Source organism: Dendrobates tinctorius, unplaced genomic scaffold (genome assembly GCF_039654945.1).
Source record: "Dendrobates tinctorius isolate UK_male_01 unplaced genomic scaffold, ASM3965494v1 ptg000192l, whole genome shotgun sequence".
Taxonomy (NCBI): Eukaryota; Metazoa; Chordata; class Amphibia; order Anura; family Dendrobatidae; genus Dendrobates; species Dendrobates tinctorius.
In genome coordinates, this window is record NW_027361859.1 from 10,428,758 (window position 1) to 10,500,846 (window position 72,089).

At 47.2% G+C, this 72,089-nt stretch overlaps 1 protein-coding gene across 1 annotated transcript; it reads left to right on the plus strand.

Moving 5' to 3' along the window:
• Positions 1 to 25,001: 25,001 nt before the first annotated feature.
• On the plus strand, positions 25,002 to 46,683 carry LOC141055859 (uncharacterized). The gene is made up of 6 exons (XM_073552580.1): positions 25,002 to 25,167; positions 25,297 to 25,476; positions 25,561 to 25,684; positions 25,768 to 25,865; positions 26,064 to 26,154; positions 45,019 to 46,683. The coding sequence occupies exons 1-6, from the start codon at positions 25,090 to 25,092 to the stop codon at positions 46,284 to 46,286; spliced, it is 1,839 nt and encodes a 612-aa protein (XP_073408681.1). The 5' UTR covers positions 25,002 to 25,089; the 3' UTR covers positions 46,287 to 46,683.
• The last annotated feature ends 25,406 nt before the right edge of the window (positions 46,684 to 72,089 follow it).

Below are 72,089 nucleotides of genomic sequence, written 5' to 3' on the forward strand. Positions count from 1 at the left end.
AGCGCAGGTCAAAGTGCAACTAGCGCACGGCCTGCGCACGATCTGCGCACCCTATGCTAAAGATAGGGTGCGCCGATCGCAGGCGCCGCTGTGCGCTAGGAGGCGGCGCTACAAGGAAGGGGCGGGCACGCCGGGCAGAGAGCCGGCTCGGGGGCGGAGCTACCCCCGGCCGTGCGTGCGCTTAAAAAGCGCGAATGTGAAACCAGCCTTAAAAAGATGAGAGAGGCCTGTAATTGACATCATAGGTAGAGCACAACTATGAAAGTCAAAATGAGAAAACAAATCCAGAAAATCACCTTGTCTGATTTGGCAAGATTTATTTTGCAAATTATGGTGGAAAATAACTATTTGGTCACCTACAAACATGCAAGATTTCTGTCTCTCACAGACCTGTAACTTCTTCTTTAAGGCTGAGATCACACATGTCAGAAACACAGCCGAATCTCTCATGTTAATACCCGGCACTGCCGCTGGCACTCGGGAGCGGAGCGTGCGGCCGCATAGCAATACATGGAGCCACATGGAGCAGCTTAGTGTGATGAAATCAACTGTGGAAGCAATAATAAGAAAATGGAAGACATACAAGACCACTGATACTCTCCCTCGATCTGGGGTTCCACGCAAGATCTCACCCCGTGGGGTCAAAATGATCACAAGAACAGTGAGCAAAAATCCCAGAACCACACGGGGGGGACCTAGGGAATGACCTGCATAGAGCTGGGACCCCCGTAACAAAGGCTACCATCGGTAGCACACTACGCCGCCAGGGACTCAGATCCTGCCTTGTCAGATGTGCCCCCTTGCTTAAGCCAGTACATGTCCGGGCCCATCTGAAGTTTTCTAGAGAGCACTTGGATTATCCAGAAGAGTATTGGGAGAATGTTATATGGTCTGATGAAACCAAAGTAGAACTGTTTGGTAGAAACAAAACTTGTTGTGCTTGGAGGAGACAGAATGCTGAGTTGCATCCAAAGAACATCATGCCTACTGTGAAGCATGGGGGAGGCAACATCATGCTTTGAGGCTGTTTCTCTGCAAAGGGACCAGGATGACTCATTCGAGTACATGAAAGAATGAATGGGGCCATGTATCATGAGATTTTGAGTGAAAACCTCCTTCCATCAGCAAGGGCATTGAAGATGAAACATGGATGGGTCTTTCAGTATGATAATGATCCCAATCACAACGCCAGGGCAATGAAGTTGTGGCTTTTTAAGAAGCATATGAAGGTCCTGGAGTGGCCTAGCCAGTCTCCAGATCTCAACTCCATAGAAAACCTTTGGAGGGATTTGAAAGTCCATGTTGCCCAGCGACAGGCCCAAAACATCACTGCTCTAGAGGAGATCTGCATGGAGGAATGGGCCAACATACCACCAACAGTGTGGACCAACCTTGTGAAGACTTACAGAAAACGTTTGACCTCTGTCATTGCCAACAAAGGATATATAACAAAATATTGAGATGAACTTTTGTTAATGACGAAATAATTATTTCCCACCATAATTAGCAAAACAAATCTTGCCAAATCAGACAAGATGATTTTCTGGATTTGTTCTCATTTTGACTCTCATAGTTGTGGTCTAACTATGATGTCAATTACAGGTCTCTCTCATCTTTTAAAGTGGGAGAACTTGCACAATTGGTGGCTGATTAAATACATTTTTCCCCACTGTATATGAACACGGTATGTAATGATATTAAGGTCTTCAATGGAGAATGAAAAAAAAGAGGTTAAACAAGGAAATGACATCACAATTCTTTTTTTAATAATATATTTTTGTTTAGCTCTATGGATTTACAAAAATGCATAAAAAAAGCATCAAAAACCTGCGGATTTTCCACTGTGTTTTTCTGCCAAGAGTTGCAGAAACCTTGCAGAAATTTCTACAAGCAAATACGCAACGTGCGCACATAGCATAGAACTTCCACACCACTAAGAATTCAGTCTCTGAGTTCAGTTTTATTGTTTATTCAAAGGTTCAATTATTAGGCCGGCGACACACTTGCAAGTGTTATGTGAGAAACTCAAGCAAGTCTCTCGCATCAGTACCCGGCACTGCCGCTGGCACGTGGGACCGGAATGTGCGGCTGCATGTATTTCTATGCAGCCGTACACTCCGGTCTGAGTGCCGGGTATTGATGCGAGAGACTCGCGTGAGTGTCTCGCATCACACTTGCAAGTGTGACCCCAGCCTTATACTATGCCCCTTGTGGAGAAATAGGGTCAGTGGGTGCTCTCGTCCGCTATCCCGGCTGCCTTTAGCAAGACTGCATGGACCAGGGGCTCATACCACTAAACACCCGCTCTATCTCCCGGTGGGTAATACACTACAGACAACACATGGTTAGGGTAAAACAGTGTGGCAAAATTTTGTTGAACTACAACACCCAATAGCAAAGAGGACAACCCAGCAATTACCCCAAGATGGTGCACATTACAGGGTCTCACCCTTCCATTCCACTGACTCACCAGGATAATGGTAGATGTTATGTCTGAGCTCCGAGAGTCGCTACTCCACCTGTGATACGCACGCAGAGAGGAGGTAACGACAAGCATAGAGAGATAACCGAGACCAGTCCTGTGTTATTTCAGCGGAGTCTGAAGTACCCTGTGCTGAGATCCCGAAGAATGACACCAACCAGAAGAAAAGAAGTCTCTTTTATACCCGAGGCAGGTGATCTATTTTTTAGAATTACCCAGTGTCCTTCAGTCCACCCTCATATCCTTTCCCTACCTACCTTCGAAGTCAGCAACTGGTTATATAATACAGTACACAATTAGTATATCAGCAAACAATAAACATACACTATGCACAAGTCACTATTACAGACTTACACAGTATGTTAAATGGTATACATGTCTGTCTTCTTGATCCACCAGACATAAACACTTAAATCCACAAGCCAATATACAGATAAAAAGTCAATTCTTCTTGGTTTGCAAAAACATGGTTGACTGGGAAATTATGATGCAATCTGGCTTCTTCACAGCCCTCTTTTATTTTATTTTTTTGCTGTCTGTGCATATATTTGTGTTTCTTCAGAAACTTTGCTATACCATGCCTGAGGAAGGGAACTAAGAAGTCCTGAAAGCTGCTGTGTAACATCATTTATTTAATTTTTGTTAGCCATTAAAAGGTATCATAACTACAAGATATTTTTCACACTAAGAGCATTATTTTTGAACTGGCTAACATGGTACCAAACCCCCTTTTTTTGTTTAAGCCCTGTGATACCGCTGTTAATCGTGACATCGTACACACATGGGTCCACTTCATGCACGTCATACACCTGTGGCTCTGCTCCATACACCTCATATACATTACTCCGCTTCGTACATCCATGGTTCTGTTCCGTGCACCTCGTACAAACACACAGTTCAGCTCTGTACACCTCGTACACACGCGGCTCTGCTCCGTAAACCTCAAACAAACACACAGCTCCGTTCTATACAACTCATACACACACGGCTCTGCTATATAAAACCCATACACAAAAGGCTTTGATCCGTACACACACTCCTCTGCTCCATACACTTCGTACACACACACGACTCCGCTTCGTATATCTCGTACACACATGACTCCACTCCATACACGTGATGCTCCACTCTGTACACCTCACACACACGACTCCGCTTCATACACCTCGTACACACACGGCTCCACTCCGCACACCTCATACAGGCATGACTCCGCTCCGTACACGCTCGACTCCGCTCCGTACACTTCGTACACGCGCGGCTCCGCTCCGTACACCCTGCACACACATGGCTCCGCTCCGTACACCTCGTACACGCGCAGCTCCGCTCTCTACACCCTGTACACACATGGCTCTTGTAACGAATGGAAGCGGAGGCAGAGATGGTGAAGTTCACATTCGCTTTTTATTTTTAAAGTGGAAAGTTGGGACCACGGTCCGGGGGCTCCGAAGGGGGCGTGACTAGTGAGCCCTGGGTACCCGTCGTAAAGCCCCTCAGACAGAGCCAGAATGGAATACCCGGAGGACACAGGTGCTACCTCCAGTTAGACCCCGGAGACGTGGCAGCTGTCCCAGCGGGACCAAAAAGGTATAACAGTATTACAGCAGAGTTCGTAATGAGACAGGTCCTGGATCCGGGTAGTTGGTTCCAGTGACCTTCACACAGTCCTTGGACTCGGATGGCTGTTGGCGGAACGGGATGGCTTTCGCCCAGAAGGTTGCTGATGTAATCAGGGAGCACAGGATACTGATACTCTGTGGAGACAGATAGCATTAGAGAATGCACAGAGACTGCAGATGCAGCGCAGACAGGTTAGCAAGAGAACCGGATGTAGCAATGATAGATACTCGTTGCTCCGGCACTCTCCCTATGGAGGAGAGGCCAGAAATAGCAGCCAGTGTGCTGCCATTGGTTAATTGCACTTTTTGAAAAATGCACGCTGTCCCTTTAAGAAGGCAGGAGAGCGGGCGGACATGCCCTAATAGCTTTAGCTACAGATCTGCCGACAGGACGCCAGGAGGTGGAGGCAGGAGGGAGACCTGAATGCAGAGCAATAGCATGAGACCCAGAGGAGACCGGCTTCTGCCTAAGGACAGCGTGTGAGGCTGGAGGTGAGTGCCCAGAACGGGGGGCAGCGGCAGACCTGGACGCAGCGCCAGGATGGGGACCAGGTGTAACAGTGGCAGACCTGGGCGCCGCGCCAGGACAGGGACGGGTGTAACAGTATCCCCCTCTTTACACCTCCTCTTCTTCAAGCCTGCGTAGAATCTTTTAAGGAGAAGAGGAGCCTGGATGTTTTCTCTTCTCTCTATGCTCCCAAGATCTCTCCTCAGGACCAAAACCCTTCCAGTCCACCGGGTAGTAGGTCTTACCCCTTAATTTTTTTTTATGGCCAGTATATGTTTTACCTCAAAAACATCATCCTCCGAGACAGGGTCAGGAGTGGTACCCGGATCCTTAAAGAAGGGGCTCAAAACTACTGGCTTGAGTAGAGAAACATGAAAGGACTTTGGCACACGTATGGAAGTAAGCAACTTCAGCTTGTAAGAGACTGGATTGATTTGTCTCAAGATCTCAAATGGTCCAATAAACCAGGGACCCAATTTGTAGGATGGCATCTTTAAATGAATATACTTTGAAGAGAGCCATACCTTGTCACTGGGGCGAAAGATAGGCGCATCCAAACATCTCTTGTCCGCATGCCTTTTCATAGGCTGGAAGGCTTTCTCCAGAGCAGTTTTGGTGTCCCTCCAGACCTTAGAAAAATCTTCGGAGAAAGTATCGGAAGCCGGAACGCCAGATGATCCAGAGATGGGAAGAGGTATTCCGGGTTGCAGTCCAAAGACAATCTGAAAGGGAGACTTTCCAGAAGATTCACTTACTTGGTTGTTGTAGAATTCGGCCAAGGACAGTAAGTCTACCCAGTCGTCATGATGCGCGTTGGCAAAGTGACGCAGGAATCCAGCCAGGATTTGATTTGTCCTCTCAACTTGTCCATTGAACTGGGGATGGTATGCTGAAGAAAAATCCAGTTCAATTCTTACCAGTTTACAAACTGCTCTCCAGAATCTTGAGGTGAACTGGACTCCTCTGTCGGACCCGATGTGGAGAGGGAAACCACGGAGACGGAAGATGTGCCGGATGAACAGATCCGCCAACTCAGGAGCAGTTGGAAGACCGGTTAGCGGAATGAAGTGAGCCATTTTAGAGAAGCGGTCCACCACTACCCACACCGCAGAACAGCCAGATGAGATCGGAAGATCTGTGATGAAGTCCATCGCGATGTGTTGCCAGGGAGCGGACGGAATTGGAAGAGGCTGAAGCCTACCTGTGGGTAGATGCTTGGCCGTCTTGTTACGAGCACAGGAAGGACAGGCTGTGACGTATTCCTGAATGTCCTTAGCCATAGCAGACCACCAGTAGTACCGGGAGATGAGTTGCAGAGTCTCTCTGACCGGCGTGACCAGCCAACTTGGATGAGTGACCCCACCGAAGGACACGAGTACGTTCAGAAGCTGACACGAAAGTTTTCCCAGGGGGAAGCCGGGCAAGATCAACAGAAGTGACAGTGACTAACCTTGAGGGTTCAATGATGTGCTGCGGCTCTTCTTCTTGATCAGGAGGTAGAAAGGCTCTGGAAAGTGCGTCTGCTTTGACATTTTTGTCAGCTGGGCGAAAATGAAGAACAAAACTAAAGCGAGCAAAAAACAAAGCCCAGCAGGCTTGGCGAGGATTAAGCCTTTGCGCAGTTTGGAGGTAAGCAAGGTTTTTGTGATCGGTGTATATGACTACCTGATGAAGAGCTCCTTCTAGAAGATGCCTCCACTCCTGCAGAGCCAATTTGATAGGCAACAATTTCCGGTGGGCGATTTCTGGGTTAGTACGGCTCCCGCACCTACGGAGGAAGCTTCGACCTCAAGAAAAAATTGTTCATTGGAATTAGGACGATGAAGAACAGGTGCAACAGCAAAGGCCTGTTTGAGAGAAACAAAAGCCTCCTCAGAATCAGGATGCCAATCCTTGGGATTTGTACCTTTCCGGGTCAGAGCTGAGATGAGCGCCACTCGGGTGGAGAATTTAGCAATGAATTGTCTGTAGTAGTTGGCGAAGGGCAGAAATCGCTGTATGGCCTTCAGCCCAGACGGACGAGGCCACTTGAGTATGCCGATAACTTCTCTGGATCCATTTTTAATCCTGTGGAGGAAACAATATAACCGAGGAAAAGCAAAAAGGATTGTTCAAAGAGGCACTTTTAAAACTTGGCATACAGTCTGTTCTCCCTGAGCCTCTGTAAGACTAGGCGTACTTGCCTCCGGTGTGAGACCAAGTCAGTGGAAAAAATCAGAATGTCGTCCAGATAGACAACAACACAGGTGTAAAGCAGATCCCTGAAAATGTCATTGACGAACTCTTGGAAAACAGCGGGTGCATTGCTTAGACCATTAGGTACTCGTAATGACCATCACGGGTGTTGAAGGCTGTTTTCCATTCATCTCCATCCGTGATTCGGATCATGTTGTAGGCACCTCTGAGATCCAGCTTGGTGAAGATCTTGGCCCCTCGGAGATGGTCAAACAATTCTGAAATTAGAGGCAGAGGGTACCTGTTTTTTACCGTGATCTGGTTCAGTCCCCGGTAGTCGATACAGGGCCGCAAGGATCCGTCCTTTTTCTTCACGAAGAAGAAGCCTGCTCCTGCCGGAGATGATGATTTTCGGATAAACCCTCTGGCCAAATTCTCCTGGATGTAGTCAGACATAGCCTGAGTCTCTGCCTGGGAAAGAGGGTAAACTCTCCCATGGGGAGGAGATGTACCAGCAAGAAGATCTATTGGACAGTCATGCGACCTGTGGGGAGGAAGTTTTTCAGCCTCCTTTTTCCTGAAGACATCCAAGAAGGACCAGTAAGCGGATGGTAACCCAGGCAGGGTAGCAGGTTGGACCGGGGGTGAAACTGGTTCTATCCGGTTTAAGCAACGGTCCGTGCAGGAATCTCCCCATCGTAGAATTTTGCCTGTTCTCCAATTAAGGACTTGGTTCGTGTGTCTGAAACCAAGGCAAACCTAAAAGCAAGGGGTGAGACAAACCAGGGTACACATAAAAACGGATTCTTTCAGAATGCATAAGACCTACCCGGAGTTCCACTGGCTCAGTCTGGAACTGGACGGGTTCGGTCAGTGGCTGGCCATCGACAGCGGTCACCCGCAACGGACTGGGAAGAGCCTGAACTGGTAAGTGGTAGCGATCCACAAGCGTCTGCTGGATAAAACTCCCGGCGGCTCCGGAATCCAACAGAGTCCAGAAAATTTTATTGCTCCGCAGGTCACGGAGACCGAGAGCTGCAACGAAGGAGAGGAACGTTCTCTACCTAGGGTGGCCTCTCCTACCGAGCCTAGGCACAGGAGTTTCTCGACTTCTTTGGACTAGAGCGGATCAAGTGTTCGGGACTACCACAATATAGACAGCTTCTGTCTTTGCAACACGCCTCCTGGCAGCGGCTGGCCAGACTTACTCGATCTACCTCCATAGCTTCGGGAGAAGAGGATGAGGTAGCCATCTTGGAAGAACTAGAGCCCAGGTGGTAGGACCTCTTGTCTCGCTTAATCTCCATGAAACACTCCTGAAAATGCAGGTCAATCTGGATCGCCAAGGAAACCAGGTCATCCAAGATGGTAGGCCTGTCCCGTCCCACCAGCTCATCATAAATTTTTCCAGATAGGCCCTCCAAGAAGGTAGCCAGCAAGGCTTCATTGTTCCAGGACAACTGAGACGAGAGGGTGCGGAAATGAACAGCATACTGAGCCACCATGAGGGTTCCTTGGCATAAACGAAGCAGGGCAGAAGCGGTCGACGTGGCCCGGCCAGGTTCATCGAAGGTCCTAAGAAAAGTCTCTAGGAAAGATTGAAGATCATTAACCAGCGGGTCTCGTCTCTCCCATAACGGGTTTAGCCAAGTGAGAGCCTCTCCTGCCAGATGTGACATAATGAAGCCCACTTTGGCATGGTCAGAAACAAACATGTGCCCCAAGATTTCGAAGTGTAGGGTTCACTGATTGAGAAAACCCCGACACTGAGTGGGATCACTATGGAAGCGGGAAGGAGCCGCCAGGCGAGGACCCTTGCTTGCCATGACAGCAGGTACCTGGGTGCTGATAGATGAATCAGGAGCAGCCGGGTTCAGCAGAGAATCCATGCGGGTGGACAGGTTATGTAGATAAGACATGATCTTGTCCTGTTGATCTTTTAAGCGGGTCACCTCTAGGCACAGTTCCATAGTCGGAGGCCTCGGGTCCAGCGGATTCCATGGCCGGAGCAATCTGTAAAGAATGGAAGCGGAGGCAGAGATGGTGAAGTTCACACTCGTTTTTTATTTTTAAAGTGGAACCTCGGGACCACGGTCCGGGGGGCTCCGAAGGGGGCGTGACTAGTGAGCCCTGGGTACCCATCGTAAATCCACTCAGACAGGGCCAGAATGGAATACCTGGAGGACACAGGTGCTACCTCTAGTTAGACCCTGGACATGTGGCACCTGTCCCAGCGGGACCAAAAGGTATAACAGTAGTTACAGCAGAGTCCGTAATGAGACAGGTCCTGGATCCGGGTAGTTGGTAGGTAGTTGGTTCCAGTGACCTTCACACAGTCCTCGGACTCGGATGGCTGTAGGCGGAACGGGATTGCTTTCGCCCAGAAGGTTGCTGATGTAATCAGGGAGCACAAGATACTGATACTCTGTGGAGACAGATAGCATTAGAGAATGCACAGCAACTGCAGCGCAGACAGGTAAGCAAGAGAACCGGCTGTAGCAATGATAGATACTCGTTGCTCCGACGCTCTCCCTATGGAGGAGAGGCCAGAAATAGCAGCCAGTGTGCTGCCATTGGTTAATTGCACTTTTTGAAAAATGCACGCTGTCCCTTTAAGAAGGCAGGAGAGTGGGCGGCAATGCCCTAATAGCTTTAGCTACAGATCTGCCGACAGGATGCCAGGAGGTGGAGGCAGGAGGGAGACCTGAATGCAGAGCAATAGCATGAGACCCAAAGGAGGCCGGCTGCTGCCTAAGGACAGCGTGCGAGGCTGGAGGTGAGTGCCCAGACCGGGGGCAGCGGCAAACCTGGACGCAGCACCAGGATGGGGACCAGGTGTAACAGTGGCAGACCTGGGCTCCGCACCAGGACAGGGACCGGGTGTAACAGCTCTGCTCCGCACACCTTGTAAACAAGCGGCTCCGCTTCGTAAACCTCGTACACATGCAGCTCCGCTCCGTACACCTCGTACACACGTGGCTCTGCTCCGTACACATCGTACTCACGCGGCTCTGCTCCGTACACCCCGTACACACACGGCTCTGCTCCATACACACATGGCTCCGCTCTGTACACCTCGTACACACACACGGCTCCGCTCCGTACACCTCGTATACACGCGGCTCCGCTCCGTACACCTCGTACACACACACGGCTCAGCTCCGTACACCTCATACACACGCGGCTCAGCTCCGTACACCTCGTACACACGCGGCTCCGCTCCGTACACCTCATACACACGCGGCTCAGCTCCGTACACCTCGTACACACGCGTCTCCGCTCCGTACACCTCGTACACACGCGGCTCAGCTCCGTACACCTCGTACACACGCGGCTCAGCTCCGTACACCTCGTACACACGCGGCTCCGCTCCGTACACCTCGTACACGCGCGGCTCCGCTCCGTACACCTCGTACACGCGCGGCTCCGCTCCGTACACCTCGTACACGCGCGGCTCCGCTCCGTACACCTCGTACACGCGCGGCTCCGCTCCGTACACCTCGTACACGCGCGGCTCCGCTCCGTACACCTCGTACACACGCGGCTCCGCTCCGTACACCTCGTACACACGCGGCTCCGCTCCGTACACCTCGTACACACGCGGCTCCGCTCCGTACACCTCGTACACACGCGGCTCCTCTCCGTACACCTCGTACACACACGGCTCCGCTCCGTACACCTCGTACACACGCGGCTCCGCTCCGTACACCTCGTACACACGCGGCTCCGCTCCGTACACCTCGTACACACGCGGCTCCGCTCCGTACACCTCGTACACACGCGGCTCCGCTCCGTACACCTCGTACACACGCGGCTCCGCTCCGTACACCTCGTACACACGCGGCTCCGCTCCGTACACCTCGTACACACGCGGCTCCGCTCCGTACACCTCGTACACACGCGGCTCCGCTCCGTACACCTCGTACACACGCGGCTCCGCTCCGTACACCTCGTACACACGCGGCTCCGCTATGTACACCTCGTACACACGCGGCTCCGCTCCGTACACCTCGTACACACGCGGCTCCGCTCCGTACACCTCGTACACACGCGGCTCCGCTCCGTACACCTCGTACACGCGGCTCCGCTCCGTACACCTCGTACACACGCGGCTCCGCTCCGTACACCTCGTACACACGCGGCTCCGCTCCGTACATACGCGGCTCCTCTCCGTACACCTCGTACACACGCGGCTCCTCTCCGTACACCTCGTACACACGCGGCTCCGCTCCGTACACCTCGTACATACGCGGCTCCTCTCCGTACACCTCGTACACACGCGGCTCCACTCCGTACACCTCGTACACACACAGCTCCGCTCAATACACTTCGTACACACACGGCTCTGCTCCGTACACGTCGCACACACATGGCTCTGCTCCGTACACCTCGTACACACGCAGCTCCGCTATGTACACCTCGTACACGCACGGCTCTGCTCCGTACACCTCGTACACACGCGGCTCCGCTCCGTACACCTCGTACACATACGGCTCCGCTCCGTACACCTCGTACACACACGGCTCCGCTCCGTACACCTCGTACACACACGGCTCTGCTCTGTACACCTCGTACACACACGGCTCTGCTCCGTACACCTCATACACACACAGCTCCGCTCCGTACACCTCGTACACACACGGCTCTGCTCCGTACACCTCGTACACACACGGCTCCATTCCGTACACCTTATACACACGGCTCTGCTCCGTACACCTCGTACACATACGGCTCTGCTCCGTACACCTCGTACACACACGGCTCTGCTCCGTACACCTCGTACACACACGGCTCTGCTCCGTACACCTCGTACACACACGGCTCTGCTCCGTACACCTCGTACACACGCAGCTCTGCTACATCCCCCCTGTAAACCACTCCTGACCCCACACAGAAACTTCCCCTCATCCAGCACCATGACAACCAGCACAGCAGTGTCCTGTATACACTGAGGCACCTGATCATGTGACCCCTGACTCCTCCCCTCCTGTGACCTCATCACAGGTCCTGTGCGCACAGAGCAGCCATATATGTGGAGTGCGGCTCTGCAGGTGGAGGTAGGTGCTGGAGATTCCCCATTACTGGGCGCGGAAGGACATTAACCCCTTCAGCATTGAGACCCTTTTTTTTGCTGTTTCCTGTAATAGATACATACAACCCAACTATGGAAGACAGAAAGTGAGGAAACTGATTGTTCTCATACTACAGGGTCCCTTTCTTGGTCCCCTTTATGCCACTTATGCTGGATTTATGATGCCCCCACAAAGTATTATGTTCCCACACTACCGCCATCCCCCCACACAGTATATTGCTCCCACAGTACCTCCACCCCCACACAGTATAATGTTCTCACAGTAGCACCATCCTCCACACACAGTATAATGTTCCCACAGTACCGACATCCCCCCACATGCAGTAAAATGTTCCTACAGTACCGTCATCCCCCCACACACTGTATAATGTGCCCACAGTACCACCATCCCTCCACACACAGTATAATGTTCTCACAGTACCACCATCCCCCCACACACAGTATAATGTGCCCACAGTACCTCCATCCCTCCACACACAGTATAATGTTCCCACAGTACTACCATCCCCCCACACAGTAAAATGTTCCCACAGTACCACCACCCCCCCACACACTGTATAATGTTCCCACAGTACCGCCACCCCCCCACACACTGTATAATGTGCCCACAGTACCACCATCCCTCACACACAGTATAATGTTCCCACAGTACTACCATCCTCCCACACAGTATAATGTTCCCACAGTACTGCCATCCCCCCACACAGTATAATGTTCCTACAGTACCGCCATCCCCCCACAGTAAAATGTTCCCACAGTACCACCATCCCCCCACACACAGTATAATGTTCCCACAGTACCGCCATCCACCACACACAGTATAATGTTCCCACAGTACTACCATCCTCCCACACAGTATAATGTTCCTACAGTACCGCCATCCCCCCACAGTAAAATGTTCCCACAGTACCACCATCCCCCCACACACAGTATAATGTTCCCACAGTACCGCCATCCACCACACACAGTATAATGTTCCCACAGTACCGCCATCCCTCACACTGTATAATGTGCCCACAGTACCACCATCCCCCCCACACAGTATGATGTTCCCACAGTACCACCATCTCTCCACACACAGTATAATGTTCTTACAGTACCACCTGAGGTGCTGCAGTTGGAATAATCCCTCTGAAAAATGCTTTTACCTTTACCTGCTCCCCTACATGTATACCCTCTACGGCTTACCAGATTTCGAGGCTTTGTACAGTAATCTACCGCATGAGGATGGTATCAGAGAAGTAAGACATTTTGTGAAATGGAAATCAATACAGTGTAGCAGATATAATGACTACATGAAAGATCTTCTAAAATTCACTCTTAATCTTAAGTTCTTTATTTTTGACAGGACGTACTTCCACCAGCTCAGGGGTACTGCGATGGGGAGCACATGTGCCCCCTCGTATGCTAACCTGTTCCTGGGCTGGTGAGATGAAACCACAATATTTAGGGATAATCATAAATGGTGGCATCCATATATTGGAGTATGGTATAGATACTGTATATTGACAACCTTTACATCCTCTGGTCAGGGAAGAGTGAGCAATTTCTTGAATTTGTCAGGGAACTCATCAATAGAAAGGGCCAGAAATTTATGTTGGAGTTTAATTATAACCAGTTGCCTTTCCTGGATGTATTAACCCAGAAAGAATGGGGTGGGACCCTAGGAACAATCATCTTCCATAAACCTACAAGCCCTAATAGCCTATTGAAGTGCAATAGCCACCACCCCATCCTCCTAAAAAAGCAATACCCAAGGGCCAATTTTTACGGTTGACAAGGAACTGTTCTAATGTCACAGATTCTAATACACCTGCAAGATACATGAACACCAGATTCTGGGAAAAAGATACCCACAGTACATTTTGGATTCCACACAATCTACAGAAAAACGGGAGAAACAGACCCTGCTCCATATCTAACCAAGAGACCAAGAAAAGAATAGGATAGCACAAGTAATAGGAGCATGTAATTGGATGAGACCATGTAAAAATTTCTCAAGTTCCTCCACTGTTAAATCCTTTCTAGAGAGATTATACCAACTGTAAAACCTCAGGACTTGTATATATGACCACATGCACCTTCCCCCTAGATTATTTAGGCAAGTCCAAGAGGGGGTTTAGACACAAGAACAGTGTGAAACTGGAGACGTCTCCTTTTGTATCATTGAGGTGGTTAAACCTAATCTGAGAGGAGGTGATCACAATAGATGTGTCCTCAAAAAGGAAAGTGAGGAGATTTTTAGACTGTATTCACTAGGCCCTAAGGGACTCAATAAGAAAATGTTCTCTGTCTGTTTTGTGTGAATATAGCCCCAATCTGGATTACATTTTTGGTTTTTATACTCTACCCGTTGCTACTCAGTTTCCTGTGAATGGAGGTCACATATTGTTGTAGGTCATTGAGATATCTGAGCTTCTATATCAGAATTACTTCTTATCAGTTATATCCCACATATACTATTTAGTAATTACCAAGTGTGGTGATCCTTGTGTATCTCTAATTATACAATAGGGGTCACATTAGACCATTTAGAAACATGTGGGCCATCATCCCATATTTCATGTAGTGATAAAGCAGATCTACATGCCTATTGCATGATGTGAGGTTGTGCAATACATGATGCTGATCTCAGAGACAGGACTTTTCTATATTGGTAAAATGCAATCCAAATTCATTATGTGCTCTGGCATGGAACGCCTGCTTCTGGACATGTGCGTTCACAGATAGTAGACTGTGATTTGCTCCACGCGTGAAATGTAAATGTCTGGGCATGCGCAATCGTGGGCTATTATCCTAAATGCACTCCGGTGTGGAACACATAATTAAAGGCATGTGCAGTCACGGGTACGAGTAGCGTGGCGGCAATCAGTTTATCTGGCATTTTACCTTGACGCACGTCACTTCTGGACATGCACACTAGGGAATGGACATTATCGGACCTTAAGCACATGAGAAGCAGCGCAGGCGCAGTACATTATTGTACACAGACTCGATTCTATATGTCCTATGACAACTTACCTATAGGAATGGGAATGGGTCTCCTAGTCTGGTGATTAGTTTTGGATGAAATGGGATATTTAAACATGGACACCTGGCTATTAGGCACACGATGCTGAACATCATGAATTATCTTCTCTATATCAAGCCTCCTGATGAAACAGTTGGGGAAATGCGTCAAGGCGGATTATTGAGCCATTTTCTGATGAGTACCATACCCTTTCCTTTATATATACCTTGAGATATAACTGGTACTTTTTAATGTATCAGTGTATTTTGATAATATACACTACAGTTCAAACGTTTAGTGTCACCCAGACAATTTTGTGTTTTCCATAAAAACTCATACTTTTATTAATCAAATGAGTTGCCAAATGAATCTAAAATCTAGTCCAGACATTGACAAGGTTCGAAAAAAAGATTTTTATTTGAAGTAATAATTTTCTCCTTCAAACTTTGCTTTCATCAAAGAATGCTTCCTTTGCAGCAATTCCAGCATTGCAGACCTTTGGCATTCTAGCAGTTAATTTGCTGAGGTAATCTGGAGAAATTTCACCCCATGCTTCCAGAAGCCCCTCCCACAAGTTGGTTTGGCTTGATGGGCACTTTTTGCGTACCATATGGTTAAGTTGCTCCCACAACAGCTCAATGGGGTTGAGATCTGGTGACTGCTCTGGCCACTCCATTACAGATAGAATACCAGCTGCCTGCTTCTTCCCTAAATAGTTCTTGCATAATTTGGAGGTGTGCATTGGGTCATTGTTCTCATGTAGGATGAAATTGGCTCCAATGAAGCGCTGTTTACAGGGTATGGCATGGCTTGCAAAATGTAGTGATAGCCTTCCTTATTCAAAATCCCTTTTACCTTGTACAAATCTGCCACTTTACCAGCACCAAAGCAACCCCAGACCATCACATTACCCCCACCATGCTTGACAGATGGCATCAGGCACTCTTCCAGCATCTTTTCAGTTGTTTAGCGTCTCACAAATGTTCTTCTGTGTGATCCAAACACCTCAAACTTGGATTTGTCTGTCCATAACACTTTTTTCCAATCTTCCTCTGTCCAGGGTCTGTGTTATTTTGCCCATATTAATCTTTCCTTTTATTAGCCAGTCTTAGATATAGCTTTTTCTTTGCCACTCTACCCTGAAGGCCAGCATCCCGGAATCGCCTCTTCACTGTAGATGTTGACACTGGTGTTTTGCGTGTACTATTTAATGAAGCTGCCAGTTGAGGACCTGTAAGGCATCGGTTTCTCAAACTACTGACTCTAATGTACTTGTCTTGTTGCTCAGTTGTGCAGCGGGGCCTCCCACTTCTCTTTCTACTCTGGTTAGAGCCTGTTTGTGCTCTCCTCTGAAGGGAGTAGTACACACCATTGTAGGAAATCTTCAGTTTCTTGGCAATTTCTCGCATGGAATAGCCTTCATTTCTAAGAACAAGAATAGACTGTCAAGTTTCACATGAACGTTCTTTTTTTCTGGCCATTTTGAGAGTGTAATGGAGCCAAAAAATGTAATGCTCCAGATTCTCAACTAGCTCAAAGGAAGGTCAGGTTTATAGCTTCTCTAATCAGCCAAACTGTTTTCAGCTGGGCTAACATACTTGCACAAGGGTTTTCAAGGGTATTCTAACCATCCATTAGCCTTCTTACACAGTTAGCAAACACAAAGTACCATAAGAACTCTGGAGTAATGGTTGTTGGAAATGAGCGTCTATACACCTATGAAAATATTGCATTACAAACCAGACGTTTGCAGCTAGAATAGTCATTTACCACATTAACAATGTATAGAGTGAATTTCTGAATCATTTAATGTTAGCTTAATTGGAAAAACTGTGATTTTCTTTAAAAAATAAGGAAATTTCTAAGTGACCCTAAACTTTTGAACTGTTGTGTGTGTATATATATATATATATATATATATATATATATATATATAAATAAATAAATAATAATAATAAATTTTACTTCTATAGCGCCGACATATTCCGTAGCACTTTACATTTCAGAGGGGATTTGTACAGACAATAGACATTACAGCATAACAAAAATCACATAGATTATAACAAATACCAAGAGGAATGAGGGCCCTGCTCGCAAGCTTACATTCTATGAGGAAAGAGGTAGACACGAAAAGTGGGTGGTAACAGTTGCCCTGATTGTATGGACCAGCCATAATGTTAAGTGTGTAACAGTACAGACACAGAGGGCTAATGGATGCATAAAGCATGTGGGAACATGATGCGGGAACCTAGTTATGGTGAAACTTTTGGCTGTGTCACACAGGGATAGATTAGGTTAATGTGTTGAGGCGATAGGCCAGTCTGAATAAATGCGTTTTCAGGGCACGCTTAAAATTGTGGGGATTGGGGACTAATTGTATTGACCTGGGAAGTGCATTCCAAAGAATTGGCGCAGCACGTGTAAAGTCTGCATGTATTTCTATGCAGCTGAGCGCTCCGGTCCGAGTGCCCATATACCCATCATACATATCCTCCAGCCCATAGTCCAGTGCCCATATACCCATCACACATCCTCCATCCCATAGTCCCGTGCCCATATACCCGTCATACATATCCTCCATCCCATAGTCCAGTGCCCATATACCCATCACACATCCTCCATCCCATAGTCAACCATTATGACATAATAATGAGGGGCGGGGCTTGATACACACACACTTTTTCCCCATTATGTAGATAGGGGCAAAATTGTTTGGTGAATTGGAACGCGCAGGGTTAAAATTTCACCTCACAACATAGCCTATGACGCTCTCGGGGTCCAGACATATGACTGTGCCAAATTATGTGGCTGTAGCTGCGACGGTGCGGATGCCAATCCCGGACATACACACATACATACATACACACACTTGAGCTTTATATATTATATATATATATATATATGTACTGTGTATATGTATATATATATGTATATATATATATATATCGTGGTTAACTAGTACTTCTGAGTGACAGCTGTCACAGGCTTACCCCAGTAAAGAGGCGCCATAAGACCGCAGCGTCTGATTTCACGTACTCCTGCACTGCTTAGAGGCACTTCTCCCTCATATTAAATGGTGAATGGTTTCTATAAGCAGTGCAGTGGTTAAATTGTTCAGCTTTGAGCCTCTGAAGCTTCCTGCTTGGAGGTTCTCAGCTGTGCAGTATTAGCCACTCCCCTCTTCTACATATTCTTGTCTTTGGCAATCTGGATTACCAGTGTTAAGTCATGTACTGGCTGGTGAGGAGTGAAGGTCTTTGTGTTGGTAGAGGTGTTCTGGAGAATTCTTCTTTGACTCTTGCTTGGCGTTTGGCTGTGTGCATAGTCCCATCCTATCCTATTTTGTTTACCTTTCTTATTTACGGTGCTTTCCTCTGTTGTCTGTGAGTGCATATTTTGTATCATTGGTATTTAATTTATTCCTGTACATCCTTCCTTGTTTGTTTGGTTTGTGTATTTTCATACACTCTTCCTCCCCATGTCTCTGGCTGGGGGACAGGACAGATTAGAGCTGATTTAGGAACTCATCAAAGAATGTGGCCCCAGCATCTTCACCGTCAAAAGAAACCTGAGGAGCAGGGATAGCCAGGGTGCCCCTAGAGTCAAAGACAGGGAAGGAGCCCCTAGAACCGTTTTGTCAGACAACAGAATCACGACAACAGCCATCAGTGAGCAGGGGCGCCATTGTTGTTTCTTAGGGTTCCAACTTCCGTGACTAGGCAGTATCAGCTTTGTTTAGGTACGGGATAGAGTAAGGTAGTGACTTTATCAATTATTCAGGGGCGTAATATACATCTGTTGATATACATCCACAACAAGCCATTCAGCTTGTAATTTTAATAGTTTTAAGAATATATATGTTGTTAGTCCAATTTTTAATGTATGCCTTTAATACATTTTTACAATTTTACATTAGGGGTTTTTCTCACAGTACTGCCCCCTAACACACAATATGGTACCATCAACCCCACTGACTACCCCATGCCGGATAATTAATAAATACTCACTTAGCCCCATTCTTGGTGCAGATACTAATGAACTCAGGACCTATGAGATATTTATCACAGAATAGTTGGATATCATCCAAAGCAGAAGTCCACGTGCCGCTTTAATGCCCGTTAATTGAGAGTGCTTCGTGTGGCTCGGCACTGGGCACCCTCACCTTCCCTATCATCACAAATTCAGTGATATCCACATTCCCATGACGGTGAAACCACTGAATAGAATAGTGAATCAGGGAGTTGAAAGATCCTGGTCCACCATTCAGCCTTCACCTGTGAGTCTGAGACTCCTAGCACTATGACGTCACTACATCACACCTGTAGTATGGAGCCTCAGTACTCACAATGCACAAAGTGGAGCAACGCACCTTGGGAATGTGGCTGGTTGAGAAGTGTGTGTGTTTTTTTCTTTTCTTTTTTAAATATGAGGAATTGTGGGGGCATCATATTAAATGAAAGGCTGTGAGGGACATCATACTGTGTGGTTTCTGTAGAGGCCATCATACTGTGTGGTAGCCCTCATTCTGAGCTACATGGGCACACAGGAGAACAATATCCTGGTGATGAGTCAGATATTGATAAGGAAGTGAGAAATACAGACCTTTTGTCTATCTAGTTGCAGACTTGAATTGATACAGGTTTGTGTGCCAGGAGGGAGACAGCAGATAATATGTTCAGAATCAAAGCAAAGATATAATGAACCCAGATTCTGGGCAGATAGCTTAGTGGAGCTTAGAGCATCTTGAATTCCTTCTCTCAGTCCTTGTAGACCTACTTAAACAGTACAGAACTTTGCCCAGAGTGAGCAGAAGGCCAAAATGCCTAATTAAAGTCATAAAAGTTTGCTATGGCATGCGGCAGGATGATGTCCTTAGCTCAAGCCAGGAGGTCTATTTAAACGGTACAAATCTCTGACCTAAGTGGGCAAAAGGCCTAATTAAAGGAGATTAAGTTATGGAAGGATTCCTTATCATTAGATAAACAGGATTTAAGCAAACAATTGTCTATACTAAAGAGCAAGTGACAGTGTCGCCAATCTGGGATATGAATTCTCCTATGGAGACCTAAAGATGCAGAGCCACACCAAGGGGTGTATGGCCCTCATCGAATGGACTTTGAGAGTACTAGAGAGGAGTCGTACTGATGCACATCAGCCAGTGAGGTCCTGACAGATCAACTGGGAGCTGAAAGTAAGGCCAGGGTCACACTTGCGAGAAACTCTCATGAGTCTCGCGTCTCAATACCCGGCACTGCCGCCGGCACTCGGACCGGAGCGCTCAGCTGCATAGAAATACATGCAGCCACACACTCCGGTCCCGAGTGCCAGCGGCAGTGTCGGGTATTGAGACGCGAGACTTGTGCGAGTTTCTCACAAGTGTGACCCCCCGGCCTTAAGGCCCCTTTACATTTAGCGATGCACCAGCGATCCCGACCACGATACGACCCGGTCAGGATCACTGGTGCATCGCTAAATGGTCGCTAGTGAGCTGCCAAACAGGCAGATCTCACAGCGATGCAGTAGCGATACAGCGGTCGTTACTTACCTTTCAGAGGAGGCGATCCTGATGTCCTCCCGTCCGCGTCCACGCGTCGCTCGTTGGCGCCAGCAGGAAGCCCAGCAGGAAGCACCCGACGAGAAATGGAGCTGCGCGATCTCGCGCGATCAGCGACAGACAGCGGGGGAGCCAGTCGGAGGTAAGTATCACACATAGCGTCACCAAATTGGTGATGCTTTAGCGATATTGCTAGCGATAATCGCTATGTGTAAAACCCCCTTTACTCTGAGGGGCCGTATTGACACATCTCAACTCGTATGGTCTCCACAAGGATGACGGACCTTTCCATAATCGTTTGCTGGAGTGTTGTACCTGGTAACAAAAGTTATGTACCATCACATATAACTGGAAAGTTCCTGACTCTGCATAATGCGGAAGAAGCATTCATACAGTGATGTGCTGCTATCTGATGTATATACTTTTCATAAAGATCTTCTTAAATAAAGAAAAGTTTATTTTTGGACTTTGTTCTCCCTCATTCATGTTCATACCAACTGGTCTGGGTCTGCCAAGTACAATGTCGGCATGCGGTCTGCAGAGTCAGGAGATATAATGCCACCAAATATATACAGTATATATAATTTTTTTTTTCCTTTTGAGGTTGGGGGGCCCAATTCCAGCTATTGCATAGAGTATAATAAAGTTGTTATGAACGTGACTTAATTAACATTGTGCAGTGAGGCGATGTGCACACATCGAGTATGTTGCTTGCAGGAAAAACACTGCTGCAAAAATGCGCGTTTTTGCCGCGTTTTCTGTATGCTTTTTTTGCATGCATTTTTGTACAGCAATGATGGATTTTTTGATCTAAATAAATGTATTTAAAAAAAAAAGTTTTGTGATGTAATTTCTTGGTTCAGCACCACATTTTTCATGCTGATGCAGTGTGGCATCAGGGTAATGGGATTAAGTCTTGGTGTCAGCAGCTGTCATTGATACCTAGTCCTAGGGTACCGTTACACTACGCGACGCACCAGCGATCCCAACCACGGTACGACCTGGTAAGGATCGCTGGTGCGCCGCTAAATGGTCGCTAGTAAGCTATCAAACCTTCAGATCTCTTCAACGACACAGCAACGATCCGGCGATCCGTATAACGACCTTGGCGGTCGTTGGGACCTTGTCACACAGCAGATATTCTGACGACTCCAGCCTGCGCCTTTTGAGTTCTGAGTCACCAACGAGGTCGCTCGTCGGCGTCAAACACAGCGATGCATGCTGGCCAACGGGACACCAGCGATCAAAAAATGGCCCAGGACATTCAAGCACGATCAGCGAGATTGCAGCGGGGGCCCAGTCGCCGCTATGTGTCACATGTAGGGAGATCGCTGGCGAGGTCACTGTTGCGTCACAAAATCGGTGACCCAACAGCGAGCTTGCTAACGATCTCGTTATGTGAGATGGGGCCTCTAGGCTTAAGGCCCCGTCACACATAGCGATCTCGCTAGCGAGATCGCTGCTGAGTCACAAGTTTTGTGACACAACAGCGATCTCACCAGCGAGATCGCTGTGTGTGACAGCGATCAGCGACCGGCCCCCCTGCCGGTATCGCTGATCGCTCTTGGAAAGCCCTGGACATTTCCTTGATCACTGGTCTCGTGTTGGCCAGCACGCATCGCTGCGTCTGACAGGCGGGAGACCAGCGATCAGCTGGTTACTAACGTACACATTGGGTATCTAAGGGACGCACATCCCTTAGATACCTGATGTGTACCTTAGTTACCAGCTCCCTGCATCAGCGCGCTGGTAACTAAGGTACACAATTGATGTAAAAAGACATAAATCCATGCGACACATTCATTCCAGCACTGAGAGTGTCAAAGGTCGTCATAAATTTATGAATTTGCTTTCAAGACCTGGTGGGGGCATCACAACACATTAGGAGACCCCAATCAGAGGACTATAAAACATCTGGACTCCTTATCTATGTGCTGGTCCAATATTTATGTTTCTCCCTCTCCCATATTGATAGTTCTGCTTCACGTCACTTGTCTTATCCATTGCATTTTTTCTGTGTTGTATTGTGCATAAATATGTGACTCTTCAGATTTTGTATTAGTCTAGCCTGAAGAAGAGACCTGAGTAGTCTCGAAAGCTTGCAATGTGTTACCATCTTTTCAGTTAGCCATTAAAAGGTATCAACCACTGAGGACTCTGAATATTTTTCTTTTTACAAGAATTTGTGACGCCTGTCATGAACCGGGGGTGTTTGGTTGCCCCCAGTTCATCAGGGATTTATTATATCCCACTTTCCAGTTCCGGTTTGGAACTTTCAGATCTCTGGCACTCCCTTACCCTCATGTCAGTCAGAGAACTACACCTAGGATAAGTAGTCACCAGAAAGGCTGCCTAGTCATGTACTGGCTATTAGGAACTCTGCAGGGAGGGTGGTATGTATATTCCCCAGCCTTGGTGGGTAATAGACGTATGATAACCTCCGTCCGTCACTGCCAGAGTCTCTCAAATACCCCAGAACAGACATTACTGCCACCAGCTCTTAGTTCTGATATAAAAATCAATATCGGGTCAGGAGCCAACCCAACAGTAGCATGAATTCAGTACGGAGGATGTGGCAATAAGTTTATAGAGCAAGGAAATCGTATCTAGTAAAATTTTAGAGATTTTTACTTCAAAAAGAATAGGCAGTGTTTACAAAAGTACAAAAGATGTTACAAAGAGAAACAGATTCAGTATATACAACAATTATAAAATAAAAGTGGATTAAGATATGAAACTTACAGTTATCAGTCAATGGCATGCCATGTGGAGGTGGGGGAGGGGTGCCTTCCGCAAGGGAAAATGGTCCATCAGCACAGCCTCCTAGGTGACACCCCGGGCAAATGTCAACCTCCTAATTGGACTTCATAACCTTATACCCTCTGTTCCATGACCTCACTGAGTGGGCGGAGCTATGGAAAGCACTCCCCTTTTGAAAGCTTATAAGTGCCATAACTCGGGCTGCGAGGCTCACAGCGTGAAGTATTGTAGTTTGTAGGACAAAATTAGCTTTCACTTAAGTCTAAACATGGTGTGGCTGTGTGGCTCGATCGGGTCAAAATCTGTTTCTCGGCTCCTGGGGGGCGCCAGTTTTTCAAAACCCACCAGTGGGCAGCTCTACTGATGCAGATGCCAAAAATGTAAGTTTGTCACCTCTATGAATACTGGGTATTATGATATTCAAGCTTGCAAAGACAAAGAGAACATGTGCTTCAAGAACTGCTTCCAACCAGTTTAGGGTTGTAACTGCTCTTTGTGCTGCTGGCATACAAGGGTCTCATGTTACACAACTGTATAGCAGGGGAGAGGGAGGGGGGCTGCAGCTTAGTGAGAGGGAATGTCTGTGAGCTGTGCCTGCCTGTCACTTAGAAACCCAGGAGATGTAGCAGAGCTCCGTATGTGTGATTCAACAAAAAGACATTATGTCATATTTCCTGACAACGCCAATTTTCTTTTGAAACATTTTAATATCTGCTTTTTTCTAGTGTTTTTCTTGTAATATAAGAAAGTCTAAGGCTGGAAATAAACCCCATAAAACACTGTACATTGAGACTTTGGGATCAAATAATTTCTGTCCACAGTGTTTGTGCAAACAAAAAAAGCTTTTATAAAAGCCTCAAACTTCTGTGTGTGAAACAGACATGAGATCTAACGTGAGTCACTGGTGAAGTGATAGAAGGGAGATACATGCCACTGCACATGATGGCATCAGTGATTTAGAACCAGAGTAGTTTCTTCCAGCACTCTACATGTTGAGAGGGTTAAATAAGAGTTATGGTATATGCTGGTTTTAGTGGACCTCCATGGAGCAGGTGGGAGAAGGTCTACCGTATCTCCACGTGCAGAGTCCTGACAGGACCTGTGTAATGTCAGGATCATGTGATCAGTCACATGATTAAGGAGTTACAAGGTCTGGGCTTAAACAGTGTGTGCTCTGCCAGCCGTGAGCGAGCGGAACCCTGCTCACAGAAGGACTGTTTGTTCTGCCACCATTTTGTTTTGTTTTCCTGTTTTGCCCAGAGTGCTGTATTTTTCGTTACTACACCTTGGTTTATGCTGACTACAATAAACCAAAGGAAGTTCTTAAAGCTGTAGTGTTCCCGTGTCTACCTCTATGTGCAGCCGAGTGAGCCGATCTACCACACGTGATAGAAGATTACAGTCTGGGGAAGATGGCAAAGAAACATACATATAGACGGCCTGTGGTGATGGAGTCAGTGACGGACTCTGGCCAAATATTTCTAAATCCGTAGTAGAAGATGAAGATGTCGTCCTCATCATGAAGTAGTTATTTCTCCTGTCCCGTGTAATGAATATCTCCTGCAGTATTGCTAATGCCGATTCCAGTGTCGGGAAATGAGACGAGAATTAGCGTTATGGAAGATGAGTCTATGAGGAACGTATTCAGCTGCTTGTTGTCTGCGGCCTAAATATATAGGTTGTATTAGTAGATGTGAAGAAGGAAACTAAATACTGTAAAATAATAAATCTCATATGTTTCCCTTATTATCTCCAGTAATTGTATTATTACACAGGATTTTTATGATGTTACATCGGCTCATCTTCTTCTCATTCAGGTCTCTACAATATCGGATCCTCTCAGTGAAGATCTTCTATATAAGAGAATTTTCCTGATTTACCCATCAAAGATGGATATGGACAGAGACAAGATGGTGGAGAGGATATTACACCTCACCCTAGAGATCCTCTTCCGGCTTACTGGAGAGGTGAGAGATTCTGATGACGTCACATTACATCATTCTTATCTATGGAAATAACGGATGGACAGAACTGGAGAGGTGAGGACTCTGGAAATGTCTGTAGTGAGATTTATTACTGTGTCTCTCCATAACCAGGATTACACAGTAGTGAGGAAGACCTCTAGTGAGCGCTGTCAGGACCCTGTGTCTGAGGGATGGGGAAAACCCCTGTGCCCAATCATGGGGCCTCCACCTCACCTCCTGATACATGAGGACATCAATGACCAGAAGATCCTAGAACTCACCTACAAGATGATTGAGCTGCTGACTGGAGAGGTGACACTGCTGGGAATGCTGGGACATTATACAGTAACGCTATAAAGGGATCAGGGGAGGTGACACTTTAATTCTATGTCTCAGGTTCCTATAAGGTGTCAGGATGTTGCCGTTTATTTTTCCATGGAGGAATGGGAGTACTTAGAAGAACATAAAGATGTGTACAAGGACGTCATGATGGAGGTTCCCCAGCCCCTCACATCACCAGGTAATAGACAGGACTAAATACACACGGCCTATAGTTAAGTGTATGTAATTAATTATTTCAGTCACTGTATGTGTTTCCTCCAGATCTATCCAGTAAGAGGATGACACAAAAGAGATATCCCCATTCTCTTCTTCCACAGGATTGTAAACAAGAAGATTCCAATGTTCCTCAGGATCATCAGGTAGATGGAGAGAAGGTGTCATGAGACCTCTTCTATGATGTGTAGATGGCTGTGAAGGTCTTGTGCTCAGTCTTGTTTTATCCACCTGTATTTTATGTTTTATACTTGTGTAATGAGAACGTTGGAGATGGCAGGATTAGAGCTGATCATAGATGTGACTTCTCCATCTGTCTGTGACTTTTACAATATTGGTTTCAGGGTGAAGATCTGACCAATATTAATACTACAGAGGCATATGTGAGGGGTGATGAGCGATGTAAAGAGGAGATTCCTACATATGACTACCCAGGTGAGTAGTAACCACTAAATGCAAAGAAATCACAGATTCTTCTCAGTCACCGGCTGTGGCTGCTTTATCGGTCGTGTAGTCCGCCCGAGTCATAATCGTGTGATCACCATTTTGTCTCTTGACCACAACATTTTCCTTCACCCAAAACTGTTCAAATGACTTTGGACATTGAAAGATCTTTTCTATAGAACTTGCAACCTGGATGATCCACCTAAACCCCTGGAATTAAGAGGCGCTGGCCATTACGTGTCCAGATCTGTAAACTACAAAGCCAAATTACAGTGTACGTAGAATGTGCTGACAAGTTAGAAAATTACTAGAAGTAAAATATTATGATGGGCCTGTAAGCGAAAGTGGCAATTAATGATGCTGTTGGCTTCCTAGAACCCTGATATCTTATTGGATGAATCTACCTTCTCTCCTTCTGTACTGCTGGATCATGGGCGTACCCTCCGAGGGGCAGGTAGCTTCCCCCCCCCTAGAAGCAGGGGCGCACAATGAAAGAACACCTCCTGGCCGCGGCTGCTTTAGTGGAGAGCGGCCGGCCAGGCGGCCACACACAGCTGACAGCGGAGGAGCGGGTGGGACTCACTGCAGAGCAGGCTGAGACCGCGTGGCATTGCTATGGCACCCGGCGGCGCGGTGGGATTGGATCCTGCTGAGTTCAGACAGGGTTCAGAGGCGTGTCATGTACAGCGTGCTACATAAGCACGCCTCTGAACCCTGTCTGAACCCTCCGGATCTGAGGCAGAGGCTGAGAAGACAGGCAGCGGCCGCCATTAGTGAACCACAGGCCCACAGGCCAGGCTGAGTCCCAGACTGAGACTTCTACTTTCCAGTTCCTGTGCCCTGCGGTAAGTGGTGTCCACATCCATGAACAAAAAAAAAATAGAGTTCTATACAATTAGGTAAAAAACAACACTTTATTAATTAATAATTACAAATACAATTAATATTGACAAAAAAGGACAATTGAACCTGGTAAAAAAGCATGGGTCTCCAGGCATAAATGTCATTACAATTAAGTCAGAACACCACTATGGTAACAATCCATTATGTGTGCATTATGGCAGCAAAATGCAAAGTTTAAAGCAAGTGCAAGTCTAATATAGCCAAGCTGCCAATTGCCAAAGTGCACACAGAATCGGGGACATCTACCATCAACTTAAGGAAGTTCCCCAAACATTACAGGTAGAAAATAATGAATCTGTCAAATATGCTCAATGCTCACCCATGATGTATTGCTATGCCACGGAGCCAGGCCCAATCCCGACGCGCGTTTCGCGATTAGCTTTATCAAATAGGGATAATATTTGATAAAGCTAAATGCGAGATGTGCATCGGGATTGGGTCTGGCTCCGTGGCATAACAATACATCATGGGTGAGCATTGAGCATATTTGACAGATTCATTATTTTCTACCTGTAATATACATACTGATGGTTGGGGAACTTCCTTAAGGTGATGGTAGATGTGTGATGTTTGATCCCTGATTCTGTGTGCACTTTGGCAATTGGCAGCTTGGCTATATTAGACTTGCACTTGCTTTAAACTTTCCATTTTGCTGCCATAATGCACACATAATGGATTGTTACCATAGTGATGTTCTGACTTAATTGTAATGACATTTATGCCTGGAGACCCATGCTTTTTTACCAGGGTCAATTGTCCTTTTTTGTCTGTATTAATTGTATTTGTAGTTATTGATTATTAAAGTGTTGTTTTTTTACCTAATTGTATAGAACTCCATTTTTTTTTGTTTTTATACATACATACTGCTGCAGAGTGCTGTTAGTGGCCATCTTAGTCTGCAGCAGTGCAGTGCTCATGTGATAATGAATTCATCTATTCTCTCCTGCAAAGAAAGATCCAATATGTGATGTCTGCATGTAGTGTAATTAAATACCTGAGTGCCACTGTAGTGTGTTATAGTGTTGTTGTCTGCACTTTGCATCCTCCTGCCCTGACGTGCGCTTCTTCGGTTGGTGTTTCGTGCGTCGGGGTAGGAGGCTGCAAAATCCAGACAACAGAACTATAAGGGTATCACTTTGCGGATTTAGATGCAGATCCGCTTCGTTTTTGGCCGCACGGATTTGCATCAAATCCGCAGTGTAGTGCACCACCTATGTTAGTCTATGGGAAATTGAGAATTGATGTGCACATACTGTGGAAAAAAACACGCGGATTTGCAGCGTTTTATTTTCCGCAGCATGTCAATTCTTTTTGCGAATCTGCAGCGTTTCTGCACCCATTGACTACCATTGAGTCAGGCACATCCATAGCAAAACTGCAGATGTAAAAAGATTTGCGGTTTTGCTGCGGAATTGCGTGGAGGAACACTGCAGATAGGGAGGAGAAAGAGTGTGTAGGTGACCGGAGACTATGTGTGTGCGGTGAATATGTGCGGGAGTCTGTGTGTATCTATGTGTGTGTGATGGTCTGTGTCTGTGTGCGGGCTGTGTCTGTGTGTGCGGGTCTGTGTGCGTTTCATTCACCTTTTTCTTTCTAAAATTTTACAACCTGAACGACCATGGCATGCCCCCCTAGTTTTGATCCTGGGTACGCCCATGTGCTGAATGTGCTCATATGGTCCCTACAAGTCCAGGTCCAGTCTTTCTGGCCAAACTTCACTTATGATCGACAACATTAAATGTGCAGTGAGGCCAAGTGTGAATTTCTGTACAATAACAACAGAGTTTCAATTTATCCTGAATTTTCAGTTTCTTTTAACCCCTTAGTGACCGAGCCAATTTTGACCTTAATGACCAGGCCAATTTTTACAATTCTGACCACTGTCAGCTTATGAGGTTATAGCTCCGGAACACTTCAACAGATGCCACTGATTCTGAGACTGTTTGTTTTTTCATGACAATTATACTTCATGTTAGTGGTAAAATGTATTCAATATGACTTGCGTTTATTTATGAACAAACCTTAAATTTGGCAAAAATATTGAAAATTTTGCAATTTTCAAAATTTTAAATTTTTGTGCCCATAAATCAGAGTCGTGTCCCACAAAATAGTTAATAAATAACATTTCCCACATGTCAACTTTACATCAGCACAATGTTGGAAATATAATTTTTTTGGTTAGGAAGCTATAAGGGTTAAAAATTGACCAGTAATATCATTTTTCCAACAAAATTTTCAAAACCATTTTTTAAGGTACCACTTGGGGTCAACATGACAGAAAATACCCAAAACTGACACCATTCTAAAATCTGCATCCCTCAAGGTGCTCAAAACTACATTCAAGAAGTTTATTAACCCTTCAGGTGCTTCACAGGAACTAAATCAATGTAGAAGGAAAAAATTATCATTTTACTTTTTGCCCAAAAAATTTAATTTAGACCCAAACTTTTTCATTTTCACAAGGGTAACGGGAGAAAATGGATCACAAAATTTGTTGTGCAATTTCTCCAGAGTACGCTGATAACCCGTATGTGGGGGAAAGCCACTGTTTGGGTGCATGGCAGGGCTCAGAAGGTAGGGAGCACCATTTGACTTTTTGAGCGCAAAATTGGCTGGAATCAATTCTAACTTCAACCCTAGCACAGTACTACCCATAACGCTAATCGCAACCCTAACTCTAATCCCAACCCTAACCACAAGCATAAAGTTAACGTTAACACCACCCTAACCTCGACACAACTGTACCTCAAACGCAACCGTAATCCACACAGAACCGTAACCCCAACAGAACCCTAACCTCAACAAATCCCTAACCCCAGTACAACCCTAACCCTAGCTCCAACCCCAACCTTAATCCTAGCCCCAACCCTAACTGCAAAGAATGGAAAAAAGTACATTTTTTTTAAATTTTATTAATTTTAATTCTTTTACCTAACTAAGTTGGTGACAAGGGGGTTTGATTTACTATTTGTTTTATTTTGATCACTGTAATAGACCCTATCACAATGATCAAAATGAACCTGTCATGGTTTGGACAGTGTTCTTGCCCTGCACTCACAGGGTTAAGTGTACGTGGCCTCTTTGTGGATCTGGGAGGGGTATTTATACTCACTCTTTACCAGGGTTCTCTGTCAGCTATACTGTTGTTCTGGCTGTGTGTCTGACCCCTGGTGTGCTTGTATACTGCATTGCTTGTTTGCTTCCCGTGTATGACCCGGTCTGTCCCCTCAGTCTGTAATCCGTCTCTCGTTTTGGTATTGTCTTTTCCGGTTCTGACCTCCTGGCTTTGCTATCGTTACTCCGTTACAGTTTGTACCTATTGTACTGTCTATCGCCCGTTCTGGTTTTCTGATCTATTGCTACGTCCTGACTATCCATTCTGTCTAACCCTTTAGTACTGTCGTGCTATCTTGTGCTTTGACCCTGGCTTGATCTGGTTTCTGTCTCTGTCTTTGCCTCTTGGTAACATTGTCCTGTAGTTACCCTTCTAGGAGTTTTCCTCAGCTCCTAGCTCTCTGGAGTTTAGACCACGCCCCCAGAAGTCACATGCTTCAGGTCCTGTGAGCCTGGAGCATGCATCATCACCATTGCTGCCCCACTCCACAGGTATCTTTGTGCACAGTTTTGTACTCAGGAAACGCGCACTGGCTCAGTGAGCAAGTGCAGTGCGGTGTTCCTGACAAAACCAATAGGAAAAATCTATTGTTGCCAGGTACCGGCTGGTAGATCTCGGCACTGCACTTGCACCAGCCATTTTCTTCCAGGAAGACGGCTCCGAGACTCGGGGGACAAAGCCGGAGGGTCCAGGGATGACAGAGGTACTGAGGGGAGCTCAGGGGACCCCATTTCTCTCTCCTCTGGTATGCTAAATCATATCAGAGGAGAGAGAAATAAATGGGAAATCTGACTTTTTTTTGCAATCGCCGTTATTCACCAAACAACTTTGATCGCAAACAAAACAAAGTCAGATTTCCCACTCATTTCTCTCTCCTCTGATATGATCTAGATGACCTAGCAAACTGGGGACGGTAAAAGCCAACCCTAATTATGTTCTCCGGGGTCTCAGCTACCCCTGGTAGCTGAGACCTCGAAGCTTTTACAACGCTGGGGGGCGCTGTACCCTTATTTCTCAGCGCTATAAAAAAGCTTTTTTATGGCACTGAGGAATAAGACCCCTTAACTGCCACCATTAAAAAGCGTTTCAGCGGTCGTTAAGGGGTTAAAATCAACTAACGCCAAACAATATTTCAGTAAACTATATGAAAACCTTTACACCTGTGCCATGATATATCTCTAAGCTGTGCGTGGCTGTTGGCTGTATAGGGATGGTGACCTGACGGACGGACTTGTCTGTAGGAAGAAGGGATGCTGGGTGCACTGTAGATGAACGTTTATAATAATAGAAGGGAAACAGCTGGGGGAAAATGGAATAGGAGTGCAATACCTAAGTTTGACCACAAGATGGCAGGGGGGAGCGTAGTTCAGGACTTGACAGCAGCTTAGGGCTTTAGAAACCGCTTAGTCAATGGGGGGCGGGGAGATAGGAACCAAGGAGGGGATTTCCCAAGGAGGGAGATAAATAGAACAGGAGTGGGTTCCAGGGGGTTCTAGTCCCAGGAGGAGCTCAGGAGGAGAAGAATCAGTACGGAGAACTGACAACGGTGGAGAGCTTGACCAGGGGACTAATAGGAAGAGACAGTCAAGGGGGTGGCCCTGACACAAAGAACCACAGGACAGACGAGGCCCCGGGGGTACCAATTGGACGACGACCTCGGACTGGTGAAGCGCTAGCGGTAAAGGGCCGCTAGGGCAGCCCCAGTGAAAGAGCCGCGAGGAACGTCACTACGACTGAAGAAAGGTGCAGGTACCCGGGCCTGAATACGGAGAGATGTGAAGGTGCTGCGGTGTATGGCTACAGTCGTCAGGAGGACGGCCAATAAACTTGGACCTGTTGCAACCAAAATCTGCCTCTGTCTGGTGTCTGTGTCAACCACCCCCCAATCCAGGCCGTTACCACAATTGGCGTAGTCGGCAGGATCGCCGCCGCCAATACTCTACCTTCAGCGGCAAGCCTGTGACAGAAGTACCCAGAAGAACTCGAGTTGCTTTACCTGTGGATTACAAACCTGAGACTTTGTTCCAGATCATTGGCTGTCATCAAAGGATCCGGGCCGGTACAAAAACTGGACAAAATGGCTGTGATATTCCAGCGTCAGGAAGAGGCACAGGCATTTGCACCTGTACTGGACGATCTGGGGCCGTCTCAAATCCACCCCCGGGGGAGCGGTGTACATCTGGAGACCGCCGCCCCCTCACGCTGGACCCTGGAAGATGGGTAGTGAAGCCGACTACCGCCCCACCCAAGAACGGGAGTGGCCCGGTGGGGAGACTGGCTGCGGCTGCTTGGAGCCATTCAGTTGCTGTACACCGGACGGAATGCGACGTTGCAGCTGCCGCGGTCTCGGATGCCTGGAATGGCGGTGGCGCCAGGAGGTCGAGTCTTGTCGGGACACTTGCCCCTAGGAGCCGCCGACAATACCCCGGACACCGGTCGGAGAAAAGGAGCGACTTCGGGCCCTGCTGGAGCAGCCGCCGAAGAAATTTTCAGGAAGCTTCCCCGCGGAACCATCAAGCCTGGAGGCTGGTCCTGCCGGACGGCGGGGTGAAGATTCTTGGCAGATGACTGAGCGGCGGGGAAGCCTGTTGGGAGCCACGGCGCCGGGGAAGGTGAGCGTTCCCCCGGTCCCGCCGACGGCGCCGCGGGCGGATCTCGTCCCCGCGCTCCGTACACCGGACGAGCCTCGGGGCCCCCACACCGGCCTTCGGCCTCCCCGCCCGACCTCCTGCTCTTTAGTGACCCCGGCTCCGGACGATTCCACGGTTCGTGTGGGGCTGACCGACATCCCCAACAACGACCCCGAGCCACCAAGCCTGCGGAACCAGCCCGCGGCCGCCCCCACCGCGCGCCAGCATACGGCGGTGGCCTATCCAGCGGGGCCTGCCGCCATGTCAGCTCCGCTCCAGGTCTCCGCTACAACTGGGCCGCCGGCCACCACGGCTGATCCATCGGCCTCTGCGGTCGCCGCTGTTCCATCTGCGGCCCTGGCTGCAGTCGACCCGCCGGTGCCTGCGGGCCACCTTGGATCTGGTTGCCGCCTCCCCCGCGGCCGCGTCCACTCCCGGAGCTGGCTGCGGCCTGCTTGTAGGGCTCTGCGGCCTACTCACCGGGACCCGTGGCTGCCCCTGCCCGTCACCTGGCCCCAGCTGCTGCTGGGCCGCCGGAATCTGCCACAGGAATCTGCAGCCGCCTCTGCCCCGCTCTCAGTTTCGGCCCGCCCACCGGACTCTGTGACCTACACCGGACCCTCCGCTTGGGTTGCGGAGGTCATCGAGAAGAAAAATGCCAGAGAGCGGGAGATCTGGGGGCTGCTCCACAAGAAAGGAGAGGCTGGCAAGGCGGCTCCACGATCCACCAGGCGGCTCGTATACACCAACCTGGAGAAGGGTTACGGGTTCATTCGAGATCTCGCAACCGGCCAAAAGGTATACCTTAACGTGACGTCCATCCGTCACGGCCGGGCTTTGCGGGAGGGGGACTTGGTGTCCTATTATAAGGAATACTGCCCCCACGGCTACTACGTGGTAGCAGTGATCGCCGAGCCCGAAGGCACTGAGCCCCCGTAAAAGGACTCACAGAGACACTTCAAGCACCCCGGGGACCTCACGGCTGTGGGTTTCCCTGCTGGATTGGCGCAACATCGGCTGTCAGGAGATGGCCCGGACTACCGGGATGTCGATGCACCGTTGTGCAGCCTAAAGGACAGATTCACGTCCAAGTTAAGAAAACTTTTTTTTGTTGTTTGTTATTTTCTCCTGACACAGCAGGGACACGGGGGAAGTGCTAATGTTAAAGGAAGGGGGAGTACTTCCAGTTGGCGTTTTTGAATATTGTGTTTAAAGAAGGAGTTAAAGGAAAAAAAAAAAAGGAGACAAAAAAAGAAAGAAAAAGGGGTTAGTCCTGTTGAGTCACCCTTAGTGTTATTAAAGCAAAGGTAACCATATATACTGTTAGGAATCTGGTGTCTACAATACCTATGCAGGAACACAGATCCTCACATTTGTCTCCAGAGGCGAAGTCCTTCGTCCCTTCTTCTGAGCATGCTCATGGGAGGAGCTCCCATTGGACTTCAGGAGTCAGGTGCTCAGGTCCTGCTCCTGATTCCATTGGTTATCCTCAGGGCTCTGGAGATTTCCGGCAGGACCCGTACGCTATAAAAAGTGGGTATGGCCGTTCCGCCATGCGCTAGTATTTTGCATACTGCTGCTGTGTGTATGGTGATGGATGCTTGGACTGGTGGATGACTTATTATGAAACCCCTTCCCTCTGATATTACGAGTGAGTGAGTGATTGGGCAGCCGCCAGTAGCAGCGCTAGCGCCAGCGCGCTCCAGCCATACCTTTTGCAGCAGCTTAGCGTCCTGCATTGCGCCAGCGTTCTTGCAGCGCCTTGCTTGCGGCTCTGTTCACGCTGCGCTGCGGGTGCAGCAGTTGCGACACCTTGTACCTTAAGTTTTACGGTAGGTCTAGAGGGGATAGTCCTGGTGTGTAAGGCTATTTCTGTGACCTTTAATACCGTGTCCACGTCGCTGAAGTCTGTGACCCTAAACAGATTCAGCTGTATTTATGTTTTGTTAGCAGCTCTGTGCATATAACAGAGTCTGCTTTGGTGCACTGACTGCAGCTAAAGTCCTGTGCACATCTCCGCCTGAGTGCCCTGCCTCTTTCAGCAGCGGTTTTGTCATCTACCGCACGGTGGACCCCGAGCGGTGAACGCACTTTATTTTAATTTTATTTAGTGTGTTCCACCGCTCATAACATAATACTAGCGCCAGGGTCTGGCTGCAGATGGCAGATCCGCAGCAACTGTTGCAATGCGTTAAGCAGCTCGGCGACCGGGTGGCCTCTCTTGAGAAGTCTCTCTCAGCTGCGCAAGCTACAGATGCTGCCGTACAGGCGTTAACGGATGCAGTAGCGCGTTTGTCCAGGTCTACCCTTGCGCCGACAGTTACTCGCCTCCCGTTGCCCAATAAGTTTTCCCGGCGATGGCGCCTCCTGGTTTTATCAGCCAGTGCTCGATCCATCTGGAGCTGCTGGCTGCACAATTCCCTACGGAACGGGCCAAAGTGGCGTTCATTATATCCCTACAGTCGGGCAAGGCTCTAGAATGGGCTACGCCGTTATGGGAACGTGGTGATCCCGATATACGAAATGCAGCGCACCTGCTGATGGCCATCAAGCAGGTTTTCCTCGGTCCACGGGTCATGCACGACACCTCCCTACAGCTACTCGAACTCTCTCAGGGATCCCTCTCGGTGAGCCAGTATGCCGTACGTTTTCGGACACTGGCGTCCGAGTTGGAGTGGGCTGATAGGGCCCTTATCCCTGTCTTTTGGAGAGGGTTGGCGGAGCACGTCAAGGACGCTCTTTCTACCAGAGAGATTCCTACTACCTTGGAAGAGTTGATTTCCATCTCCTTGCGTATTGACCTCCGTTTTTCGGAGCGCGGCTTGGAGCGTGCTCATTCAAAACGGAAGGGTACTCCGCTTCCCAAATTTTTCGAGTCTCTGGAGCTACCTGAGCCATAGGTCTTACCCCCTGAGCCCATGGAGGTGTCTCGTACCAATTTTAATACAGACTCGGACCAGGAATCCGTTTGCGGTTGTCATCACGTATGTGCGGTTTCTCCAGAAGCCAGCTCCCCACAGTGGTCTGAGTCTGAGCCGGTTGTCGAGACCTTTGTCCCTCCTCATCTTAGGGCTCAGGTACTCGCCTGGGCGCATGACTCCAATGCGTCTCACCACCAAGGCTAAATGCAAGTCTCGAAGCTCTTGGCTGGAGCGTATTGGTGGCCCCATAGAGCTCGAGACATCAAAAAATTCATTTGGGCATGCACGTTATGTGCTCGGGACAGTCTCCCCGAACGGAGGGTGGTGACGGCCGTCGATACACGGCGGCGGTCTCCTAAGCCTTCCGCTCCTATTGTCAACAGGATATCCCTCCTGAGACCTGGTGACCTGACCTCCGCTGATACCATCCGTATGTGCCTGGGTTCAGTTTCACCTACTAGGACATCAGGTTCGCTGTTTGGCGAGCCTGAGGTCTGTGCCATTGCCGGGCACAGGCTGGTGGGTCGGAGGCTTCAGGGGGGGGGGCCCTAGGAGGGGGGGTAATGTTAGGAATCTGGTGTCTACAATACCTATGCAGGAACACAGATCCTCACATTTGTCTCCAGAGGCTAAGTCCTTCGTCCCTTCTTCTGAGCATGCTCATGGGAGGAACTCCCATTGGACTTCAGGAGTCAGGTGCTCAGGTCCTGCTCCTGATTCCATTGGTTACACTGAGGGCTCTGGAGATTTCCGGCAGGTCCCGTACGCTATAAAAAGTGCGCATGGCCGTTCCGCCATGCGCTAGTATTTTGCATACTGCTGCTGTGTGTATGGTGATGGATGCTTGGACTGGTGGATGACTTATTATGAAACCCCTTCCCTCTGATATTACGAGTGAGTGAGTGATTGGGCAGCCGCCAGTAGCAGCGCTAGCGCCAGCGCGCTCCAGCCATACCTTTTGCAGCAGCTTAGCTTCCTGCATTGCGCCAGTGTTCTTGCAGCGCCTTTCTTGCGGCTCTGTTCACATCACGCTGCGGTTGCAGCCTCCCGGGTGTTCGAAGTTGCGACACCTTGTACCTTAAGTTTTACGGTAGGTCTAGAGGGGATAGACCTGGTGTGTAAGGCTATTTCTGTGACCTTTAATACCGTGTCCACGTCACTGAAGTCTGTGACCCTAAACAGATTCAGCGGTATTTATGTTTTGTTAGCAGCTCTGTGCATATAACAGAGTCTGCTTTGGTGCACTGACTGCAGCTAAAGTCCTGTGCACATCTCCGCCTGAGTGCCCTGCCTCTTTCAGCAGCGGTTTTGTCATCTACCGCACGGTTGACCCCGAGCGGTGAACTCACTTTATTTTAATTTTATTTAGTGCGTTCCACCGCTCATAACATATACGGTATACCAAAAGTTGATTTAATGTGTAGTATGTATAAGAGTGTGTAACACGTCCAGGGTACAGGGTATGATAAAAACGCCGACCATGACTTTCTAACTGGAGGGACAAAAAGACGGAAGACATTGAACCGGACAGCGGTCCTTCAGTCAGGTCCCCGACACCACGCACACCCAAAAGAATAGGTGGGCGCTAACGATGACCTGGTAGGCGAAAGGCCTCGGTCATGGCATTTCGGACAGTTGAGGGTAGCAGAAGGGGAGAGTAGTGGGAGGTACATGCCGTAGAGTAGTCCAGGTGGACCTAACCCAACTTGAAAGAAGTTGTCACGTGGCGTGCGCGCCGGCGAGTAGCAGTAGGCTGCTCGGAGCATGGTGCTCACGGTTTGGTTCGGCCCCCTGCGTATGGCGGGTTTGGACCAACAACCGGTTCAACATCAGACAGTGGACAAGCTTCAGGATGACGAAGGTAGGGAATACGATTGTTGAGGACGACAATAGACAAAGGAATGGAGAGTGTCAGGAACACCGCACTGAACTTGCTCACTGAGTCAGTGCGCGTGTCCTGAGTAAAGCAAACTGTGCTCAAAGATACCTGTGGAGCGGGCAGCAGCCGAGTAGGTGCGTACTTCAGAACAGCAGGACCTGAAGCACGTGACTGCTTGGGGCGTGGCCTAAACTCCAGAGAGCTAGGAGCTGCAAGAGAACTCCTAGCAGGGTAACCTCGAGACAAATTTACCAAGGGGCATAGACAGGGAGGATAGTCAGGACGTAGCCCATGAGTCATACACAGAGATAGCTGCAAGGTACAAGAGGGGCGAGCAGAGAGTAGTCAGATAACAGGCAACGAGTCACACACAGAGAGGGTAGCGCAGTACAGAATCAACAGGCAAACTCACAACGGGGAACAGAACCGGGTTAGAACCATATAAACAAGCTATAACAATGAACAGGCACACAGAGGTCACCACACTCGGCCAAATGCAAAAGTATAACTGACAGGGATTGGAGTTTCACAGGGCTAAAAGAAGCTCTCCCTGAACCAAAGAGAGGCCATAATCATTAACCCCAGGTGTGCAGGTCAAAATTGCACTTAGCTCCAGACATTAACCCCAGACGTGCAGCTCAAAAACCTGCACTGGGATCATGACAGTACCCCCCTCTCAACGGGGGGCCTCTGGACCCCCAGGCTTCCCCGGGTACTTGGCATGGAAAGCCCGAACCAGGCGATCTGCATATACAGAGCGAGCAGGGACCCATGAGCGCTCCTCTGGTCCATATCCCTTCCAGTGGACCAGGTACTGCAAAGAGCGGCGCACCCGCCGAGAGTCCACAATATGTCCGACCTCATACTCCAATTGACCCTCCACCAGCACTGGAGGAACAACAGGCTCGGAGTCCTCATTGACAGACCCTACGGATTTCAACAGAAATTTATGGAACACATTGGATATTTTCAAGGAGGCGGGGAGACGCAACCTATATGCCACTGGGTTGACTATCTCCATAATCTCGTACGGACCAATGAACTTTGGTTCCAACTTAGCTGATGGTACCTTTAAGTTGATGTTACGTGTGGAAAGCCAAACCTTCTCTCCCACCTGAAAGATGTCTCCCGAGGCTCTGTTTTTGTCAGCAAAATATTTATTTTGTTATACAGAATATTTAAAATATTTTTACCTCCCCTGGGCCCGAGAGATATTACGCTGGACTTCAGCCCAGAGGTTTTTTAACCGTTGAACGGACCCCTCTACCCCTGGACAACCGGAATCCACCCGTGAAAACTCCCTAAATGCGGATTAAACCTATAGTTAATCAGGAATGGGGACATGTTGGTGGACTGACTCACCCAGTTGTTAAAAGCGAATTCCGCCAACGATAATGCATCACACCAATCCTCCTGTCTGGCGGAGGTCAGACACCTGAGAATTTGTTCCAGGGATTGATTTGTGCGTTCTGTCTGGCCATTACTCTCCGGGTGATATGCCGACGAGAAGGAGAGTGAGATGGCCAATTTCATACAGAACGCCCTCCAAAATTTGGCCACAAACTGCACACCTCTGTCAGACACCACATTCAGGGGTACCCCATGCAATCGGACCACATGCTGCACAAACAACCTTGACAATGTTTCTGCTGAGGGTAATGCTGCAAAGGGAATGAAATGGGCCTGTTTAGAAAACCTATCCACCACCACCCAGATCACGGTATTGCCCCTGGAAGGTGGAAGGCCGATAATAAAATCCATGGAAAGATGAGTCCATGGCCTATCAGGAACCGGTAAAGGTATGAGTTCCCCAGCCGGCCAGTTATGCGAGCTTTTGGAACGGGCACACACACCACAAGCAGAAACAAATTTCTTGACATCGGACCTTAGTGAAGGCCACCAAAAATCCCTAGCTACTGCCTCTCTAGTGGCCGTGATACCTGGATGAGCACTCAGCCTAGACTCTTGAAACTCCTGCTGAAGTCTAGGCCGCAATAAATCTGGAACAAACAATTTATCCCCTGGCCTGGTTGCCGAAGCTAGGGCCTGAGCCCTTAGAATTTCTTGTTCCAACTCAGATGAGACCCCCGCCACTACCACACCTGGGGGAAGATTGGAGAATGGCTGCTCGGGGGGAGACACCGGGTCAAAACTTCTGGACAGGGCATCCGCTTTAACATTTTTGGACCCCGGTCGAAAAGTAATGGAGAACTGAAATCGTGAAAAAAAAGTGACCAACGGGCTTGTCTAGGAGTAAGCCTCTTAGCAGATTCAAGGTATGCCAAATTTTTGTGATCCGTGATAGGGTGAGCCGCCCCTTCCAAAAAGTGCCTCCATACCTCAAATGCCAGCTTGACCGCAAGAAGTTCTCTATTGCCTACATCATAGTTTCTCTCGGCTGAAGAGAACTTCTTGGAGAAGAAGACACAGGGTCTGAGATTGGTAAGGGTGGCCGGACCCTGGGACTGCACTGCCCCCACCCCTACTTCAGAAGCATCCACCTCCACAATGAATGGTTTGGACGGGTCTGGTTGGATCAACACCGGGGCGGACATGAAACATTTCTTAATAGCTGAGAAGGACTCCTTAGCGAGTACAGACCAATTTTTTACATCAGCGCCCTTCTGGGTAAGATCCGTGAGTGGTTTAACCACTTGTGAGAAACCTTTAATGAATCTCCGATAATAGTTCGCAAATCCTAAGAAGCGCTGGAGCCCCTTGAGATCTCGAGGCTGAACCCAGTCAGCGATCGCCAGCACCTTCTTTGGATCCATACGAAACCCCTCACAGGACACAATCAACCCCAAAAAAGACAGTTCCTGTACAAAAAACGAACATTTTTCCAATTTAGCGAACAATTGGTTCTCCCTGAGTCTCTGGAGAACTGTCTGTAGATGTTGCAAGTGAGATTGGCTGTCCGGGGAATACACCAAAATGTCATCCAAATAAATAATAACAAAATGGCTTATCAGGTCAGAAAACACCACATTGATGAAATTCTGGAAAATAGCGGGCGCATTAGTTAACCCAAACGGCATTACCAGGTTTTCAAAGAGTCCTTCTGATGTGAGGAACGCAGTTTTCCACTCGTCCCCTTCCCAAACCCTTATCAGATTGTAGGCCCCCCGGAGCTCTAACTTGGAGAACCATTGGGCCCCAGCTAACTGGTTACATAAGTCTGGGATGAGGGGAAGCGAGTAAGTGTTCCAAACTTAGCTTCCGCAGCGACTGAGTCAAGCATTTCACCTGCTCAGATAAAGCACACATTGGGTCCATGCTGCAGAAGTAAGGACAGAAAAAAAAATGCAAGGTCAGTTATAATGTCAGGAACACCGCACTGCACTTGCTCACTGAGCCGGTGCGCGTGTCCTGAGTAAAGCGAACTGTGCTCAAAGATACCTGTGGAGCGGGCAGCAGCCGAGTAGATGCGTACTTCAGAACAGCAGGACCTGAAGCACGTGACTGCTGGGGGTGTGGCCTAAACTCCAGAGAGCTAGGGGCTGCAAGAGAACTCCTAGCAGGGTAACTGCGAGACAAAGTTACCAAGGGGCATAGACAGGGAGGATAGTCAGGACGTAGCCAATGAGTCACACACAGAGATAGCTGCAAAGGTACAAGAGGGGCGAGCAGAGAGTAGTCAGATAACAGGCAACGAGTCATACACAGAGGGGGTAGCACAGTACAGAATCAACAGGCAAACTCACAACGGGGAACAGAACCGGGTCAGAACCATATAAACAAGCTATAACAATGAACAGGCACACAGAGGTCACCACACTCGGCCAAAGGCAAAAGTATAACTGACAGGGATTGGAGCTTTCCAGGGGTTTAAGAAGCTCTCCCAGAACCAAAGAGAGGCCACAATCATTAACCCCAGGTGTGCAGGTCAAAACATGAACTTAGCTCCAGACATTAACCCCTGACGTGCAGCTCAAAAACCTGCACTGGGATCATGACAGGGAGTGTAGGGAAGGTGACCCGACGGACGAACTTGTCTGTAGGAAGAAGGGATGCTGGGTGCACTGTAAATGGACGTTTATAATAATAGAAGGGAAACAGCTGGGGGAAAATGGAATTGGAGTGCAATACCTAAGTTTGACCACAAGATGGCAGGGGGAGCGTAGTTCAGGACTTGACAGCAGCTTAGGGCTTTATAAACATGGGGGACGGGGAGATAGGAACCCAGGAGGGGATTTCCCAAGGAGGGAGATAAATAGAACAGGAGTGGGTTCCAGGGGGTTCTAGTCCCGGGAGGAGCTCAGGAGGAGAAGAATCAGTACGGAGAACTGACAACGGTGTAGAGCTCGACCAGGGGACTGATAGGAAGAGACAGTCAGGGGGGTGGCCCTGACACAAAGAACCGCAGGACAGACGAGGCTCCGGGGGTACCAATTGGACGACGACCTCGGACTGGTGAAGCGCTGGCGGTAGATAGACCTAGGGCAACCCCAGCGAAAGCCGCAAGGAACGTCACTACGACTGAAGAAAGGTGCAGGTACCTGGGCCTGAATACGGAGAGCTGTGAAGGTGCTGCGGTGTATGGCTACGGTCGTCAGGAGGACGGCCAATAAACTCGGACCTGTTGCAACCAAAATCTGCCTCCGTCTGGTGTCTGTGTCGTCTGGTCGCGGAAAGCAGTGGACCACCCCCCAATCCGGGCCATTACCACAGCTGTAATATACATTTATTCACACCTGCAGGAGATGTGTTGGCATGGCTCGAGCCCTGGTTTCATGGATTCACTCTATGTCATAAATTCCATTATGTTTTCAATTATCAGGGATTCAGATTACTGCACAATCTCTCCTGAAATGGGGAGCGCTAATACTTTCTTTACTCTTCCGGTCAGGACTCATATTAGCCCAAATGGTCCACCATAAATGAGGGCAACTCCGGTTTAGTGTTGGAGTTCTCCCCTCATACATACGTTGTTGTTGGGAATGTAACATAGAATAAACGTCTTTTTCTATGGCCTCATTCTGTATGATAGTTGGATTGTGGTGGGATCGGCCTGGCTCACTTATGTGAGTCTGTAACTCCCTGGTAGTCGTTAAAAAATGTCTCCGTTATCTCTTCCAAATGTCCGAGATCTAAATTTAAGACGCCTCAGCTCTGCACTATTATAAAAAGTTCTCTTTAAATGTCTAATATTTCTTCTTGAAACTCATCTGGCAGAAAATATTGGCCTTTACGATAGTTTAGACTGCCAGGAACCACCGAGCCCCATACTCTACTTACCCCAGAGAGGTTTCACCACTAGTTATTCATTTTTTACTGATGAAGGCTGTTGAGTTTGATCATTTCCGTAGATGTGTTATTGTCTATACTCAGTTTTTGACTACAGTAGTTAAGGCCAAAATACTGTGATTTAGCCACTTCCCGCAGCCAGTTTTGTGTCACTACCAGAACCTTTTTTTCAAATCTGATGTGTGTCATTTTATGTGGTGATAACTTTGTATGCTTCTGCTTCCAGAGATTCTGAAATATTTTTTTCAGTGACACATTGCAGTTAATGTTTCTGGTAATTTTAGGTTGATATTCTTTTTAAAAATATCTGACAATTGTCAAATAATTTACAAAGATTTATACTTTTAAAAATAGTACCATACAAAATAATTAAGAACATTTACCATATTCCTACTTTACTAGAATCCCCTTTAATATACAAGTTTAGCAACAAGTGTTTATACTGTATGTGCAACTAAATTTATAAAACCTATTTTTTGGTTAAAATTGAAAAAAATTCCACTTTTTCTAGTACCAAAAACGTATGGGAATGAACACAAAGTGGAATGCAAATTTTTTTATTTCAATGACTTGTTATTGTAGCCCCAATTGTTTTCATTTTCACAAAGGGTAATAGCAAACAGATGGACCTTACAAATGATTTTCCAACTTCTTATGAATCTGACAATACCCTGTATACAGTTGTACACTACTGTCTGGGCACATGGCAGGGTTCAGAAGGGAAGGAGCGCCATTTAGCTATTTGAATGCAGATCTTGCTGGACTAGATTGCACAGTTCATGGTTACCTGGCAGCACAAAAGATGGCCAACATTAACAGGCTTGGCACTACCTAGTCTGCTTTCCTGTTCTTAGGGATTGACTTAACCTTCATTACCTTTAACCCCACTACATGGATCTGGACTTATTCAGAGACCCTTAGGCTCAAGCCACGGTGTTATCTGCTGTTCTGTGGAGTGAGATGACAAGACGAATAGTGAATTTGCCGGGTAAGAACCAGGAGGGCAGAGAAAATACTAAATCAGAAGACATGAGTAGTCAGTAAACGTACCAGGGTCACAACAGAAAACAAATACAAAAGTCGGGAGCTGAGCACAGAGGACTGAACCAGAGGAGAACAAGGCTGTATCTGTAGTCCAGCAATATGCTTTTGGCTTTAGTAGGGTGTGGGGCTTTCCAATTGGCTGAAGCAAGGAGCAGATTACTCCAGGTAGACAGCGCACACCCATACTGCCAGACTGGATGGTACTACAGGTCACAAGCGCCCTATTCTAGGTGGCTGGACAGAGCCTGCACCGCGCCAGAGCTTCTGGTTCTGACATCTCCATCACCAGCGCCACCTGAAGAATGAATAAAGCAGCTCCTGGTGACAGAATCAGAAGTTGCAGGAGCAGATCCCAGAGTAGATGGGACACACCATTTGCAGAGACGCTAATATGACAAAATTTCAGAAAACCTGAGCAGTAGAATTCTCCAGAAAGTGACTCCATTTTCGAAAGAATAACCCTCAGTGAATTAATCTACTTTATAGTAGTGACCGCTTTGACTCCACAGCCACTTTCCGGAAATTAAAATGCAGTGGATGTTACAAAGTGAACAAAGTGAAGTTTTTTTTTTCATTGCCTAAAACATAGTGCCCAGATTGTGCTCCAGGAGACACACAACCATAAATTAAATGTCAAATATATAGATGCTAATTGTGGTTTGGGAACACTCTAAGGTTCAGAACCGAGGGGGAGTCTTGAGTCTGAGAGAGTGGATATTGCTGGATTTGTTTATGGAAGCCATGTTGGTTTTCATGAGCCGTTGAGCCAGTAATAATGAGGAAGCTTCTGTTTTTTCATTGATAGATGATGGACCTGAGTGGGGGCTTGTTTTTGTGAGATGAACGAAAGTTTTTATTGTATTATTTTTGCCTACATAATAACATTGTTGGCTTTTAATTCTATATTTGGGAGGCAGAATGAAAAAACAGTTGAACACCAAGCTCTACTCGTTCATCCTATGAGGTTTTCTGTTAAGACTGAATTGTCATTGTCCTGGTGAATAATTCAATATTTTACATAACTTGCCATTTTTACAGACAGTTTAAGTATAAATGTTCAAAAATATTAAATTCAAGGATATTTTATTCAAAAGTAATATTTTATTTTCTTGGCAGATGACTGTATCAGGAGATCACAGGGACCGCTGACATCTTCATTTTTTAAATCAGATGATCTTGAGATTAAACAGGATACAATTGAAGTGAATGCCATTACTCCAGATATACCATCATCCCTTGATAGCAAGGATCTGTCATCTTATCGTTTGAGACAGGTCCTGTCTTCTGATTCTTTACAGACTACTAAGGAAAATCAAAGTTATAAAATAAGCATTAAAGAACGAACTGCTCTCAAAGCAAAGAAGCCATTTTCACATTCAGAATACGGAAATGGTTTTACTCTAGAAAAGTCTTTTCTTAAACATCAAAAAATTTACACAGCGGAGAAAAGATTTTCTTGTTCCAAGTGTGGGAAATGTTTTAACCATAAATCAAGTCTTGTTTATCACCAGAGAATTCACACAGGGGAGAAGCCATTTTCATGTTCAGAATGTGGGAAATGTTTTACGCAAAACTCAGATTTGGTTAAGCACCAGAGAACTCACACAGGGGAGAAGCCATTTTCATGTTCAGAATGTGGGAAATGTTTTACACAAAAACCAGATTTGGTTAAGCACCAGAGAACTCACACAGGGGTGAAGCCTTTTTCATGTTCAGACTGTGGGAAATGTTTTAGACAGAAAGCACATTTTATTAAGCACCAGAGAACCCACACAGGGGAGAAACCTTTTTCCTGTTCAGAATGTTGGAAATCTTTTGCACAGAAAGCATATTTTGTTAAGCACCAAAGAAGTCACACAGGGGAAAAGCCTTTTAACTGCTCAGAATGTGAGAAATGTTTTAGCCGGAATGCGCACCTTGATAGCTACCAGAGAACGCACACAGGGGATAAGCCTTTTTCATGTTCAGAATGTGGGAAGTGTTTTAACCAGAAATCAGATTTGATTAAGAACCAGAGAACTGACACCAGGGAGAAGTCATTTTCATGTTCACAATGTGGGAAATATTTTAACAAGAAATCATATTTGGTTAAACACCAGAGAATTCACACAGGGGAGAAGCCTTTTTCATGTTCAGAATGTGGAAAACGTTTTATCCAGAAATCAGATTTGCTTATACACCTGAGAACTCACACAGGGGAGAAGCCTTTTTCATGTTCAGAATGTGGAAAACGTTTTATCCAGAAATCAGATTTGCTTATACACCTGAGAACTCACACAGGAGACAAGCCTTTTTCATGTTCAGAATGTGGGAAATGTTATAAACAGAAATCATATTTGGTTAGGCACCAGAGAACTCACACAGGGGAGAAGCCTTTTTCTTGATCAGAATGTGGGAAATATTTTAAACAGAATTCAAAATTTGTTAAGCACCTGAGAATTCATACAGGAGAGAAGCTTTTATCCTGTTCAGAATGTGGGAAATATTTTAGTCAGAAATCGTATTTTGTTATACACCAAAGAAATCACACAGGAAAGAAGCCTTTTTTATGTTCAGAATGGGGGAAATGTTTTAACCATACATCAAATTTTTTTAAGCACCAGAAAATTCACATGGGGAGAAGCCTTTTTCTTGTTCAGAGTGTGGGAAATGTTTTAACCAGAAAGCACATCTTGATAGCCACCAGAGAACTCACACAAAGGAGAAGCCTTTTTTCATATTCTTAATGTAGGAAATGTTTTCCACTGAAATCAACTTTTAATAAACATCAAAATATCACGATTCCTCCACTCAGTGTGTCTTGGATGCATTGACTGACAGCTCAGTTGTCCAATCTGGTGTTTAGCTTTCAGGTGTTCACTATTCCATGTGATTTTTCGGCTTAGCTGAACTGTAGAGTTTCAGACCTCTGACTGATGTAGCATCTGCTCAGTGGTTTCCCTTGGGCTCTGATTATTGAGCTTTTGCTGCCTGACTTTGGACATCGTTCTGACTATCTGTTTGCCTAGCCCCTTTGCTTTGATCTGTTATCTTCCTGGTATTCTGACATCAGACCATGAACTGACTTTGCCTTTGTCTTTTCCCTTTAGTTTACTAAGTGCTCTCTTGGTATCTGACAGCTTAACTTTTGAGTACACTGCCTCATGTCCTGTCCGTGAGTAGTGACCAGCATCACATTACATCTGGCGTATACTTTTTTTACCACCACAAATGGATCCAGTCCATACCCAAAGCTCTCCACTTCCGACTGTAGTTATGACTTCATTACTTTCTGATGTGCAGGTGGTCTTTCCCGAACCAGTAGTTGCATTACCAGTTTAGGGTACTCAGGGAGATCTGTAGACTGTTTTTTACCTTACAACCCTGGTCTTCTGGGGGTGGGAATAATTATGCACCTACTGTGATTGGGGCTTCAGACTTGGGCATTTTTTTGTTCCCACTAGACCCAGAAAAGTCTTCTGTTGAAGCATTTTTTGACCTCTTAGGGATGTTCTGTGAGAAACCAGACATAATCTATATTGCGGTGGCAAGGATGTGATGAGCTAAAGACTATTTCGTTCATTCTTCCTGAGTCCGTCCACATACCTGAGACGGAACAAATGTAGGTTGGCGCTTCAAGCATGCAGGTCGTTGAGAAGAGATGGTGGCGCAATCTCGGACTCTGCTTCTATTATGGTCACTTTGGACATTCACTTTAAGGACTTCTCAGTACGACCTCAAGCATGCAAGTAAGCTATCAGGAAACGCTAAGTCTGGGTGATTATCGAGGAGGTCACCTAGACTCCCAGTTACCTTTTTACTCTTCAGACAAAATACTGCTAAATGTGGAGCTACTTTGGATATTGACTTGTGGGTAAGCTGCCAATTTCATTGATTCTGGACTGGTGCTGAAATTAGGGTTAGGGACAGTTAGGTTGGATAGACTCAATCAACCGTTTGCCATTGACAGAACACCGATACTCCAGAATCTTGCCCAGCTGATGACGGTCGAATTTACACTTAAAGTGGGAACACTTTACTGTGAGTCTATCTCCTGCTGTGTGTTGGACAATTTACATGCAGGGTGCGATGCTGAGTCACTACTCACGGGTAAGCCATGAAAAAGGGTAGTTAGGAGGTCAAAGCCCTGATACCAGGAGATCTCATAATAAAGAGTGGTAAGACAAAGGCATAGTCAGGGAACAGTCCGGGGTCAAATGCCAAGAAGGTGCGTCAAGGCTAGGGAGTACAAAAAATAAATACTTGGAGGCCAAGTCTGTGGTCAGATAGCAGAAGGAATAAAACATATGAATAGTCACAACAATTGCGAGGTCAGCAACAAGATCATGATATCAGACACAGTAAGCACGCACACCTAACATAAGCAAAGATACAACTGACATTGACTGCAGACAGCAATCCAGGTAAATAGCTAGGAAATAATGGACAGGATGCACCTGTGGAAATGCCCGCAGGCAAGACAAGATTGAACAGCAGGGCTGTCAATCAAAATTCCTTAGCCCAGCACGCCCAAGTATCAAATTAAAAACTGCTAACATAAAAAATTCAAAAAAATCACATACCATACAGATGCAAGGGGCAGCAGAGGTGCAAGCTACTGTTAAAAACAGCCACCCCACACCTACCAGATTATGGAGGGGTTGGCTGCCTAGTAGAAAACAATGCACACTAATAGGGCTTGCATAGGCAGCCAACCGATCCATAATCTGGTAGGTGTGGGGTGGCTGTTTTTATCAGCTTGCACCTGTACTTCCCCTTGCTTTTATTAGTGGAGGCCTGCTGCATCCTGCTAGTAGTGCATTTGTTCATCAGACGGTTTTGGAAAGGCCGCATCTGTATGGCATGTGATTTTTTGAATTTTTTGTTAGCAGTTTTTGATATTACTATTAGGACTCGCAAGTAGGAGAACCCATGACTTATCTATTTTGGTCAAAATATTAACCAATATCACATTTAATATATTTATCATATGCATTAATTGCTTGCACTTTTTATCATATCGCCTTGCAGGATGCAGCTAGGCCTCTTTCTGTTGCCTTGGTTTAATAGGGTGTCTGTCACTGTGTGTTGCATATTATAGTGCTGAACAACCAGCCTGATAAAACTATAGGTGTCATTAATAGGCTGTGAAACAGACACAATACATCGCACTTATCTGTGTAAATGGTGTCCTAGGCAAGCACTATTAGTGTGCATTATTTTCTACTAGGCAGCCAACCCCTCCATGGTCTGGTAGGTGTGGGGGTGGCTGTTTTCATTAGTAGCTTGCACCTGTGCTGCCCCTTGCTTTTATTAGTAGAGGCCTGCTGCATCTTGCTAGTAGTGCATTTGTTCATCAGACAAGGTTTTGGAATAGCCACATCTGTATGGTATGTGATTTTTTTAAATTTTTTATGTTAGCAGTAAGGACAGCAAGACCAGCAGATGAGAACACCCACTGACCCTAGTATCTCCACAGTGCCCTCTGTCTTTGCCTCGATTTCCGTGAATTAAATAAAAATTAAGGTTAAAAATATCTACCCACTTCCACTTATCCTTAACCTACATAATCTGCTTATACACACTAATTTTTTTTCTAAACTGGTTCTTAGAGGGGTTTATAATTTGATGTGCATGCGGGAGGGTGATGAGTGGAAGATTGCACTTTTAACATCTGAAGGCCTATTTGAAAATCTCATGCCTTTTGGTTTAACTAATTCATTAGCAGTGTTTCAAAATTTTATGAATAATATATTCTCTGATTGTTTTAGAAGGTTTATAGTGGTATACCTTGAAGGCATTCTAATTCTTTCGCTCGATCTGAATTCGCACCATGAACATGTCCATTTTGTTTTATGAAAGATTAGAAATAATTCTTAATTTGCTAAGTTGGAGAAATGTGCTTTTACTGTCCAAGAAATATTGTTCCTGGGGTTCACTGTATCAGCTAAAAGGTTTAAAATGGGTTCTGGGAAAGTGCAGGCCACAATTGATTGGCTTCAACCTCGTGACTTTAAAGCATTACGTTTTTTAGGATTTGCCAGTTAGTACAGAAAACTTATTTTAGTGGTTTTTCACAGATTGTTAAACATCTCACTGATCTCACTTGTAAGGGGGTGGAACTTAAGATTTGGTCACCGTATGCTATATGGGAATTCAATAAATTACAGGTATTTTAAGTTTGCTCCAGCTTTAATCCAACCTGATCCCCAGAAACCATTCATTGTGAATGTGAGTGCTGCAGAGGTCGGGTAGGGGCTGTATTATCTTAAGGTTCCAAACCTCTGACCAACTTGCAACCAGTTTCTCTAGGAAACGTTCGTCTGCCGACCGAAAACATGATGTTGGGAATCGCAAGCTGTTCACAGTTATATTTGCTTTTGAAGAATGGAGACATTTTTTGAAAGAGCCAGTTTATCAAGTCACAGTGGTGACAGATCATAAAAAATTAGCCTGTATTGAATCAGCTACATGTTTAACCTCAATTCAATTTTTCTATCACGTTCAAACCTCGGTTCAAGAATGTGAGACCTGGCGCTTTATCACGCAGCCTTGATTCGGTTTCTCTTCCAAACCCTCCATTCTTCTTCAGGGTATTCTGCTTTCTATGGTATCCTCAGAGTTGGATGTGGAGATCTGCAAAGACCAGCCATTGGCCCCTTTCGCTACTCCAGTTTCAAAATTATTTGTGCTGGTGTAGCTAAGGTTGCAGGAGTTTCATGATTCCGTCTTGAGTAGTTTCCCTGGGGTCACAGCTACACAGAAAGCTAGTGCTAGTCTCTTTTGGTGGTTTTCCGTGTATAATGGCTTGCAGAAGTATTCACTTCCCTTGGCTTTTTACCTATTTTTTGCATTACAACCTGTGTTTAAATTTTTTTTGTAATATGATTTGTGTTTCATGCATCAGCACTAAGTTGGTGAAGTGAAGTTAGAAAATTATATGCAAAAAGTTAATTTATGGGATAAAAAAAATTAAAATTGGCATGTGCATATGTATCCCCCCACTTTTGCTATTAATCCCCTAAAAATTCCTGGTGCAAGCAATTACCTTTAGAAGTCACATGCTTAGTGAAAGGAAGTTGACCTGTGTGCAATCTAAGTGTGACGTGGTCTGTCAGTATGTGCACACCTTTTCTGAAATGCCACAATGCTTCAGGGGATTGGTGTTCGTAGACACCGTCCAGGGCTCCACAACCAGCAAGGCATATAGACAGACCCAGCAGATCATTGGTGAAGCATACACAGTAGGTTTGAGATGACACCATGTTCAACCCCTCCAGCTTGGCCTTGGGAAGAGGACTAGAGGATGTATATCCGCAACAGGAATCAACAACTACAGGAGTTGTGTCGGCTTCGACGGATTGAATACTGGACCACTGACACTTGGTCAGATTTGATCAAGGAACTGTCCCATTAGGATGTCCAGAACATCCTGGAGGATGATGAAAACTCTGCTGAAGTGGACCCAGAGAAATTTGGCTGCTTGCCAAATCTAGGATCCAATTGTAGTCTGGAATCCAATACCCAGTCACCCACAGCCCGAATCCAGGAATTGGTGATTGCATTGGGACCCAGAGCCTCAAGTGAGGAAAGGGTTTGTGTTATTGAATCAGTTTTGGGAGTTCTAGTAACCCTATCCCAATGCCAGACCCTACCACCTTGATGGCCCACCACCACAGAAATCATCTTCACTACAGAGATGCGTTCAATGAATCCAACACAGAAGTTGATGACCATCTTGTCATGATTTGTAGTTTTGCCCTGTCCTTTATTTTGTATAATATGTCATTTAACTTTTCTCTGGTTGTATTTGCTGTAAATTAACTATGTCTCCTTCCCCCAATACTTTGCAATGTCTTGTGATGTACCTGGACCATAATCTAATTTAAGCTTGTGTCAACAGCTAGTAGAACTTTGGCTATTGTTTTCCTAAGCAGAAGATAACTTACAATATACATCCTGTAGACTCAGTGGAGCCCTTACATTTCTAGAATCTTCTGATGGACCAAACCATTGAATAGTAGGTGTGACCCCTACCCCCCTTCAGATGGGCTGATCCCAGGAGCCCTGACAATACATTCTGGTTTTAAGATCAGTTGTGATTTGAGTGCAGACGTGAAGGAGTCACGAACTGAGTTGAGGCCAGCTCGTGACGTCCGTGGGATTGTGTGGAATCCTGTGGACTATTGCAAGGATTATTGTTATCGCATCTGGCACAAGGACTATTGTGAGGTGCCTGGATTTGTTTCCATTGTGTGGACTTATTGTGGACTTCTCATGGACTCCAAGGACATTATGGATATTTGATGTTGTATGCTCCCTGCCTTAATAAATCTTGTTGGATCGTCCCTCGGCCTGTTGTCCCTTCTTGCTCTGTCGTATAGGATCAGAGCAGAAGGAATGGAGGACAACGGCCCATCAACATCTGGAACCAGCACCGCAGAGTACAAGAACTGGACTGCGGTGAACCTACAAACAAAGGCCTGTGAACTGGGAGTCAGCTACAAGGGACTCTCCAAGGAGCAGCTGATTGAGGCTTTGGAAGGAGTTCGCCTGCAAGTTGACGCTGAGGAAGGATCCCCACAGCAAACAGAGGAAAGACTGCAGCCGGAGGTAAATACCCAAAAAAGTCAGTGGGTTGTGTGGTACGAGGAGTTGGCATTGCTGGGAGAAGAGGCTACCATAGAAGATAAGAGGGAGGTCATGCGCGGAGCATTGCTGGAGAGGCAGATGGCATTGCTGGGAGAAGATGCTACCATAGAAGATAAGAGGGAGGCCATTCATAGAGCTCAAGAGAGGGCATTGCTGGAGAGGCAGCTTGCTGTGGAAGCAGCTAGAAGCTCCAGACAGACTGTAACCCCAGCACCCACCATGAGGGAACTCCCCAGAGTGTCCCGCAAAGACTTCAAGCCGTTTAATGAGGCTTCAGGTGACATTGAGGGCTTCTTCCAGGACTTTGAGCATCAGTGTCGATTAATAGAAGTCCCGGAAAGGGAGCGAGTCCGACATCTGGTGGGGCTCTTAGAGGGTGGAGCTGCCGCAGCCTATAGAGCTATGGACCCTCGGTGGAACTGTGAGTATGCGGAGATTAAACAGACTATTCTAGAACATTATGCTGTGACCCCAGACACTTACAGGACCCAGTTCCGTACTTTAGCCTGTGATGAGGAAGTGTCCTTCAAGATGTATGCCCACAGACTCAAACAAATATGTCATCGCTGGCTGGAGGGAGAGGAGGCCTTAACTTGGGAGACCTTCCTCCAAGTCATCGTATAAAAGCAGTTTTACTTCAAGTGCCCCGCTGAGATCCGGGAATGGGTGCGTGAAAGGAGACCAGCCACTATGGAGGAAGCTGCAGCTCTAGCTGATGAGGCTCTCACCATCAAGCCTCAGTGGAAAAAACTACTACTCAGTGAGAAAAAAAAAACTACCAGCCCCCCAACGCTGGCGGCCCCTGGTCCTTCGGCCTCCAATATTCACCATCCCACTAGACCATCAACTCATGGTGACCTTCGTGTGACTGCCTCGCATTACTCCTGCTCCACCTTCGGGACTACGACGTGGAGGAAGAATACCAGAGCGCAGATGTTATAGATGTGGGCAGCCTGGGCATCTGCAATTCCAATATCCAGGCGTTCGGAGGCAGGACAGCTACAGACCATTATCTACAGACACCCTCACCAGGAGAAGAGCTGAATTCAGTCCCTGCAGACGTTCTAGGAAATGATGTGGGAAATCTTCATTGCCACTTTGTCGGTGCGGTAACCAGAAGTCAAGCCAAGAGAGCAGCTAATGTGGACGTGTACAACCCATCCATGGAAATGAGGCCACCAGAACTGCCGTCACAGCCGGTGATAGATTCTTCTTGTGGGGACAATGTGAGTGTTATTTGGGATAAAGTTCAGTTTAGACAAGAGGTAGATACTGACCCCACCCTAGCTAGTTTTAGAGCTCGAGCTAAGATAGGGCAGTTGGGGGAGAACGGGGAAAGAATTATCAGAGAAAATGGACTTCTGTATCGGGTTACCAATGCTGACTCCCTAGATAAGCCCTGGACTAATAGCAAACAGCTGATTGTTCCTCAGAAATACAGAATTCCCCTATTACACCTTGCTCATGACATTCCTACTGCTGGCCATCGAGGCAAAACCCGCACTAAGAGACGATTGACTCAATCTTTCTATTGGCCTGGGATTTCCCAAGCCGTAGCGCATTTCTGCCGAACTTGCGACATATGTCAGCGTAGAGGGCGACCCGGAAATCACCCAAAGGCACCCCTGCAACAGCTCCCTATAATAGAAGAACCCTTTCAAAGAGTAGCTGTCGATATCATTGGACCTCTGGCTAAACCAAGTAAATCTGGAAAGCAGTACATCCTCACTGTTGTGGACTATGCCACCCGATATCCAGAAGCTGTGGCCTTGTCAAGTATTTCTGCAGCCAAGGTGGCCGAGGCCCTGGTTACCATTTTAACCAGAGTAGGATTCCCCAGTGAGATCTTGTCAGACCAAGGCTCCCAGTTCATGTCAGAGCTTGTCCAGTGTCTGTGGCGCACCTGTGGAGTACGAGCGATCCGAACGACCCCATATCATCCCCAAACAAATGGACTTTGTGAATGATTCAATGGCACTCTGAAGAATATGCTGAGGGCCTTCACTGACAGAGATTCAAACTGGGAGAAGTACCTACCCCATCTCTTGTTTGCCTATCGGGAAGTTCCCCAGGAGTCCACCGGGTTTTCCCCCTTTGAACTACTCTATGGAAGAAAGGTCCGAGGACCCTTAACCCTGCTAAAAGAATATTGGGAGGGACAAGTTGAAGATACAGGAGACCCTGTTGTCCCTTATGTCCTAAAGCTGCGAGAAACCCTGGCTCAACTCGCTAGTTTAGCCCAGAGTCATGTGCGTATGGCTCAAACCAGACAGAAGACATGGCATGACCGTAAAGCACGCTATCGGGAGTTTGTAGAAGGACAACATGTCTTAATGATTGTTCCCCATCGGCAGAATAAACTGCAGACAACCTGGGAGGGTCCCTTCTGGGTTCTCAGAAAACTAAATGATACCAATTATCTTCTTGCTTTAGATGATCAGGGGCTAAGACAAAAGACTGTCCATGTGAATATGATTAAGGAGTACCACGACCGGAACCTTCCAATGATAGCAAGCTGTCGGCTAGCTTCAGAAGACGGTCAAGCGGATGAGGACTCCCTACCTGATCTCGTGGAAGCAGCGAGAGCCCCATCCACTGTGGAACAGGTTCCTCTGGGAGATCACCTGAATTCATTGCAGAAAAACCAGATGCTGGGAGTGCTTCAACAGAGATGGGCTGCTTTCTCATCCTAACCAGGTCGAACCACTGTCACCCAACATCATGTGGACACTCAAGGTATCCGTCCCATACAACAGGCTCCTTACCAGGTACCTGAATCTGTTCGAAACACCATGCAGCACGAACTGGAGGAGATGTTACAGCTTGGGGTAATCCAGGCCTCCCATAGCCCTTGGGCCTCTCCTGTGGTGTTAGTACCCAAGAAGGATGGGAGTACTCGATTTTGTGTGGACTATCGACGACTAAACGACCATACCGTCAGCGATCCTTACCCAATGCCCCGTATTGACGAACTTCTAGACCGACTGGCTGGGTCCCGATATGTCACTACCTTGGATCTCAGTAAGGGATACTGGCAAATCCCTCTCACGGAGGAAGGGAGAGAACGATCCGCTTTTATAACCCCCTTTGGTCTGTATGAATTTCTAAGCATGCCGTTTGGAATGAAGAATGCCCCGGCAACCTTCCAGAGAATGGTGGACCAGATCCTCCGGGGATGTGGTGACTTTGCTTGTGCCTACTTGGATGATATCGCCATCTTCAGCCAGACGTGGGAGGAACATCTGAATCAAGTAGCCATTATTCTTGACCTGATTCTTGCAGCCGGCCTAACCATTCGACCCGATAAATGCCAATTAGGGATGGGTGAAGTCCAGTACCTAGGGCATAGAGTAGGAGGAGGGAAGCTCCGTCCTGAACCTGCCAAAATCCAGGCTATTAGAGACTGGCCTGTACCCCAAACAAAGAAACAAGTTATGGCTTTTTTGGGCACTGCCAGTTATTACCGAAAATTTGTTTCTCTTTTCAGCACTGTGGCCAAGCCTCTTACCGACCTGACCAAGAAAACGATGCCCCGGCTGGTGATCTGGACTCCAGCCTGTGATGAGGCTTTTAACCGGCTGAAGGACGTCCTGGTCTGTGACCCTGTTCTGGCTGCCCCAGATTACAAGAGGAGATTCATTGTGCAGACGGACGCCTCTGCTTATGGACTGGGAGCTGTCCTCAGCCAGGTGAATGCAGCTGGGGACGAACACCCCATCGCCTACCTTAGCAGGAAACAGCTGGACCGAGAAGTGGCCTATGCAACTGTTGAAAAAGAATATCTGGCTGTAGTGTGGGCCCTTAGGAAACTAAGGCCGTAACTGTATGGATGAGAATTCACTGTCATTACTGATCACAATCCCCTCACCTGGCTGAACCGAGTCTCTGGGGACAATGGACGCTTACTACGATGGAGCCTGGCTTTACAGCCCTATAACTTTACCATACAGTATAGAAGAGGCAGCCAACACCAAAATGCAGATGGACTGTCCAGGCAGGAGGAGCCCTGAGTCTGGTCAGCCATGCCTGTGTGTACTTAACAAGCAACCTGTAGAGGTCCCTAGTACGTACACAAATTGGGAGGGGAAGGGATTGTCATGATTTGTAGTTTTGCCCTGTCCTGTATTTTGTATAATATGTCATTTAACTTTTCTCTGGTTGTATTTGCTGTAAATTAACCATGTCTCCTTCCCCCAATACTTTGCAATGTCTTGTGATGTACCTGGACCATAATCTAATTTAAGCTTGTGTCAACAGCTAGTAGAACTTTGGCTATTGTTTTCCTAAGCAGAAGATAACCTACAATACACATCCTGTAGACTCAGTGGAGCCCTTACATTTCTAGAATCTTCTGATGGACCAAACCATTGAATAGTAGGTGTGACCCCTACCCCCCTTCAGATGGGCTGATCCCAGGAGCCCTGACAATACATTCTGGTTTTAAGATCAGTTGTGATTTGAGTGCAGACGTGAAGGAGTCATGAACTGAGTTGAGGCCAGCTCGTGACGTCCGTGGGATTGAGTGGAATCCTGTGGACTATTGCAAGGATTATTATTATCGCATCTGGCACAAGGACTATCGTGAGGTGCCCGGATTTGTTTCCATTGTGTGGACTTATTGTGGACTTCTCATGGACTCCAAGTACATTATGGATATTTGATGTTGTATTCTCCCTGCCTTAATAAATCTCGTTGGATCGTCCCTCGGCCTGTTGTCCCTTCTTGCTCTGTCGTATACCCCGTCACACATCTGCAATGCTTTGAGACCCTAATGATGATGCACCAGGTGCCCACAGATGATTGGGCCAAATACTTGTGGACTAGCTTGACTGGCCGGGCATAGCATGCTGTTCGGTCTCTTGGGTCTCAAGACTTATATAAAAAGAGCAAGCGGGCACTATCACAACAGTAATAATTAGAGTCTATATTCACTGGGGGATCTCTTGCATGACATATATAGAAACCAAAAAGAGGAAAAGAATCATGCAAAAAAATAGGATCACCACACAGTATCAATAGGTACAAACTAAGAGCAAATTTTATTAATGACAAGCCAAAAAACAGCACACATTTAAAAACATTTAAAACATCCAAAAGATCATAAATGGACTCTCCAAAAGATGACAGAATATAACATAATAGATTTTAATATATCAGTAGACCTCAAATGCTGAAAGTGCACAGAGAAAAATAACTGAATAAATGCTGCTAGCATATAACCAACAATCTTAGATTATAAACCAGTGTAGCCCCCATATATGGAGCATGCAGTGCAAAAGTTCAACCCTGATTATTACCATAAGCCAAACGGCTGAATGCCACCAGAAAGGGGTTAATAGTGAATACACAATGATGCCCAATGCATCCTGCATGCTGGGCTACAGAAGCTGAATACGTCACCCTGTATAATAGTGATTAGGGGAAAAAGTCAGTCGTCCCGTCATCTGAATAGCAGCGGTGCGGTCAGTGGTGATGTTAAGAGTCCATGAGAGAAACCCACGCGTATCGACACTTCTAAGTGTCTTTTTCAAGGTGAGCATGGTCAGCTATGTCACAAAGTAAAGGAGTAAAGGAGCTGGAGGAGTTGTTCCATCAGTATGAGAGGATTCGTACCATCGAGCTGAAGAATCATTGGAGAGGCGGTACCACACCAATCGCCTTTATCAGCTTCCAGGATCAACAGAGACGTACAGTTGTGGACAAAAGTATTGACACCCCTGCAATTCTGTCAGATAATACTCAGTTTCTTCCTGAAAATGATTGCAAACACAAATTCTTTGGTATTATTATCTTCATTTAATTTGTCTTAAATGAAAAAACACAAAAAGAATTGCCCTAAAGCCAAATTGGATATAATTCCACACCAAACATAAAAAAGAGGGTAAAGCACGCTAGGCACTGTTCGAAAAATCATGTGATGCTTCTCTAATTTGTGTAATTAACAGCACCTGTAACTTACCTGTGGCACCTAACAGGTGTTGGCAATAACTAAATCACACTTGCAGCCAGTTGACATGGATTAAAGTTGACTCAACCTCTGTCCTGTGTCCTTGTGTGTACCACATTGAGCATGGAGAAAAGAAAGAAGACCAAAGAACTGTCTGAGGACTTGAGAAACCAAATTGTGAGGAAGCATGAGCAATCTCAAGGCTACAAGTCTATCTCCAAAGACCTGAATGTTCCTGTGTCTACCGTGCGCAGTGTCATCAAGAAGTTTAAAGCCCATGGCACTGTGGCTAACCTCCCTAGATGTGGACTGAAAAGAAAAATTGACAAGAGATTTCAACGCAAGACTGTGCGGATGTTGGATAAAGAACCTCGACTAGCATCCAAACAAGTTCAAGCTGCCCTGCAGTCTGAGGGTACAACAGTGTCAACCCGTACTATCCGTTGGCATCTGAATGAAAAGGGACTGTATGGTAGGAGACCCAGGAAGACCCCACTTCTTACCTCGAGACATAAAAAAGCCAGGCTGGAGTTTGCCAAAACTTACCTGAAAAAGCCTAAAACGTTTTAGAAGAATGTTCTCTGGTCAGATGAGACAAATATAGAGCTTTTTGGGCAAAGGCATCAACATAGAGTTTACAGGAGAAAAAAAGAGGCATTCAAAGAAAAGAACACGGTCCCTACAGTCAAACATGGCGGAGGTTCCCTGATGTTTTGGGGTTGCTTTGCTGCCTCTGGCACTGGACTGCTTGACCGTGTGCATGGCATTATGAAGTCTGAAGATTACCAACAAATTTTGCAGCATAATGTAGGGCCCAGTGTGAGAAAGCTGGGTCTCCCTCAGAGGTCATGGGTCTTCCAGCAGGACAATGACCCAAAACACACTTCAAAAAGCACTAGAAAATGGTTTGAGAGAACGCACTGGAGACTTCTAAGGTGGCCAGCAATGAGTCCAGACCTGAATCCCATAGAACACCTGTGGAGAGATCTAAAAATGGCAGTTTGGAGAAGGCACCCTTCAAATATCAGGGACCTGGAGCAGTTTGCCAAAGAAGAATGGTCTAAAATTGCAGCGGAGCATTGTAAGAAACTCATTGCTGGTTACCGGAAGCTGTTGGTCGCAGTTATTTTGGCTAAAGGTTGTGCAACCAAGTATTAGGCTGAGGGTGCCAATAATTTTGCAATCATTTTCAGGAAGAAACTGAGTATTATCTGACAGAATTGCAGGGGTGTCAATACTTTTGGCCACAACTGTAGAACGCCGTGAGTGGAAGCAATGGATACAAGTTTGGTTCTCATCGATTACATGTGGTGTTTCCCAGGTCAAGCAGCAGACCAGGGGGAGGTTATGGAGGACAATAGCCTCCTGGACCTTCCATATGCTGTCCTCTTTGAACTCCATGGTCCACCCGTCCCGCCGACGCAGAACGTGGGTCGGGGACCAAGTCTCCCTTGGAGACCTGCCTCTCCCTGGGGAAAGAGAGGCAGGAAACAATAACTCCTCTGGAGCCTCAGGCAGAGCACCTTCTTCCACACCAAACAGTTCTGCACTTGCCAAGCAAGCCTCCCGGACAAGCTCCTCCTGTGGATGCTGGCAGCAGACAGAACTGGAATGGACCCTCTTGCTATATGAACTGCAGTCTGCCACATACACTGCCTGCCTGCCTACCACTGATATCTATGCAGCTGGATTAGTCCTCAGAACGACTGTTAGTTGAGATGGATATGTGTATAATATATTGTGGAATACATACACTAACAAAGAAACAACCGAATCTCTCCCTAACTGAGCAGCACCTCTCCCTGTAGACTGTGACAAGCATGGCGGCGCCAGGTCTGATATAGACCTGATGATGCAGTGCGGTCAGCCAATCACTGTAATGCCACAACCATGATGGCTGCGGCATTAAAGTGTGTTGCAGACAATCCCTGCATGTTCATTTGCTCTCTAAAGAACACCAAACATGCAGGGCACTGACCCGAGCTCCCGCAGCGAGCAACCCCAGAAATACTCGGCGAGCTCCGAACATCTCGAGCAGTGAGATGCTCGGGTGAGTACTGAGTAGTGGCGAGCATGCTTGCTCATCAGTAACATTACAGGCTGAAAGCAGTTCAGGACATGCTGAATCAGGCAACATTACAGGCTGAAAGCCGCTGTTGTCACGGTATCCCACATGGGCAGAATATAAAGTTGTATACACTGTGCAGACACGACTCCACCTTGCACACACACACCACTTCGCTCCATACACAGACACATGGCTCTGCTCTGTACACAAACAGCATCGCTGTCTACACTCGGCTCCACTCTGAGGCTGAGTTCACACGTGGCGGTTCTTTCGCGGCGGTTTTAAATGCGCGATTTTGCCGCGGAAATGTGAAAAATAAGCATCCCATGCAATCCTATGGGATTCCGCAATGCTGTGCTAATGCTGCGTTTTTTTCCATGGCGGAATCGCTTTGCGGTAAAAACGCAGCATGCTCATTAATTTAGCGGAATCGCGGCGATCCCGCACCCATAGGATTGCATTGCTCCACTTCCCGCATGTGGCTGTGCACACCATGCGAAAAGTAAGCAGAACATTTGCGGATTGTACCCACGGCTCGGAGGAGAGGAGACTGTCCTCCAGGCTGTGGGTACCATATCCCTGTAAAAAATAGAATTAAAATAAAAAATATTGCTTATTCTCACCTTCCGGCGTTCCGCACAGCCTTCCCGCCTCTCTCCACGCTCCCGGTCCCAGTAATCCTTTGCGAGAATGACTGCGATGACATCGAGATCTCCCGGGAGCGCGACATCTTGCGGTCTTTCTTTCGCGATGACGTCGTGGGAGCGCCATGTCTCGCGGTCATTCGCGCAAAGGATTACTGGGACCGGGAGCGTGGACAGACGCGGGAAGGCTGCGCGGGACGTCGGAAGGTGAGAATAACAATATTTTTTATTTTTTACATTTTATCTTTTACTACTGATGCCGCATAGGCAGCCTCAGTAGTAAAAAGTTGGTAACAGTCGTCAAACACTATGTTTGACGAGTGTGACCAACCTGTCAATCAGTTCTCCAAGCGATGCTACAGATCGCTTGGAAAACGCTAGCATTTTGCAAGCTAATTACGCTTGCAAATCGCTAGTTTTTCCACGGGAAAATCGCGGGAATTTAAAATGCAATTTTCCCGCGGAATGCAATTCTGGAATTCTCACGGTAATTTCCGCTACGTGTGAACGTAGCCTTATACATACACATGGCTCTGTTCCATTCACATTGCTCCGTTCCGTACACACACTTTCGTTCTGTATACACACGGCCCCACTCGGTACACCTCATACACATGCGGCTCCGCTCCGTACACCTCATACACACTCGGTACTCCTAGTACACACGCGGCTCCGCTCCGTAAACCTCGTACACACACGGCCCACCTCGTACACACACGGCTCTGCTCCTCGTACACACGCGGCCCCGCTGCATACTTCTTTTACTCACGTGGCTCCGCTCCGTTCACATGCGGCTCCGCTCCGTACTCCTCGTACACACGCGGCTTCACTCCGTACACCTCGTAGACACGGCTCTGCCCCGTACACCTCGCACACACGGCTCTGCCCCGTACACCTCGTACACACGCAGCCCCGCTCCGTACACCTCGTACACACGCGGCTCCGCTCCGTACACCTCGTACACACACGGCTCTGCCCCGTACACCTCGTACACACGCAGCCCCGCTCCGTACACCTCGTACACACGCGGCTCCGCTCCGTACACCTCGTACACACACGGCTCCGCTCCGTACACCTTGTACACATACGGCTCTGCTCCGTACACCCATGGCTCTGCTCCGTACACCTCGTACACACGGCTCTGCTCCGTACACCTCGTACACACATGGCTCTGCTCCGTACACCCATGGCTCTGCTTCATACACCTCGTACACACGCGGCTCTGCTCCGTACACCTCGTACACATGCGGCTCTGCTCCGTACACCTTGTACACAGGCGGCTCTGCTCCGTACACCTCGTACACACGCGACTCTGCTCCGTACACCTCGTACACACGCGGCTCTGCTCCGTACACCTTGTACACACGCAGCTCTGCTCCGTACACCTCGTACATAGGCGGCTCTGCTCTGTACACCTCATACATAGGCGGCTCTGCTCCGTACACCTCGTACATAGGCGGCTCTGCTCCGTACACTTCGTACACACGCGGCTCTGCTCCGTACACCTCGTACACACGCGGCTCTGCTCCATACACCTTGTACACATGCGGCTCTGCTCCGTACACCTTGTACATAGGCGGCTCTGCTCTGTACACCTCGTACACACGCGGCTCTGCTCCATACACCTCGTACATAGGCGGCTCTGCTCCGTACACCTCGTACACACGCGGCTCTGCTCCGTACACCTCGTACATAGGCGGCTCTGCTCCGTACACCTCGTACACACGCGGCTCTGCTCCATACACCTTGTACACATGCGGCTCTGCTCCGTACACCTTGTACATAGGCGGCTCTGCTCTGTACACCTCGTACACACGCGGCTCTGCTCCGTACACCTCGTACATAGGCGGCTCTGCTCCGTACACCTCGTACACACGCGGCTCTGCTCCGTACACCTCGTACATAGGCGGCTCTGCTCTGTACACCTCGTACACACGCGGCTCCGCTCCGTACACCTCGTACACCCACGGCTCCGTTCCGTACACCTCGTACACACACGGCTCCGCTCCGTACACCTCGTACACCCACGGCTCCGCTCCGTACACCTCGTACACACGGCTCCGCTCCGTACACCTCGTACACACACTGCTCCGCTCCGTACACCTCGTACACACACGGCTCCGCTCCGTACACCTCGTACACACACGACACTGCTCCGTACACCTTGTACACACACAGCTCTGCTACATCCACACTGTAAACCCCTCCTGACCTCACACAGAAACTTCCCCTCATCCAGCACCATGACAACCAGCACAGCGTCACGCCCAGCTAGGCACCCCTGGACTCCTCACAGCAAGGTGAGGAGTAGACGTTGTCATGACGACGCGTCATACAGACAGAGGAGAAGACAGAACACGTATGGAAGCGCACTGTACTGCACCCTGGTGGCTAACTTATGTATCACAACCTCTATTTAGACTGTCTCCTCCAATTTCAAGCAGCCATTTCCTCCTTCTTTATAAACAAATGTACGGAGCCTAAAAATGGATGTAAGGTAAATATACCATCTTTCATTTAATACAGGACAATGATTTTATGCATAAAAAATAATAAATGATGAATAAATATTATTTGGAGAAATCTACATAACAATGCATGTGATATATTCGTGAAAAATAAGAAAGGCTAACCTTATCAGTGAGGATAATACATTTTATATGTAGAAAAATTTCTATATACGAAAATCATGTGAAAACACTACTAAATAGTTAATTTTTACTGTCATGCTCAAAAAGATGCGCCAAAAATACGTCCCAATATCCCCTGTAGTAGAAAAAAGCAGCTAACCCTCACCACTCCCATACATAATATCACTGTGCTGCAAGACCCCCGCATACATCCCAACATCCCATGTGATAGAGTAGTGGACCCTCACCACTCCATACATAATATCACTGTGCTGCAGGACCCCTACATACATCTCAACATCCCATGTGATAGAGTAGTGGACCCTCACCATTCCCATGCATATTATCACTGTGCTGCAGGACCCCAGATACATCCCAACATCCCATGTGATAGAGCAGTGGACCCTCACCACTCCATACATAATACCACTGTGCTGCAAGATCCCCCCGATACATTCCGAAATCCCATATAATATAGTGGACCCTCACCACTCCATACATAATATCACTGTGCTGCAGGACCCCTACATACATCTCAACATCCCATGTGATAGAGTAGTGGACCCTCACCATTCCCATGCATATTATCACTGTGCTGCAGGACCCCCAGATACATCCCAACATCCCATGTGATAGAGCAGTGGACCCTCACCACTCCATACATAATATCACTGTGCTGCAAGATCCCCCCCGATACATTACGAAATCCCATGTAATAGAGTAGTGGACCCTCACCACTCCATACATAATATCACTGTGCTGCACGACCCCCGGATACATCCCAACATCCCATGTGACAGAGTAGTGGACCCTCACCACTCCATACATATTACCACTGTGCTGCAAGACCCCCCCGAAACATCCCCACATCCCATGTGATAGAGTAGTGGACCAGGGCCGGCTCTAAGATTTTGTGGGCCCCGGGCGAAAGTGTCTCAGTGGGCCCCTTTAACACATACCACAATTAATGGGCATCATATAATGCTCCATACAGAATAATGAAAACCATATAATGCTCCAAACAGGATAATGGGCCATATATAATGCTCCAAACAGGATAATGGGCCCCATATAATGCTCCAAACAGGATAATGGGCCCCGTATAATGCTCCATACAGGATAATGGGCCCCATATAATGCCCCCTACAGGATAATGGGCCCCATTTAATGCTCCATACAGGATAATAGGCCCCATATAATGCCCCATACAGGATAATGGGCCCCATATAATGCTCCAAACAGGATAATGGGCCCCATATAATGCTCCAAATGGGATAATGGGCCCCATATAATGCTCCATACATATAGAATGGGCCCCATATAATAACCCATAGAGAATAATGGGCTCATTCTCATTCCCCCTGGGCTCATTTCCCCCCCACTCACATCTCCCCCGCTGGGCTCATTCCCCCCCTCACTCTCATCTCCCCCGCTGGGCTAATTTCCCCCCCAGCTCACTCTCATCTCCCCCGGGGGCTGGGCTCATTTCCCCCCTGGCTCACTCCCCTCTACCCTGGGGGCTGGGCTCATTCCCCCCGGCTCACTTTCATCTGCCCCGGGGGCTGGGCTCATTCCCCCCTTGGCCCCCCCACTTATTCTCCCCCCGGCCCCGCCGCTGCTCATTCTCAACGCTACTCATCTGAGTCCCGGCGCCGGTAACTTTTTCCTGTGAAAGCGCGCGGTCACGTGGTACCGCTCTTTAAGGTCATGAATATGAGCGCCACGCCTATGGGAGTGGAGTGGCGTCCATATTCATGACCTTAATGAGCGGTAACGTGGACCGTGCGCTCTCACAGGAAAAATGATAGTAGTGAGTATGATGTTTTGCGGGGGACTGACCCCGGACTCGTAAATTTAAAAAAAAAAAAAAACTTGTTCAGGTGCTGAGTGGGCCACCCGTCTTGCCAGGGCCCTGGCACTTGCCCGGGTACTGACGCCGGCCCTGTAGTGGACCCTCCTCACCACTCCATACATAATATCACTGTGCTGCAGGACCCCTGGATACATCCCAACATCCCATGTGATAGAGTAGTGGACCCTCACCACTCCATACATAATACCACTGTGCTGCAAGACCCCCCGATACATCCCCACATCCCATGTGATAGAGTAGTGGACCCTCACCACTCCATACATAATATCACTGTGCTGCAGGACCCCCGGGTACATCCCAACATCCCATGTGATAGAGTAGTGGACCCTCACCACTCCATACATAATATCACTGTGCTGCAAGACCCCCGGATACATCCCAACATCCCATGTGATAGAGTAGTAGACCCTCACCGTTCCCATACATAATATCACTGTGCTGCAAGACCCCTGGATACATCCCAACATCCCATGTGATAGAGTAGTGGACCCTCACCACTCCATACATAATATCACTGTGCTGCAAGACCCCCGGATACATCCCAACATCCCATGTGATAGAGTAGTGGACCCTCACCACTCCATACATAATATCACTGTGCTGCAACACCCCTGGATACATCCCAACATCCCATGTGATAGAGTAGTAGACCCTCACCGTTCCCATACATAATATCACTGTGCTGCAAGACCCCCGGATACATCCCAACATCCCATGTGATAGAGTAGTGGACCCTCACCACTCCATACATAATATCACTGTGCTGCAAGACCCCCGGATACATTCCAACATCCCATGTGATAGAGTAGTGGACCCTCACCACTCCATACATAATATCACTGTGCTGCAAGACCCCCGGATACATCCCAACATCCCATGTGATAGAGTAGTAGACCCTCACCGTTCCCATGCATATTATCACTGTGCTGCAGGTCCTCTGGATACATCCTAATATCCATTGTGGTAGGAAGCAGCAGGCCCTTATTGCTCCCATACATAATGTCACTGTACTGGAAACCCCTAGATAAATCCTATGTCCCTGTGATAAGAAGCAGCAGAACCCTTACCACTCCCATATACAATATCATTGTGCTGCAAGCTACATGGATATATCTCAATACCACCTATAATAGGGAGCAGCAGACCATCACTGCTTATGTGCCCTAATATTGTGATGTAGGACCCCCGGATGTATCCCAGTATCCCCTGTGGTAAGAAGTGGCAAAACCCTCACTGCTTAAATATGTATTATTATTGCACTACAGGACCCCTGGCTATATCTTCTATCCCATGTCATAGGAAACAACAGATCTTCCAAAATGTGGGCTCTACATCGCAGGACCAAATGTTAATGAATCTGGTTGGATAGGTCGGCTCCACCACTAAATGGTGGACCACACACATCCATACAAATCCCAGTGTTAAACCACAGAAGACCAACCATACATAGAATACCGGATTTACAAAATAAGATCAATTGTTCAAACTCCAACACCCGGAAAACATAAAGATGGAACATGGGTAACCAGGCACTCAGGAAAGAATAAGGAGACATAAAAATGGCTCAATCTTCTAAAAATGATTAAGCTGCAATCTTCAAACGAACGTCCACATGAATTGGTACCATAGCCCAAATTAGAAGATGGAGGAAAATGGGTCAATAAAAAACCTAGAAGATTAAAATAAAAAATAAAAATAAGACATAAAACCAATAACCATGTCACAAAAATGGTGCAAAACTCAAGACTTCGTTTAGGCCTTTTGGACGTACTGAGTCCACCCGCCAAATCCAGCGTGACTCAGGTTGGGCCAATCTCTTCTTTAGATCGCCTCCTCGATTATTTAGATGAATCCTGTCTATCCCTTGAACTTTCAATAATCTTGCATCACAGTTGTGTGCCAATTTGAAATGTTTAGGGATTGGTTTTAATTGGGATAGATCTGAAATCTCAGAAGCCTTTCCAATATCTAGGACGTGTTCTCTTACACGATCCTTTAATTTTCTGGATGATAACCCAATATATATGAATTTACATGGACAAATCGTGTAATAAATTACGCCCTCAGTCTCACATTTATATGTGGAGTTATTTTGAAGTTTTTATGTCCATCACTAGATTCAAATGTAAATGATCTTTCCATATTCGGGAAAGCCAACATGGTGACGAACAGGGGTCCCGCTGCCACCAAAACGTGACGGACAGCGGACCCTGTGTCACCAATATGTCACAATCCCACCACTGACATGGGTGTATCAGCGGACGGAGGGACGCGACACACTGCCGGCACACAGCTATTACAGGCACAGTGGGGGCTTATCTTAGTTATCCCACCACTGGCACCATGTGACAAAAATTCAGCAAGCTAAGCTTGCTCTAACAATTTACCGCAGGGGGGTATTTTGGATGCCCCACCACTGCTAACAACCTTCCAAGATACTGCGGGGATTTATGTATATCCCACTTTCTCAGTTCCACTTTGGAACTTGCAGCTCTCCGGTGCCCCCTTATCCTCAGGTCAGTCAGGGAACTGCACCTAGGATAATTAGTCGCTGGACGGGCTGCTTGTTGTGCACGGACAATTAGGCTACCACAGTAAGGGAATTATCAGTGCTGAGGCCGCAGCCCCCCTTTAGCAATATAAGACCCTTCTGTCCTGCCAACTAGCCTAATCAATCGCACACACCATGCTGCCACCATCCACGCTTTTCTTAATTCACAGAGTTAAATTAAGAGGGTCCGTGGCAAACCCCAGAAATCCGTAGCGATTATTTAAAAGAAGCGCATAGTTCGTTTCTTAGAGCATGGAGACAAACTGATAATTTTACGATTTATTCCCAATATGTGGGCAGTGATTATACAGATAAAAGTTGCTATAAAGTTGAGACATAAAATATGTACAATACAAGTATAAAACAAAAATGGATGAAAGAACAGAAAATACACTCACATGTGCGTAGTCGGTATCAGGCAGACCATGCGGCTGGGGAGAGAAGACGGAGCCACACGTCTCTACTCATCTGGGTTCTGGTCAGCACGGACACTGTAGCTCCAACTGGTGGCAGCGTGGTGGCACCATAATAATAATAATAATAATAATAAAAGCTATACACTGGCCACATGGGAAAAAAACCCATTTGGGGCCTTTTGAACCCAAGATATTGTTTACATTGATACCTTTATATTGGCTTTTCACCAATATATCCTTTACATTTTCAGCTCTTCCATAAGTAATTGAGGGTTTTTTGGAGCATATTTAGTTAGCACTGAATCATTAATCAAAATAGGCCCATACTTATTCAAGGCATCTTTGATCTCTCTCCAATGATCATTATACATAGTGTAAGGTAGCGCTCACTGAGTGCATTGGGGGACACTCACTTGGCTGCGATATTGATGCACACAGGAACACTTGCACTTAAAACAGTCCAATGCAGTTTATTGTGCCATCATAAACCGCACCGTAAGCCATGATATATTTCACAGGCTTAAATATTGTCCATAACATTTCAACATATGGCTTTTCCTTGCAGTCCCTAAACACGCTGAACCTCCTCACTGTCCAGTTACCGTGGGCAACCGCACGCCGTACAGTTCATTAATGTCCATAGATCATCACAGGCACCAACAGTTATATCCCCGGACCTCGCAGGAGCTCTGGCTCCAGATGCCGACTCTTTGGTAGTCCTCTCTCTCAGGGAAGCTCAAACTGGGATCACTGTCCCAGACAACGCCTTGCTCACCAGGCCACCTGACAGTCCAGATCCACAGACGGACAGTAGCTCCCCCAATGCAGTGCCGTCACTGACTCTGCAAACACAAGTGGCCTGTCTGTGTGCTATTCAGGACGTCCGTCCCCCACTTTGGATCCGACCAACACACAGGCCTCACCGGGTGCTATTCAGGGATCCGACCCTACTCCCCGGGTCTCCCAACACACCGGCCACACCAGGTCCAGGGCCTCAGCAGGTGCTATTCAGGACATCAGTCCCCTCCTGAGACCATCCAACACTCACGCCTCACCAGGTCCAAGGTCGCAGCACGTGCTCCAGGGATCCGATCCTCCTCCCAGGATCGCTCAACACTGATCCTCCAGGACCTTGCACCCTGAACCATTCAGGTACACACTCTCTCTCCCCATGTAACCAGACCTCAGGCACATTATATGGTACATAACCACACCCACAGGTGAGGTATGGATCACATGGTCATGACCTCACTACAGGTCCTATTACACACATACAGCCCCACACACACGCTTTACTTTGGGCGTTCAGACACAGTCCCCTGGGTGGGTTTGTAGGTGACTGATCCCACCCATCTCACCAAGCCACCTGGAAGCTTTCCCTAATACACAGTAACAAACCCTCAGCAGTACCTCTGCTGATCAATACACATTTCAGCTTCCATCACAAGGCACCACCCTTGTGATACATATCGGACATTTATAATCCTGCCGCTCACCATTTTCCCATCACAACAAAGGGAATGCCTGCATGCATGTCCCGAGCAGCCCATAATAATAATAATAAATTTTATTTCTATAGCGCCGACATATTCAGCAGCACTTTACATTTCAGAGGGAACTTGTACAGACAATAGACATTACAGCATAACAATAATCACATAGATTATAACAGATTCAAGAGGAATGAGGGCCCTGCTCGCAAGCTTACAATCTATGAGGAAAGAGGTAGACAAGAAAGGTGGGTGGTAACAGTTGCCCTGATTGTATGGACCAGCCGTAATGTTAAGTGTGTAACAGTACAGACACAAAGGGCTAATGGATGCATAAAGCATGTGGGAACATGATGAGGGGAACCTGGTTATGGTAAAACTTTTGACTGTGCCACACAGGGATAGATTAGGTTAATGTGTTGAGGTGGTAGGCCAGTCTGAATAAATGTGTTTTCAGGGCACGCTTAAGATTGTAGGGATTGGAGACTAATCGTATTGACCTGGGAAGTGAATTCCAAAGAAGTGGCGCAGCGCATGTATAGTCTTGGAGACGGGAGCGGGAGGTTCTGATTATTGAGGATGCTAACCTCAGGTCATCAGCAGAATGGAGGGCACGGGTAGGGTGGTAGACTGAAACAAGGGAGGGGATGTAAGGTGGTGCTGAGCCATGGAGAGCTTTGTGGGTGAGGGTAATAAGTTTGTACTGGATTCTGGAGTGGATGGGTAGCCAGTGTATTGACTGGCACAAGGTAGAGGCATCGGTGTAACGATTGGCGAGGAATATGATCCTGGCTGCAGCATTCAAGACAGATTGGAGGGGGGAAAATGTGGTAAGAGGGAGACAGATTAGAAGAGAGTTACAATAGTCCAGACGAGAATGAATAAGAGAAACAGTAAGAGTTTTTGCAAAATCAAAAGTAAGAAAAGGTTGAATCCTAGAAATGTTTTTGAGGTGCAGATAACAAGAGCGAGCCAGTAATCGGATGTGGGGGGTGAATGAAAGCTTGGAGTCAAGTATGACACCAAGACAGTGGGCATGTTGCTGGGGAGTAATAGTGGAACCACACACAGAAATGGCAGTGTTGGGTATAAGTACATTAGTAGCGGGAGGAAACACAAGGAGTTCAGTCTTTGACAGGTTCAGTTTCAGATATAGTGAGGACATGATGTTAGACACAGCATTTAGACAATCGCTGGTGTTTCCTAAAAAGGCAGGTGTGATGTCAGGAGAGGAAGCATATAATTGGGTGTCATCATCATAGAGATGGTACTGGAAACCAAATCTACTGATTGTTTTACCAATAGGGGCAGTGTACAAAGAGAAGAAGAGGGGACCTAGAACCGATCCTTGAGGAACCCCGACAGTAAGTGGAAGATGTGGGGAGGAGGAGCCAGCAAAAGATACAGTAAAGGAGCGGTCAGAGAGATAGGAGGAAAACCAGGAGAGAACGGTGTCCTTGATGCCGATGGAGCGGAGCATGGTGAGGAGGAGCTGATCATCCACAGTGTCGAATGCTGCAGAGAATCATAGAATCATAGAATCGTAGAGTTGGAAGGGAACTCCTGGGCCATCTGGTCCAACCCCCTGCTCAAAGCAGGATTCGCTAAATCATCCCAGTCAGATGTCTGTCCAGCCTCTGTTTGAAGACTTCCATTGAAGGACAACTCACCACTTCTCGTGGCAGCCTGTTCCACTCATTGATCACTCTGTCAAAAAGTTTTTTCTAATATCTAATCTGTGTCTCCTCCCATTCAGTTTCATCCCATTGCTTCTAGTCTTTCCTTGTGCAAATGAGAATAAAGTTGATCCTTCTACAATGTGACAGCCCTTTAGATATTTGTAGACAGCTATTAAGTCTCCTCTCAGTCTTCTCTTTTGCAAACTAAACATTCCCAAATCCTGCAACCTTTCCTCATAAGACAGGGTTTGCAGACCG

Bases quoted from the DNA above. Each gene is read 5' to 3' on its own strand.
- LOC141055859 (XM_073552580.1), top strand. From the start codon at position 25,090: ATGGATATGGACAGAGACAAGATGGTGGAGAGGATATTACACCTCACC. The intron at 25,477-25,560 runs GTGACACTGCTG...TCTATGTCTCAG, and splicing joins TTGAGCTGCTGACTGGAGAG to GTTCCTATAAGGTGTCAGGA. The intron at 25,685-25,767 runs GTAATAGACAGG...TGTTTCCTCCAG, and splicing joins CCAGCCCCTCACATCACCAG to ATCTATCCAGTAAGAGGATG.